The following is a 62,441-nucleotide window of genomic DNA, read 5'->3' on the forward strand; positions in this document are numbered from 1 at the left end:
AAGAGTAAGAGAGAGAGCATGAGTGAAGGAAAGAGACATTGAGAAAGAGCGGAGAGACACTCAGAGAGAGGAGAAACTTTGAGAGAGACTGAGACAAAGACAGAGAGAGAGAAAGAAAGAGAGAAAAAGAGAAAGAGAGAGAATGGGAGAGAGTTAATTTTGGCAGTGTGTTCTGTGGTTCCACCTCCACACTGCTGCAGAGTGCAGAGCGTTTCCTCCAGACCTGGCCGTGTGCCTATCCAAACACCCCGTCCATGCCTTCCCCTGGCCTGGCGACCCCTCCACTGCACCCCCGACGTCACACAAGGCTGCAGCTGCTTCCCAAAAACCAAAGGAAGAGAACGTGTGCAGGGTTGACTTCTTCTAACCCAACTTTTAGACACTTGGAAGGAGCTTCAGGTCAGCTTGTATAAAGGCCACAAGGTGCCCCGTTTCAAAAGCTGCCTCAGAAGGAGATATTTTTGCCCGTCACCCTTTGCCCCCGTCTACTGAGGGGGAGGGAGAGAACATGAGTCTCTATCTACAGCTGGGAGGTCAGCCTTCCTCTGGGACAATGCGAGGATATGAGTGTTTGATGACAAGACACGATAAGGGACTATGTGCATGCATGTGTGTGTGTGTGTGTGTGTGTGTGTGTGTGTGTGTGTGTGTGTGTGTGTGTGTGTGTGTGTGTGTGTGTGTGTGTGTGTGTGTGTGTGTGTGTGTGTGTGTGTGTGTGTGTGTGTGTGTGTGTGTGTGTGTAGGTACGTATACGTGTCTGTGCCTGCCTGTGTACATGCGGACATGCACATGAATGTATTTGCATGTGTGCTGGAAGGAGATGGTTGCAAGTCTCCAGACTTGAATATTTTCTTGTCCTCTATGTCAAAGTGTTAAATTTTTTGTTGTTGTTGTAGAATGTTCAGAAGATGACTAATGTTGTTATTGTTCATACTTGTTTATGCTCTCAATGGTTATTAGGGCCAGCCTACATCACAGACTCCCTGTTGTTTTATGTTCTTTCACAGGCCCGAGATCAGTGGTTCTCAAAGTGGGGTCCAGGGACCCCCAGGGGTCCTTGGGGAGGTTAACTGATTAAACCAAAATCAGTCAAATCACTTTAACCCCATTTTATACTTTGACTATTCGAAAATAGCCAATCTATAAGCTCACAATGCGATGCTTTGCGAGTCGCACATTTTTTGCGACACATTGTGAGCTAAAACAGGCCCCTTGTATCTCCGTTGTCATTACAGCATTTGTCTATAAGGAAGTAATGCTGAAAATGGAATGCTGCATGGTCCTAGTGCCCGAGGATATTTTGTAAAGCAACATCAACTGTAAGTACATAAATAAATACATTTCCGATACATTTCCAGTGCCTATACGTAATTTGTTGGTGTGAGTGTCGTGGGCCAACACTTGTGAATAAAAAATATATTTGATAGTGTTTAGAGAAGTTGACCATTAAAACACAAGTCTAACCAAAAACATACATCTTGAGCTTGCACTTAAATACCTCAATAGATGTAACTATTCTCTGATTCTCTGGTCTACTGTATAATCATCACAGCTTCTTTTATAGTCAGGCAGACCTATTAGACTGGGGAGAACAAGCAACAAATCCAGCACATTTTATGTCTCTCCAACTCTAATCATTTAGCTGAACTTGGTGATAACTTTGTGACCAGTTTGAAATATGACCGTGCCAGTTGCAGGTCCCAGACGTGGGACAGTATAATAAACATGACAAACAGCCCTCTATACCCCCCATGTTTTCTTTCGCTATAAACTGAAAATGATTTTGTATAACAACTGTTTATGAGTTTTTTTTATGGTGTTCAGGGGCTCCAGGGCCTGCCTTCCGGCCGTCACATTTACAAACAGTTTACATTGCCCGGTAGTGGTTTCTGCATACACAACATACATCCAAATTACATGGGTTCATGGCATTGCATAGTTCTCATGCTCTGGAAATTCCATACACAGTAAATTCCTCAGTGTTAAAGGTGCACAAAGCAAGTTTTATGTCCCCTCGCGAGATAATTGCAACACCCGGGATTTGAACCAAAAGGTCTCCCATGTGGGAAACCAAACATCTACTGTATCCTACCGCTCATGCAAGAGATATTGGGCTTATAAGCTTCAGGCAGGGCTGCCTGTCAACCTCTAGGTGTCCAACACCAGGGTCTAAATTTCTCCAACACCTCCAACCACTGCAGATACATGTGCTAGTTATACGGTAGGCTACTAATACTCTACCACACAGACTGGTTAAAATAACGTTTTTAAGTGCCAGATTGCAGCTTTAATTTATCAATATGTAACTCTGAGAATGCACAAATATAACCAAATGGACCCTTAATTCCCAACTCCCGACGTCAGAAGTCACATACCTGCCCCATTTCCTGTCAAATGAGAGGAAATGCATCCAGCTCTGCAGTGATCAGTCATTTCCATACGCTTCCCAGAGTAGTTTCACAATGATGAGCAAACACACATCCTTCAGTGGTTACATTATCTGCTCCCTGAACGAACATCAAGGCCTTGGCCTGTCCTCTCAAACAATAGACTCAGGAATCCCGCTCTGTTTTCCACTTGAGGCATCAGGTAATTTAGATTAGCTGTATCTCACTCTGTCTAGACACAAGTCAATGCTATCACTTGTGGTATCACAGTGTGCTGTTAATGGCTATTTGAAAGTGATTGTCTGGGAGTGACACAGCAAACAGTTTGCGGGCCTGGGGAATTTTAACATTGTCTGAGTGGGATTTGCCATTAACAGGGTTTTGCTTTCTCGTAAGTGAGAAGCCTATCTTGTAGAATGTGAAATAAATGGTTATAAATGAGAGAGCTCTCTCACTTAAATAGAGGAAATCACAGATAGGGAGAAAGGGAGAGTGAGACAAGGAGAGAAAGAGAAAGATTAGCCACTCTGTAGCCCCTCCTTTTCCCCCTCTACGTCAAATCTTTTCTGCTATTTTTGTTATTTTTCAAGATATTTAATCATTTTCACCTACAGTATAATGACATGCCCAAAATAGGGACGCCAGGTTTAAAGTGGTTAGCCTACATGTTGTCATAGTGTGGTCCAGCGTGGTGTGGTGATTTTAGCAATATAGATATACTGTATACTTCTATCAGAGATCCATAGAGCATGGAGACTGGACCTTAGACCACACCCAGCACACCCACTCATTCCACTTCTTCACAGACTCACAGACAGGAGCAAATTGGTAAATAATGACTTCCTGTGAAAAAAGCATTGCAATCGTAATACCACTTCCTTTCATTTTCTCTCTTATCTTTCCTTTGAGCCTGTGCACTCCATACAACAAAATTCTTAGATGTGTCAGAAAATTCCCAAGCAAGCAGTCATTTTTGTCACGATTGGTCACATTTTTGTCCTCCTTACAGATGCCAATGTTAGAGGAAAACATGAAAAGAAAGGTAAAGAAAGGGAACGGTTGAGGTTGGATAAATTGGGCCCTGCAGTCTTTTTTAGTCGTTTTTGTTTAGTTTTTGGTTTTGCGGTGGGGGCAGGGGGTAATTCTACCATACATGGTCTTTTATACGTAATTATCTCGCCACACATCCAGACTGACAATCTGAGTGGCTAACCCAACCTTTATTGTGTGTTCCAGCCCTGCATTCAGTCGGCAGGTCATGAGAGAGAAAGTCATATCTTATGAGGGGGTTTTCAAGCCTGAAATGGATTATGGTCTTTTTTTGTTTGCCACTTGCTAACCACTATGTTTACTTCCTTCAGAGGAAGTAGAGATGAGAAGAACTGAAACAATGTTCATAGAAGGGTGATCAGGTGAAAAGCATGTTACAAGCTATGTAGCCCCTTCTGTGACCCCACCCTTCGCTGTAGCCTACTGTAGCTCCGGGACTCGGGTCACATAAGTTCACCATCCACGATTTGAGGTGCCGGGGGAATAGGGGAATTCTTTACCTATTTTCCAATGATGTATAGCAAATTTATTACACAATAGTATTCACATGGTCCTACGGGTGTCAGTAAAGTACTTGCGGATTATACTAGGGTCAGTCCACCCTAGGTGGACACGCACTGACCTTTTGCACCTTAATCCCATGTATAACGCACTGACTTTTTTGTCTTTTTATTGTGCTCTTTTTTCTCTAAGCACCTTAACGTCCATATGTATATCATGCACAGTATAAGTATAACATGCACAGTATACATACATTGCTGCTATGCTCAGGCACCTTAGTTTTTATTATCTCAGGTACTTTGTAAATATGTAGATAACTTGTCTGGCCTTCTGTTGCTCTCTTGTTTTGATCTCCTTCCCACTTGCCCCCCACCCCTCTTCTTCTCCCCCCCCCTCTTCTTTCTATGGAAATTAACGTTGCGATGGGAACGATGTACAAAAACGAATTTCACCCACTTTTTTACCTTGTAAACCTGTGATGTGACAATAAAACTGATTCTGATTCTAATAAAAAAAAACAGGATGGTAAAATTATATTATGCTGTGAAACAACAGTTTAAATCAGGTATTTAGACAGCATGAGCAGAATTTCGATTATTAAACATTTCTGTGGACCGGGGGAGCACACCTCCATGTTTTTGTATTGTGAATTTAAATCGAGATATTTGTATTGTGAATTTAAATTGAGATAGTAACCTTACGCCGAATTCACACCATAACCGGAATTCTGCATTCTGAAAAAGCAGTTATGGTTCCACATATTGTTGAGAACAGGAAGCTGTTATGTGCTCTTCAGACTGGAGGGGTATTTGATCAATCAAATATATGTTAAAATCTCTAATATCAGACACATCTGTCTTGAGATACTCACACGAAGGTGATGTGGATGTTTTGGACATTTTGAACACCCATTAAGCAGAACAACGTTTAGAGAAAAAACACTATCGCTGTTGGTGTGAATTTAGGGTAATAATGTGACTGCAACTTACAAGCATGTGAGGCGTGTAAAATCCCCTGACTGTTAGTTCTCTTTCCATATTCTTAGTGCTGTGCAATGCATCTCTGTTCTGAATAGCACACTGCAAAATCCCCAGTGTTCATTTAACTCAGTGTAAAAATGGACCTAACTGGGGATGTTTACTGTGTGCATCTTCAAAAAAGTAAACAATACATATGCGTAGGTTGTATTCAAGTACCACAAATAGCTGCAACAGCAATAGAACAGCCAGTGGTGTATTTGTGACGCAGCATGTTGCCCTGGCGTGCTGTGTAATTAGTCCATTCTAAAACCAGTACAGTACAGACAGCTCATGATCATGAAATCATGGGGGAAACAGACACACCCACCTCACAACAGAGTAGCCTACACAATAAAATCCTCAGTGTTAATTTAGTGTTAACTGCATTCATCCATAACCATGCTTGTTTTCCTCATGCACCCTGTTACTTGCACTAATTTACATAGCATACTGTATGCGTACACCTCCTTATCTCATTATCTCTACACCTTCTATTATCCTCCCCCCTAATTCCGCGCATTCCCCTTTGATGCTAAGACGTTTTTAAAGAGGGTTAGCATACCGTTACATTTTAAACGTATTCTTTATATGATCTATTTTTAATGTATTAATTTGTTTTATATACTGTATGTAATTGTTTATTATTATTATTACTATTATGTATTTATTTTCATTACAATCAAGTATTATCTCTATTATTATCTTGTATATTGCATTGATGTTAGCACAGTCTTGTGGAACATGCCATGCCAACATTTTGTGCTTGTATGAACCCCTTTTTATTCTGTTCATTGATTCTTGAATTTATCCTATTTGGAACTCTCAGAGTTAAATTAACAGCTCACGAAATCCTGGGGAAAACAGCCACACCCACGTAAAGCGGAGTGGGCTAAAGAGGCCAGAGTGATGTTGTTAACATCTCCGCCCCTGCATGAGCTACATACAATACACTGGCCAGGAAAGTGTCACTTCCCCCATGCTGGAATGCTGTCACTGAATACAAACACACCAGACTGCAGCTTCCAGCGATGAATAAAAAGCTGTCATCACGATTAAACAGAAAGAAAAAAAACAACTGTTTCTAATCTACAGTATGTCCAAGCACGGCAGGGTACTGATATAGTCCAGTACTGACTTAAATCTATAGTGATCATACCGAACATTGCCTGCAATGATTTTTATTAAAACCTTAAATAAAAAGCCTGGGGGATACATTTGTTTCAAGTGATGTCAGACAAGCAAGTTATCATTACCGGACCGTGGGATTTCGTCTGCAATCTGACCTTGTCTTGACTCAGTAACTTCTTGAAGGTGTTTTGGACATAAGTTATACAACCCTTCCGGCCTTCATACTACATACCTGCCAGACAGATTTTTCATTCATTAATATTTTCTTAATTTCTTAGCAAGGACAGCACACATCAATTAAAATCTATTCTGTGATGTAAAGGTACATGATTCACTCAGACACCATAATTGGCAGGTTCACCCAGAAAATGCCAATTCAGATTCTGAATTGGCAATTTCAGAATGTGAAAGCAGACATGGATTTGCCATGGACTTTTTGCCCTCACGTGCTGTCAGGCGAAGAGATTCAGTGGGGGGAAAACATAGCGGACCAAGAATAGAGCCCTGGGGGACCCGGTCAACTAAGTATATAGGACCCGGTAAGTGGTTATGTTGCTGGCACACAGAAACACCTAAAATGAAACACACCCGCAATTAATGTTACTACCTTCAGCTGTGTTTACCCGTCAAAATGGGCGCTGTGAACACTGCCCCCCTCCCCCCCCCTTAGACAGACATCCACAGCAAGTCAAAACAACCTAGAGAAGGGAACAAAATGTGGTGCTCTCCTGTGGGAAATGAGCTGTCAATGCGCAGAAGACCAAACATTACGGGCAAAACACAATCAGGCACAAATAAAAAAGGAAATGCATCAGATGGCAGGGGGTTTGGGGGACAGGAAATTTTGACACGATAACAATGTACTGTTTGTTGACCCTTAAACATTAAGACCAGAAGGTCAGTGGAGATCCTCATCTCTCTTTTCCTGGTCTTATCATAAACTGATACTAGCTGAACTGGAAGAGCAGTGCAGGACGGCAGCCTGGCTGTGGGAGAGAAATGTGTTTGATGAGGGGAGATTCCAATTCACATTTTATATCTACTGGGAGTTCAAAGGTCCTGTGAGTGAAAGAAGTCCTGTTTACTCATGAAGTTAACAAACAGAGATATTAGAGAGAGTAGGTGCTAGGTCAAGCTATCATGGAGATCACCATGTGCAAATGGTAAGAGGCGGTCAGGTCTGAATACAATGAGTGCATATCAGCCAGTCAGCAGGAGGCTCCAAGATTCAAGATGCTTTTATTTGTTACTCACTATACAAGTACTGTATGTGCAGTGAAATGTTGTGTGGCCTGCTCCATTTAACGTCCCTTGCATAGAGGTTACTTCTTCGAAGAGATACACTGACAACTACACTATGTATCCAATGTTTCTTTCTGTTTGTTTTTTCAAATAGCTGCCAGTAAAAGGCATTCACACATCATCAGCATGTGTGAATTGTGCTTTGAATGCGGTGCACCTTACAGCATTGTGTAACAATGAAACACCTGCTCCACCCAGAAAACCTCACCATCTAAATCGAACCAATGTGGTTAAGTCATTATAAAGTCCTGAGTTCATGCAGAGCCAAATAAGGCAACCCACAGAATGGGTTCAACATGGTGCATTGCGAACGATGCATTGTGAGCTTATAGTAGATTGGCTACTTCTAGCCAATCTACAGTATTATATGGTGGAGATATATATATATATATACCCGCGCACGCACACACACACATATACATACATATATATCCTATATACCCGCCAGTGGGGTTGCAGGAATGTGAGGGCCACATTGACAACTGTAAAAAGACAAATGTATCCTTCCCATTAAGTCTTTTTTATTCGTTTTTAAAAAGCATGAATGCATTTTATTTTAATTGTTTTCCTTTTTTTTAGGTTCTTCCATTTACAAATGTATAACACTGACCACAGAAATGGTTGGTTTCTCCATAGTTGTAGGCATCTAGATGGTAAACTAATTTAGTTATTAGAAACTGAGCAAAGGTGAAGGTAGTACGTATGCGTGTCATGTTGTATGCTGCTATTTGTGTACAGATGGCATTGGCCAGCCACATACATACAACATTAGTTAATACCTCATCCTGATCATGATTTATCATTGCTTGGCATTTAACAAACATCTCAAGAGTTGAGATATTATGTTTTCATTGTCATTATCTCCAGGCACAAGCAGCAGACCGTAACTGACCAAGCTTGAGACAGTTGAGATCGGTTTGTGGTTTGATGAATTAATTTGTGTTTGGCCATGTGTTTGTGGTTTGATTAATTCATTTTAGTTAAGATTAGGTTTGTATGGTTAATTGGCTTTTTTTAGGGGCATGTCACCAAAACATGACACAAATTTTGATTATTGATTTCTCACTTAAATCCAGTATTAACAATATTGCATACATTTTGTTTTGTCCTGAGAGCATCAGAGGGGCATTTCTTTGATAGCTGAAAATATTATACTACAGATATAGTGTGAAGTGTCACAGTAGCATAAATAACTTCAGTTCAGTGTTGTGTGTTACTTTGTCCATGCAGAAATGCTTTATCTCATTCTGTTCTCTGCGTTTCTGCATACATATTTTCTCTATAGGCTATTTGTTCCACTGTATGCATGTATTTTGTATGTGCATGTACACTACAGCATTATGTAATCTACTGCTACTGCTTTAAATTTTCAGATTTAAATTAACACTGAGGATTTTACTTTTTATATTGAGATCCCAGAGATGAAAAACAAAGTATCAAATGGGTCCTTGAATATCAAAAAGGTTGAGAATGGCTACAGTACTTAAAGGAGGAGTTCACCCAAAAAATGACTTATTTTCTATCAATTGCACACCCTATGAAGCCTTGAATCCATGGATTATTTTTTGTTTTTGTCGCATTCTTAAGCTAATAATTTGATTCCCGTCTCCTACCGGCTAATGTATCCGGTAGGAGACACAAAGTAGATTATTTGTGTCTCCTACCGGAAATACACACGGTCATCAAATTATTGTCTTAGGAATGCCACAAAAACTAAAATAAATCCATGAAATCAAGGCTTCATGGGGTGTGTAATTGATAGAAAATAAGTCATTTTTTGGGTGAACTCCTCCTTTAATGTGAAAAAAAGAGTATCATCCTCTGCACATGGTCTGCACACGGCTCAGCTAGCCAGCCACATAAAGCCATGGGCTGCTGCTCAGTGTAAATATTTCACCTCTCATCGAAATACTCTCTCTGTCCCTTTTTTTTTTTACTGGCACAAAGACCAGCTGGGTAGTCTGCAAAAACAAACCCCCGCTTTGTCTTTTCTCAGTGGCCTGGCTTGCATTGCTCCGCATCAGCCCTTTCATTTCACAGGTGTGTCTGCCGTCCGCCTAGCTGAAGCCCCAAATTTGTCACTGTGCTATTGTCTGTGTTCACTGCTCTGACAATGACACCCGTTTGTGACTCAGTGGCAATTACTGTAGTGTAACAAGAGTTTGTCTGGGACCAAAGTTTACATGCGTGCCTGTGTGTGTTTGTGTATTGGTGTGTATTGGTGTGTATTGGTGTGTGTGTGTGTGTGTGTGTGTGTGTGTGTGTGTGTGTGTGTGTGTGTGTGTGTGTGTGCGTGCGTGCGTGCGTGCGTGCGTGTGCACTGTGCATGCGTGGTTACCTGCATGCAGTGCTCATTAGTGCTTGTGTGTATGTGTATGTGTATGTGTGTGTGTGTGTGTGTGTGTGTGTGTGTGTGTGTGTGTGTGTGTGTGTGTGTGTGTGTGTGTGTGTGTGTGTGTGTGCATGCGTGCGTGCATGCGTGTGTGCGTTGTAGTCATAAAGGCAATGGGCTTCTACCCTCTCTTTATGGCCACAGTCTCAGCTATTCAGTGCGAGGGGCACAGCCAGGAATTCATGAGTAATGTACATGTGATTAATGAACCCACTCTTGTTACTTACTGAATAACTAAGAGACCATAGAAAGAGGGAAATTGTAACATAATGACAATAATAAACCATATGAGTCAGTGTGTTACAATTTAACATTTGGGCTTTTAGCCTCTTGTCCGCAGAGACTTGTAAAGTGCAATGTCGGAGTTAAAGGCATGAACCCTATCAGCCATACAACAGGGCAAACCTGGTATCTATCTAAACTTATATATATATATATATATATATTTTGTATGAGAACAGGCCTTTAGGTAAGTTGAGTGGGAGGCTGTGGTGGTACAGTACAGTATGTGTGGTTTTACTGACAAGAAAACACATACGTAGTACTGAGAAACTGGGGCGCTTCTTCTCTCGCTTCAATTTCAGTAAATGTGTCAGAACCAAAGGGTGGAGGCGGTGTACGTAGGCTTAAACAGCCTAAAGCGTGACAAGGAATTCAAATGAATACGAATATGCAACAAATATCCATTACTGCACTGGCACCATCACTTCTGTACAGTATGCACTTGCATGTTTGATATCGGCTGCTAAGTGATGTCTTTAAAGGGATAGTTAACCCCAAAAAATACTTTTTTTCTATCGATTAGTCACCCCATGGAGACTTGAATTCATGGATATTTTTGTTGTTTTTGTCGCATCCCTAAGCCAATAATTTGATGACCAGCGGACCTGTAGGCTCCAGTAGGAGACACAAAGGAGACTCTTTGTGTCTCCTACCGGAACTGCTGCCGGTCATCAAATTATTGGCTTAGGAATGCGACAAAAACCAAAAAATACCCATGAATTCAAGTCTCCATGGGGTAACTAATCGATAGAAAAAAAGTCATTCTGGGGGTGAACTATCCCTTTAACTTGTACAAGATTCTATATCTGCTGCTGTATCTGCTGCTGCTACGTGTCTCTACTTGCTGTGATAGTCTGTCACTTTTTATTTCTAATTTGACCACTCAATATATTTATTGTCTTGATATCTGACTTGTTTCCTTTGTTTCGTCTCTATTCTCTATTCTCTATTTAATAAACTGCAAAACAAGGGGAGCCTGTACTATTGTGTACTAAACAATCTCAACCCCTTTTTAACACCTGTAAACTTATGTACTTAAAAAAAGGTTTGGTAATGACAAGCGTCCATGTTGTTGTGTGCATCTGTGTTTTGTGTGTTTCCTTTCAGTTGTTGCCATACAAAAGGAGGATAAGTCAGAAGCTCCTAATAACACATGTTGGTCACTCTGCCTTCGTTTCCTGAGGAAATGCCCCTGGTTCCAGCTTGCATCCCACCCCCAACCAGCTCTAAAATATTCTCATGATGAACGATGGAACACTGGGGGAGGGGGGGGGAGGGAGGGAGGGGGGGGGGGTCTAGTTGCTTCTTTCTCTCTCTACTGAGGTTCTTACGTTTGTAAAGGAAGAGAGGAAGGATGAGTTTTGCTTCAGGAGTGAAATTGAATAATGTTCCTTCAAGTGTATCCAACCGCCACAGTTCCCATAGCCGCCATCGTATACCCGTTTCCTGTCTGGAGCAGTAATTAAGGGAAACTCGACCCTCAAATAGTTAGTTTCTCAATCTACTCTAAATATATGTCAGGAGAAGGAAAAAGAAACATACCTCATCCTTGGTTTATACCACCCCACACAGAGAGAAAGACAGACACACATACGCACGCACACACACACACACACACACACACACACACACACACACACACACACACACACACACACACACACACACACACACACACACACACACACACACACACACACACACACACACACACAATACAGCTCTGTAACAGTGTTTAACTGTTAGACTAACAAAAAGGACAACTTTACAAGTACAAGATTTAAGTACTGTTGTAGAAAAACAGACATCAGCATTCATCAGCTGATTATTAAGGCCCAACCACTGTTGCTAGAGTCAGAAACCCTCAGGGGTCGGCAAGTATAGTTTGTAAGTTTTTCTGGAAGTCCAAAAATATCGGATTGATAAAGAATGTTGCCGGGCCGTCCTGGGGTGTATGGGTGAACAGTCAAAGTCAGATGATATGCAGTCGGATGGACCCACAGATCTGGAACTTGTGACAGGCCGTCTTATAAGACACGTGATGGAGGGAACGGGACTTGGAGATATAAATAACAAAAATATAATAATAATAAAAAATAACTCAAGAAATAAAAGAGGGTTAGGGTTATTAATGGACCATTTGAGTTGTAAAATGCTGTAAACGAGCTTGGTTTTATTTCTCCTTTCCTTTGTGAATAATAAATGTGTATAATTTTAAAGGGACATTTTGCCGATTTTGTATCAAACCCCCATTTTTATCTAGGTATAGGACCCATAAACATGATCCTGGTGTGTTTTTTGTATTTTATCTGTATTCTTAGATTTGTATCCATATCCTCAGAGACTATGAGTCATTTGACTCATAGTCTCTTTATCTCACCTGACTACAATGTAGACCACACCCCCACGCAGCCTCCCCTCCCTACAAGGAAGGGCAGTGCCCGAAAGCATTATGGTCATTGTAGTAATGCAGCAGTCCCGTCAAACCCCAGTCAAACACACAGACTTCTATATTTTTCTGCCCATAGGGTGCAAATTTCAAATGTTGCTACTGTTAACTACTACAAATATTGTTAACATTGAGTGACTGTAAGTTCTTCCAGGGGTGAAATGCTCCTTTAATGTTCAGAATGACATGCATCTCTATTACAGACCATTTAGCAGAGCCTTCGTTATTCAAATGATTCAATGTAAGTTTTATTCTCAGAATTACTCCTTGGCATCAGTGACCCCCCCTTCCTCCACCCAGAAGTTGTTTGCATGCATGCGGTAGATAGTAGGTCTAACCACATGAGACTAGCTTGAATATGAAGTTAGCTAAACTTATAATAAGCCTTCTTCAGGTGGGCATAGATATGGGCTTGTAATAATGGGTTTGTTTATGGTTAAGTCTGAGTCATTGTGACATGCCTATATATGGGCGTATCGGGTTTGTCTATGGTTATGTCTGAGTCAGAGTGACATGGCCAATTGGCCGTGGTCCGCTGGCCGGCCGGCCAGCCCGCCCTCCCATTCGACAATTTTAATATAGGATACGTGGGATTGTCAGTTCGATCTTTTTCTCTCTCCTATATCAAAATCATTTGCCGGGCCAGATATTACTTCTGGCACACAAGCTGCCGGCTGCCTACCATTGCCTACACTCTCATCTCTACTAATTCACATAAAGTTCACGATGCATCATCGCACGTCATACATTTTCACTGACCTCATTCATTTACAGTATAAGCCTTTGTATACAATACCGATTACCAAGCATTTGTTACAGTGTCATACGACTCTTCACATTTTAAAGTAGCACATCAATGCTGGCAGTAGTTTATGTGGGTCCGATATTTTTGGTCTGGAAGGAGAAGTGGAGGTCACTGGGGACATTGACACATCCTTGGGAGAGCCTTGACCTCTGATGACATTGCTGTAACTTATTTTTCAGTGATCGTGTTTCATAAACATCTTTCATAGTACATTGTTTGTTTTTGTTGGCACTTACAATGGATTGGTTTGCAGGACTATGCCCATGATACAGACAGACAGACAGACAGACAGACAGACAGACAGACAGACAGACAGACAGACAGACAGACAGACAGACAGACAGACAGAAGGGGAATGACACATAGCAAACAATCGGCTGTGAATAAAACTGGGGACTGCACCCTAACCATTCAGGTTTGGTGTTTTAAATTCAGATTAGGCACATGGTTAAGTTTAGGCATAGGTTTGGTATGGTTTAAAGTTTAGTTAAGGTTATTCACTGTTAGTGTGGAACCATTTTAAACCTGGCATCCTTATTTTGGGCATTTCATTGTAGGCTGAAATCCTTTTTTTCCAAAAATCTCACATGTCACATGACATGTTGCATGGCCATGCGTTGTGAGCTTGTAGATTGGCTATTTTCTCTATCTGTTGACTGTTGTACAACAAAGTAGACTATGCTGGGTATAATTCCTATCGTTTTCCTTCTGTCTGAGGAGCCTCAATGCAAAGAGAAATCAGATCACCCCTCCAGCCTCCTCAATCCTGTTGTTGTAAGCTCACAGGTGCGTTGATGGAAAAAAGAGAATTCACATAACCGAGACTATAACTTGCATGAATGCTATAGCAAAGAGGTGAACTGCTTGAGGGACAAACAGCGTTCCTATGAAGGTTATATCCACTGAGGAGCGACATGTGCTCGCCAGACACGCTCCTCTTTCTCCTCCATCTCCCGCATACTTGGATGCTAACAGTTTACCACATGTCATTGGGGATGGCGAGTGAGGCTCCTCCAGCTAAAGCTGGTTTGGAAGCATGGACATCTCATTAAAACCACTGGCATCCGAGTGGAGTTGAACCCCAACTCTCCTCCCCAAGCCTCCCTCCCTTCAGCCCTCATAAGCGTCCCAGTAAAACCTCCTTCTTTCAAACAAACCCACCCTCATCTTATTCTTTAGACATCATTTAACTCCAACACCGCCGTCGTCTGTTTACAGTGATTAAAGTGGGCCCGGCATGAGTCTAACGCTGGTGAGAGAAGAACGGTGTGTAAACATATGATTCATAAGAGAGCGAAAGGGGAGAAGATGGTGGGGAAAAAATTATTGGGAAAATTTGGTTTGAATTGATACAAAACTGGGATACTAGAAACCTTTCCAAAGAAGGATCAAGGGAATATGGGCTCCCAAATGGTAATCAGGATAATAGTAACAGCAAACATATGTTCAAATAAATCGCTGTCTCCACCGATGATACGTCGCTCAAGTCGACCCCAACCGATCAGCAAAAATAAACAGGAGGATGAGGTTGTACAGAAAGACTTAATTACCAAGGAATATCAACAAAGAGCGTAATGCAATATGACTGTTTGGCGCGGCACAGTTCCTCATGTCGAAGTGTTGAGATGAGGTAGGATTTGGAGGAGCTTTCCGAGGATAATTAACCCACGGACGACATTTGCGCTTCCAGGCCCTTCTCCCGGCCCAAGGCAGAATGCTGTTGGGGTTTGTGACGCAGGGGGTTTACAGTTACACTGCACCGGTAGGGAATGGAAAGAATATGCTCCTTGTCCCTTGGATACGTTTTACAGTGGGATATTTCACATAACTCCACGGTAACACCGCTGGCACTCAGGCACAGCAGGGGTTGAAGGGGGTCCCCTGGCTGCCATGTGTCGGGCCCCATCACCGCTCTACCGCCCATGGGTTACAGTACGCGCTACGGTAGAACGCAACTGGGTCCCACAGCTGTTCCTCATCTCCGACGCCTTGTCTCTTTCCAACACGTATGTGTTTGACATGATACACGATCGAGGAGAGACCGCCATGACATGACAGTCAATCTGCTGAAGTAACTAGACCTGCTTTGTGTATAGGAAAGTAGTCATCTTAATTGCGGCTGGGGGTGGAGGTGGGAGGCACTAATAGTCATGTAGAGTCAAGGGTACAGCTGTATGTCTGTAACTTCATGCTAAATCACATGTATGAAGTGTTGAGACTCCACGGCAGTATAATAACTCTTTAGAGAGAGACTTTACAATGAAGAATGTGTGTGTGTGTGTGTGTGTGTGTGTGTGTGTGTGTGTGTGTGTGTGTGTGTGTGTGTGTGTGTGTGTGTGTGTGTGTGTGTGTGTGTGTGTGTGTGTGTGTGTGTGTGTGTGTGTGTGTGTGTGAGCCACATGCACATGTGTATTATTGTGTATGTGTGTGAGTGGTCGCCAGACTGAGTAGGCTCAAATAAGTTCCAGAGGGTGAACATGTGTCAGCCAATAACAACACAAAGACATGAACAAGCTGGCCAATCCACTTCCTGTATATGGGTTTATCAACTTTACTCACACCAGAGTCAAGTCCTGTTCTACTGGTCTCAACTGCCAAGCTATTGTACCATATTAAGAATATCTTTACACCTAATCTATTCCTCATGCTTAACCACTATATAATTCATAAAACTTCAGCAGAAATGGCCAGTCTACAAGCTCACAACATGTCACGATGCAATGTGTTGTGAGCTGTAGATCTGCAATTTTTAGACAGTTTTTGGAATGTATGGAACATTTTAGCCTCATAGCCTTGACATCCCCAAAATAGGGACGCCAGGCTGAATGTGGTTCATATCATGCTTCACAGTACAACGCAGAGGGAGAACCAGCAGAATGAGGAGAAACGGATCAAAATGACCTCTGTTCTGACATCAAATCCCCTGTCTACCATTCCCAAAACCACCCTCATCTTTTCCTCATTAGACTTCACCGAAATGATGAAACTGCCTTCACACACTTCAAAGTGTCCAAACACAAAGAACATTTTGCACTGTAAATCCAATTCAACCGACGCGCTTCCAAACAGCCAAAGGGCCAATGTTCCCTCTCAAGTATTTTTTTTTAACAAGACACATCCATGAAACCAGAGATGGAATAACAATACTTTTGGTTTCAGTTAAGTACAGGATCAGTGGAACGTGCCCGGCTGAGGCGCTCTCTGATGGTCTGGCTAAGCCAAACAGCCTGCTGGTTCCCCCTGCATGGGCCCTCACCACTCACTCACAGAGCGCTCTCGTAATGACCGGTTCATGGTCTGCTTTTAGGAAAGTGCTGTGAAACGATACTAGGGCTTTATTTAATTCAAAATATACTTCTTGTATAGGCAGACAGGGATTGACATGGGCATATAGTCACACTTACAGTGCTATGAAGCTTCTAACTATTGCCAGCGTGGATGATAGTAAGTACATAATAAAACTATAATAAATAATAATAATAATAATAATAAACTTTATAAGACTTCTCAAAACAAGTCACAAAGTGCTTTAGAATCATCAAACTGAAGAAAAATATGAATACAAAATAGAATAACAAATCAGCACTAGAATAAAAACGTGATAAAAACAAGGCTCGACAAAAAGGCCTTTTGATAAAAGTATGTTTTCTAGTGTAGTATTCTCATTTGGAGAGCTTCTTGTGAGTTCATATTCACATTAAAGAGCCTCATCAAAATAATCAAACTTGTTTATTTGCAGAGTTTGATTCATTACCTTGCTGGTTTTGGTGAGTAAATTGTTATTAACAGACTAATTTGTTTGTTTGCCTGTTGTTCCTATAGCAAGACTGTCGATGAAAGATGCATTTCCCGTGACTCTCCTCATTCATTATAAATGATTGTTTGTATTTGTATTCAATGTAATGGGCAAGTATTATTGTAATAATAAACGTACTGGGGATATCTATGTTTATTTGCCAGGCCCAGCACTATAAAGGAGTCAATCCTGGTTTCTGAGATAAAAGCAGAAGTGATATGAATAGTGAATCCAAATTTAAAACAATGTTTGTAGTTGCATACATTCATACATTCATACTGGTACAACTATAACTTTAAATGAGTGAAGATCTGCTGGACTGTTCAAAATTTGAGAAAGGTGTTCTTTGGTATTGATAAAGTCAAAACAAAACAAAAACAAAAAAATATTATGGCTAATGCATGGCCCCCCAAAAAATGTTGAAAGAAACCAACGTTTCAATACAATAAGTCTTCTTCAGCGCAGCGGACCGTAAACCACATCGAAAATAAAATATGTTTTTAAAAACATGAGTAGGAAGTGGCAGGATACTAGAAATGACATCAGCACACATATACACAATGGCACAGCATAGAACACATAAATAAAGCATTGCTTGTGAACACAAGAGCTCAGGTATACACTACATGCCAGCATTATTGCATAGAAAAGATTTGGCAATGAAATAAACTAATCTAGAAATAGTTTATTGAGGCCGGACCATGACTTTACCATCCGGGCACGTCGGCTCTAAAGTAGCCTGACAATGCATTGCGGGTTCAAGTCCCGTTCTTGGCGATCTTTACTGTCTCTCCCCATCTCTCTCTCCCTGTTTCCTGTCCATCTCCACTATACACTATAAATAAAGGCAGAGAAGCCCAAAAAATATCTTTAAAAAAAAAGAAGAAATTGTTTATTGGAGAGAAGCCACAGAGACAAGCCAACACTGAGGAGATTATTGCAGCATTGTTGCAGCCATGGCTTTGTGGGTGGTATATTATTGCCAATATTTTATTCTTTTTCATTTTTCAGTGCAATAAGACATATGGTGGCTTCCTTGTTTTCCCCCTTATACAATAAATTACTTGTTTGAATAGATTTCACTAGTAATTTCACAATTCTCTGTCGACAATATCTATTTTGTTGATTGACCAGATGTGGAGGTGAGTTCCTAGTAATCCTAGTAATATGGCTTTCTGAATAGTTCTTACAATAGTATCAAGCATATTGTGCCAAAATGTATTTCAGTCATAATGACTATAATGTAAACAACAATCCTTTTCTGTAATACAGAGATGCCAATAGCCTGAAGTAACGTTGCACTTGAGGCCATAGAACTGAGAGTGCTGGTTTCTTTCCGTTTGTTCGCATCACAACAAATACTCCAAAGACGACATGACGAGTGTAAGAATGGAGAGAATGTGATTTGTGTTTAAATATTCTGTGTTATTGTTTATAGCTTAAAAAGATTAGTACAGGGGTTGGGAGTGAACTCGGTGCCCCCTCTCCAGGACTCCTATAGCCTTGCATTTCACCTTATCAACCTCGTGACATTCAGCTGCTTGTTTCATAGAATAGTCTTCCTGACAGGAAGCCAGCCTCTCACGCCTCAGGCCAACACTGCACACACAACACTGTCTACTTTACAGTCTTATTTTTATTGGAGGTGAAACGTTTATACAATGGATTGGAGAATAAAGATGGATGTGGTGATTGGCCGGGGGGGGGAGTGAATGTTGAAAGGTAGGGCTATAGAATACAGACAATGGGGTGGTGTAATAGGGTATTTTTAACCATGACGCTAAATACTATGAAACCACATTTGCATCCTTTACTATGTCGGCGAGAGCTCTCGATTTATAGGCCCTTCTGGCTATTATATAGTATCTGTGTAATTTCCTGAATATATTAGATGGGCTATTGTATTACTAATCTGCCTCTACCTGTTGGCTGCCTGGCTTCCTCGCGATAGAGTCCTAGGCTTTCATTCAGCACTGTAGTCAGCTGACACACAGGTGGAAACATTTATAAGTCTCTTGCAGGAAAAACGCCAAATAAAGTCACTGTGCGGCCTGCGTAAGCCGATTTATTTTTCCTGATTAACACTGGAGCACTTGAGCAGCATCATACATGGATTTCAACGTTTCATCTCCTGTAAGTGGTACCAGGGGGAAACCCCAAAGCATGGCTCAAGGTCGAATGGCCAATCCCAGGAAGGATGTTGGATTTTCCCACCCGTCTTCGTCATGAAAATAAGCCACGCGGTTCATCATTTCACCCCACGTTCCTCCGCCCCATACAGCAGCCCTGCTCCCTCTCTCCCTGTGAGGAAGTGAGTGGAGCTCTTCCGAGAATCTGCCCCCCCCCCGGTAAACAAGTGGAGTCGGTGGGCCGTTGGTGTTTGGCAGTAATTGTGAGAGTTTGAATACGTTTCACCAGGGCCTTAACTCACTCTCATGACTCACCCCTCCCAGACCACCAACCCCCAGCCTGTCCGCACGCCCGCCCGCCCGCCCGCCCCCACCTCCACCCTCTTCTCCAATGTGGGAACTTTCTTTCTTCCATCGTTTGCTCCAAGATGAACTCATCCCAAACTGCCGCGCTGGGAACAAAACAACCTTTCATGAGGCTACATCTCACTCAAAAATCACATATGTAATATAGCATGACCAAACCCGTCGCTGACCACTGCGTGGTACCCAATGAATTGTAAATGGCAGCCTGTCTTTTGGGGAGCATGTGAGTCACGGGCGAAGATGACATGCAGATATTGGATGGTGTTGCACGGCTGACCTCACAATCAACACTACAAGAAAAGAATGCCTTTCTCTTTCTGGCTTGACCTTGTCTGCCCTGAAGGCTTATCAAAGAATGTAGGATGGGCAGAGGGTGATAAGTTGTTTAGGGGGGAGGGTTAAATGTTGCAAAGCGTGAGAATGAGGGGGACAAGAATTCCAGGAGCTCACCCACGAGACCAACATGAAACACTGTGTTGGACATTGCAGCTCTCACTTCCATTCGTCCAGTAGCTGCTCCAAGGAGGCAGAACCTTTCTGAGTGACTGAGCACTCCAAAACACGACTATGCACAGATTGCGCTGTTCATCTTGAGCGACAGGCGTTATGATGTTTTGACAAACACAGCTGTTAAGTGCATTGAGTCCAAGCCATGAATATGCAGGAAAAGCCTAAACAAAAGACCTATCTGCTTTTTCTAAAAATGGACGCTGTTGCCTGCAGCTTTCAACAAAACAGAATAACTCTCCAACATGAGTGAGAGAATTAGTGGAGATTTAGAGAGGATATGAAGATGTTTGTGTTAGCCTATAGACAAAATGACATTCACATATGCAGGGTTTATGTATATAATCAGAGTGGCCCCAAATGGCAGCCTCTTCCTGTGTTTATTTGTAGCAGAACATCCCCACTGATTTCTTCAGCGTCGACCCCAACAAAGGTTTTTCCCTCTCCTGTCTCCTTAAGAGAACGAGAGAAAAAAAGGCAGAAAAAATCTACTTTGTTGTAGGCAATGAAATACATGAATGCATTCTACTCTAATTTTGATTTTTTTTTCCCCCCCTTTTTTTTTACAGAGCAGAGACTCTATAAAAACCGCCTGGCTTGAACACAAAAGGGAAACTTCAAGAGTGCTTTTTCCTTGTAAAACATGAGGTCTGGATCACGGCACGCTATTAGACAGTCAGCTCTGGTAAATGATTTTACCAGTTCCAAACACCCACTATATTGGCATTATAGGCAGCACTTTGCGTGCACTTTGTGCTATCATTTGATGACCTTATTTAAACTGGAAAGAGTAGACTGTCCACTCCCTTCTTTTACATTTTTATGTACAGTACATAGTAAAATCCTGCGTGTTAATTTAACACGCAATATTTACACTCTCAGAGTTGAATTAACCCCCAGGAATGTGTTGTGTTTGGAGGGAGACAGCAGAATGTAGACAAAGCAGAGAAGGGAGAAGGTTCTGGTGGGATTCGATCCCAGGCCAAGAAGTCATGTGGCTCCAGAGACAGGGCTCTTTACTTGAGGTACTTGAGGGCATTTTTTGTGGTCTTGCATTTCCATACATTTAGGGAATCGGTTTGCATGACAGAGAAACACATAATGAAGACATTTTGAAAGAGGTCATAGGAAAGACACTGTTCCAGAAGATGTGGCTGCGAATGAACAAACCTATGTAAGGGAGGGAATAAAAGGACAGATGCAATGTGATCAGAATTTCAATACAATGACTGACTGGAGGCATCAATGCCTGCTGAGGACCAAGAGTTTCAGACAAGAAGGGGACGGTACGGGACAGACATGCAGAGACAGAGTGCAGCCTCTGGGTGCCAGAAACGGCCCTGCTAGGAGGATAGTCAGGGTCATGTTTGCCATGACAAGTAGTACAGTGGACATAACAGCAGTAATGGAAAGGAAGCAACTCCAGGATTTTCATATGTTCCTCTGATTTCCTGTCACTAGGGAACTGGTGCTGAGGTCATGGTTCTGCGACAGCTGCAGCGGTGTCATCGAAAACCTGGACTAGGACAGAGCTATTTTTAGGATTCCCATAAAACACCAGCGTGTTGGATGCTACGACACACAGACATATTTTAATAAAAAATATCTGTGCTTCTTTCTGTCTCTGGGATAAACAAGGGAACACACACACACACACACGCACACATGGACACAAACAAACACACACACACACACACACACACACACACACACACACACACACACACACAATCTACTATCTATCAATCTGATGCAATAAAACATGTAATAAAATAAAAACTTCCCACTCTTTTCTTATTTTTCGTCATGAAAACTGTATCAATGCCATATTGTCTCACAGTGAAAGCATGCTCTAATCAGTGCTTCGTTAGAAAAGCACAAACAGTTGACTGTAGGAAACAGAGATGTGTGAATGTCATTGTTTCCCTGTGTGAAGCTGTGTTTTCTAACTGTTAGTAAGAGGTGGGATTGTTATTCTCAGGTGAGAAGAATGTTTGGCATCAAAAGAACAAACACAAGCACTCTGTAACAGGTTGTAGTGATCGAATGGCCTTTATATGGAGTGCGTGAATTGAATTAAATATTAGTCAATATGAATTTATATAATATTAATATAATGTATGTAAATACATATTTCCAACAGCAACAAAACTGTAAACAGGAAAACGTTTTTTTATTCAATTTAATTCAGGGAGTGTACAAATGAACACTGGATTTTTCTGTGAAAAAAACAACAATTCATTATTTTCTTTTACTTCTAACAAAAACAAGGCATTTCCAAACATGTATCACTGCCAGAGACCAGACAGACAGACAACATGTAGACACCGCTGTCCACACAAACAGCAGTACGTCTAAAGCAGCCTATCGTGAGGAGGGTTCAGTCCTAAGTGACTTCCTCTCTGGAAGAACACTAACGTCATAGGAATAAATCACCCTGTGCCAGAAAAGCACTGGACAGAAGGTACTGAATACAGAACACCTCCCAGCCAGTTACTGGGTGGATAAAGTGTTTACTGGGTGGATAAAGTGTTTGGCTGCAGCCTGGGGGGAGGTGGGGTAGAAGAAGTGGTGACTGAGTAGATCCTCACTGTGGGAAAAAGACATGAGTGGGGAGCCCTGCTGTCCTTTCTTTGTGTGTTAACTAATCAGAGGTGATGCACTGAGCTCTTGTCATGGTGTCCCTGTGGGGGGTTAAATGACACTTGGCTGACGATCCTGGTGAAGGACACCTCTTAGCCTCAACAACGGTGTCACTGGGTGGGCCGAGAAAGATCGGGGGTCAAGGGGACAGACAGAGAGCAAGATGGCACTTAAAAGTTAGCACCAGTCTTCCTCAAACAAGCAGCTGCCCACTGAAATTCACTTTAAGGGTTTAAATAGAGAAACATTCTGACCCGAGACAAGCAGGTGAGGTGAGGTGAGAAGGACCGTGTCAGCTCATCACTTGAAGGTTGAAAATAGGAACATGTCTGCCATGGTACAGAGGACAAAACTATTTATAGATCGAAGCATTTGGACGAACAGGCCTCAGAAGCCGAGACAACCTGGGGCTCTGAATCTCTCAAATCCAATGATCAGGTTACATGGCATTATGTATCATAAACAGGATTTATACATCTTTCAAATAAAAGGTCCCGGTGTGGAAGTGAGTAACTTTGTCGATGATGTCCTATAAGGGCTCCACGTCAGTCTGGAATGCACAATGCCAGTGTGTCGATTCCGTCCAGTGACTTCATCGATGTTTCTTAAGGATATCCCCCTCCTTTCTAGGCACAATGAGAGAGCTTCCTGTTTAGAGAAAGTCCAGTCCAGCCGCCACTCACCCACCCTTGACTTACGCAATTTCCACACTCTTCTGTAGCCAAAGGTGGTCTCAATGCCTTTTATAAAACCTTGTATGTAAACACACAGGTTTGGTGTTGTGGCAACAATCTCTGTAATGTGGAATGGGTGTGCGGATGTACCACATCAGACATTATGTAACAACAAATTTGAAAATATTTTATTTTCGCACACCATCATACAACAATTTAAAATAAGTTATGGACAATTGGATTACATTGGACATAGTGCATAATGTAATGTGTGATAAAGAAAAGTGCATTTCTCCAATTTACCCTTTTGAGTTGTGTTATTAATGCAAAATCCTGATAGTCGCTACAATAGTTCATTTAATTCATAGAGTGCAAGAAATTTGCCCTATGAGTCATCTCAGGTGTAAATTAACACTCTCCAAATACAGTAAATTTGACTTTATTTGGAGGTGTAAGTGTAATACATACTGTAGTATTATTGTACTTAAAATAAATATGAAGGTAAAGATAGACATAGATAAACAACAAAAAATGGGACTGGTCTTCAGAATTGTAAATGCAAATTTGTCCGATATGCCCCCAATTCCCGCATATCTGAGTAAATACCTCCAAAAAGTTAGCAACACCCACAATCACAATACTAGAGGGAGCGTTAACAATTTGGTACCACCCACCCATAAAACAAACATGGGCAAATTCTCCTTCTACAGCACTGCCACCCAGGATTGGAATAGTCTAACCCCATCCCTCAAAAAATGCAGTTCGCTGGGCTCATTTAAAACAGCCTTAAAAACTCACCTTTCAGGAGGCCAAAAGAGGAGGTAGTACCATTTTCCCGTTAAGCCCTCTCCAGACCAATCTGAGTCGGCCCGATTTTGGGCCGAATTGGCTTCGGGAAGCGTCGGCCAGTCGGTTAGGGGTCCGTCGGGGGGTCCGTCGGGACCTTTTCGGCCGACCCAGAGCCGACCGAACATGTTCAGCTTTTTAGCCGACTGGTAGCGCAGTGACAACAGAGGGCTGTCGGTGTTGCCAGATTATGTGAGAGAAACAAGCGACCATGTCTATGAAAACCTACATTCACTGTTTCTTGTTGTTGCTCCCAGAGAGAGAGAGATTGATTGATTTGCCCTACTTTTGCGCTGTGGTGATTGGGAGCAGGTGTGTAAATCCGTGTTCCGTGTTTATGTATAAATATGTAATGCGCAAGTATGTAAACATGTCCTTCTGAGTGGGAGTTCAAGCATTGCATGAATAGGCTCGTAAAGCAGAGAGAGAGAGAGAGAGAGAGAGAGAGAGAGAGAGAGAGAGAGAGAGAGAGAGAGAGAGAGAGAGAGAGAGAGAGAGAGAGAGAGAGAGAGAGAGAGAGATAAAAAGCGGCAGAGAGATAAAAAAGGGAGAGTGAAAGAGAGAGGTAAAAAGCGGCAGAGAGAGGGAGAGAAAAAAGGGAGAGTGAAAGATTGAGAGAGAGAGAGAGGTAAAAAGCGGCAGAGAGAGGGAGAGAAAAAAGGGAGAGTGAAAGATTGAGAGAGAGAGAGGTAAAAAGCGGCAGAGAGAGGGAGAGAAAAAAGGGAGAGTGAAAGATTGAGAGAGAAAGAGCGAGCGAGAGATTGAGGAGACGGAAAGAGGGAGAGAGAACGAGCAATTAAGTGAATTGCTTTCACCTGCTGCTGCTGCTGCTGTGCGGAGTGTGCTACAGGGCATATCTCCGCCAAGCCAGGGTGACCTACCCAGGCTCATGAAATTCATATTCAGGCATAGTAGCCAATTAGAATGAAATCTTCAAAAACGGACTCATATACTGATACAGAACCATATATTGGCTATATATTATGGCTGTCGGGTGGAAATCTTGTATGTTCCTTTTTTATTATTATTTAAAAACAATTTAAAATCGTGAAAATAGCCAATCTACAAGCAGTAATTATTAATAATTAAGAAATACTATATTTTAAAGAGTGAAAAATCAACTAAAGTCATTATTAGTGCAAGTTCATTCACATTTCATTTGAATGAAAATAACTTGTGGGTAAAATACATTCTGTGAATCTAATGTGATTAATGTGACCCCTACTTCAGTCAGTGAAGTCCAGGGCTGAATGTGACATATTGAGACCTATATAACTAAATATTGGTCATTTGCCAACACATTATTTTGTGAAATAAATGGGTAATATTTCACAGATAGTTATACTATTCTTATAATATATTAAAATACAATCATCCTTAACCTTCAAGTTAAATGCATTATTTCCGTGGACTTAAAAATCATTTTTGGACTTAAAAATCGTTATTATTTTTTGGATGGCCTTCCTGCCCTGGCAGGAAGGCCGGGCAGGGCCTTTGTGCCCTCCAAAAAATTACAACACCAAAGGCCAAGTGGCCTTGCCCCTAAAATGACGAAATTCCAGGCTTGAATGCAATAGATGTACTCTGAGTCTGTTACAAGTAAAAGTCCGGAATTCAACATTTACTTGAGTAAAAGTACTAAAGTATTGGTATAAAAATGTACTTAAAGTACCAAAAGTAAAAGTACAAAAATGTTTGAAAATAGCAGATCTACAAGCTCAGAACGCGTGCATCGCAACACGTTGTGAGCTTGTAGATCTGCTATTTTCAAATAGCTTATAGGTACAAAATAGGGCTAAAGTGGTTAATGTATGTTTCATAATGATTTATATCTGCAAAGTAACTAGTAACTAAACATTTCAAATAATTGTTGTGGAGTACAAGTATAGACAATTGGAAATACTCCAGTAAAGTAAAAGTACCTCAAAATTGTACTTAAGTACAGTACTTGAGTAAATGTACTAGTTACTTTACACCACTGCACGTCAGTGAAGAAAAAACGCTGGGAACATCCCTAAGTGGCTTTGCAGGGAAACAAGCCCAAAGTCGCTTATAATAAGCAGACCTGGCAACGCTGGCACGCTAAAAGTCAAATTAGCACATGAATGGCCAGTCGGCTGACAGACTTAAATGGTAACTTTTGCCAACCGAATACCAGTCTGTTGCAGTCTGGAGTAGTCTGCAATAGTCTGGACGAGTCTGTTTGGTGCGGAGTTGCCTTTAGACAGACGACCCCCCCCCCCCCCGTTCTTGTACATATATTTTTTCCCCCTTTTTTATTTTTCGTTGTACATAGTGTTATCTTTTTCTGTTTTTTTTTTTTGTATTGATATTCGAACTGTGGTGCCACTATATATGTCTATGAATTGAATACCAAGGCCCTCATTGGAAACAAGACCGCAAGGACTTTCATGAACGGACCTGTTAGACAAAGTATTTTAAATGTAACTGTGCTGTTTTACATTTTTTGCCTAATAAAATGTTCAATCAATCAATCAATGATGTGAGAACTTGTAGAATACGACCTGAGGCAGACCTAGTGGGACAAAAAAGTTTAATGTTAAAATATTCGTACACATGAGCACAATTTTAAGTAGAAAGAATTTGAACTTGTATTTTGACATTTTCACGTAGAAAATATTCAACACTATTTGCGATAATTGGCAGTTTTAGCTGTGTGTGCTCTCTCACTTCCACAGCTGTCAGTGCAACTTTTTCCAACACATTTATTGCAAGAATGCTGCAAAGGTCGAGGCACACAGGTTCGTCACTTCGTGATGAGAGAGAGAGAGCACATTAGGAAGTTGCAGTTCGAGACGTATTCTCGTTGTGGTTGTAGGCTACTGGAAAGCATCATGTCTAAAGCTCTTGCATGTTGCAACGTATGGTAATTACCTTTATGCATTTCAGAGTTCAGTTCCTGTTGGGTTTTTTGGGGGATAATCTTGAGGGGTAGTCCTGAGTGTATGTAGGCCTACTGTTCTGTGAAGATTGTCCAATATTGCTAAGTTGCAGTTAGAGTCAGAGAGCATCTTACCGTGGCTGCTTCCATATTAAAGATTACATACTTTAGTCAAATAGTACACAACAACAATGCAAGCATATTAAAGATCCTTTAGAAGCTCTTCCATAATCTGTCTGTATTGACCTTATGGCCCGAAGGAGTTTGTGAATGAGTTTGCCCCACTGACGCAGTTGAAACTTGAAAGACACCATATTTGGGATGGCTTGGAATGGGATCAACAATAACTGTCCTTGCCCTGGTCCTATATCGCCTTATATGTCCTGGTGGAACATACAGCTAACCTTATCACTCTCTGCAGAGCCTTACAGATCTGTTAGAAGCTGTTTCCACTTCAGGCAGTGATGCTCCCTGACAGGATGCTCTCGACAGTGCTTGTGAAAGAAGTCATTAAGATCTCTGGAGATATCCTCAGTGTCCCAGGATGGCTGAGGTGATGGCTGTTGTTTACCCGTCACACCTGTATGTAGAGCCCATGTCAAGTCCTCAGTGATATGGATACCATTACCAATACCAACCTGTCTGAAGTTGTTCATTATCTCTACTGGTACTAAAGTACCTCTGCTGCTGCTTCCTCCCAAAGTCCACTAGCAGTCCTTTAGTTCAGGTGATGTTCAGGATGAAGTTATTAGCCTGGCACCACAGTGTCAGCAGGTTCTTCACTTACACCAGGCAGACATAAGAGTAAAATTATTAGTTTTCCCCCCCTCAACACAGCCTTGTAGCAGCAATAGTAAAACCATAACAAAGAAATTGTAATAAAGAATAGCATTAATATGAGAATAATTGGTGATCATTGTCATGTCAGGTGACCATGTCATCATTAGTGATCATCATTAGTGGGCCAATCACTGCTGTAACAAAGAATAAGTTAATCAAGTAACAGGGCTAATACATCCATGCACATTATGCAAGTATAACTGAGAAACTTGTTCCAATTACCTTCATTGGGGTGGTCAAATATGTGGACATCAACAGAGCAGCCATGGTCCAAAGAAAGACATAATGAAGAGCTCACATAATGTATTTGATCAGTTTACACACATCGGTTAAAGAGAGAAACATTCATAGTCAGCAGCTTTAAGAATCCTTCTCATTTTACACTGATCATTTTACATGTTTTGTTGTCCTTGAGTCAACATGGACTTTTTAACTTTTGAATCACACAAACAAAAATAAAATTCTTACAGATTTGGTGAGTTCTAAAGGGAAACACAAAAGAATGTAAATGCATTAAACATCACAGCCTATAGTTGCCTGTTTTAACACAGATGAATAGGGAAGATGAAAGCTGAATACTCAGCAATTGTGTACAAATAGTGTGAAAACTCTCACATGAAACTTGCTGTTTAGTGAAAAGTATGTCACCAGCTTCTAGTGAAATGGGCTGGTACTTTGAGAAGAGAGAAATGACATGGGCACAGAGCTAACTGCCGATATTTAACATAGGCTTAATCCAAAGAACTATAATCTTACAATGATATATATTTATGTTAGGCTACAGTCATTTATCCTAGTCTAGCAAGTAAAGCAATGTACAGTAATAATGTATAGCTATATACTCAGGCAATTACCTAACCCATTTTAGGATAAAGAAACAGTAGAGGGCCATTAGTAGCCTATTAAAAACAGAAAACTGTTAGCCTAGTCACAATAATATAGCCTATGATTTAGCTAATACATACCTAGAAGCTTTACCTTTCGCCATCTTCTTATTGACTTCTGACTTGTGTCCATCAAAGCCCTTGATAAGGTCAGTTAAATAATCTTCCAGGCTCCAGCATGTAGGTCACTGATCAGTGTACTTCAAGATGAGTCTGAGAGAGATGATTATGAATTTCTTGTTTTCTGATTATTGACACCCAGTTGATTATTTGTCTATATGCCTACTAATTTCACCAACTCAACGGCATTCCACAGGTCCAGTCCAGTTCATGCAATGTTCGAACTTCCACGTTGCACAAAAGATCGATCTCACCCCACGTGTCAGTCAATAGAGCAGAGGTCATAACAATATAGGCTATATTAGCCTATGTAATTGTCTTTTCGTTCAATTCAAGTGATTTGCAGCTGTATCAGTATGTCTCATCACTTCATTTGCTATTAAAATGAGCCTACCTGCTTCTGTATGCAGATGGGGGGAGTCAGTGGGTTAAGGCTGAACTTCCAATCCAGCCAGTCAGCAGGGCACTTGACAGTAGGCCTATGGGCAGGTTCTGGTCCGTCCAACTCCTAACGCTATGGACCAGAATGTGCCTCATATATGGTTACATTAAATACAATCTGGGAACCAATTAGGTAAAAAAAAACAAAAAACTGAAAAGAAACATGACATGACATGACATGACATGACATGACATGACATGACATAAGAATTAGAGTAGCCTAGCTATAGCTAAAGGGCCGGGCACTTGGCTAAGCCTATGCCAATGGACCACAGATTGCTTATACATGGGTGCTGTGAGTGGCACCACTAATTGATTCCAGCTCTCTCCCTGATTAACTATCATTGTTTTTTGTTTTGTTTACGACCCTGGCCTGGTGTACTTTCTTTTCCGGTTGCAAAGTCATGGGAAAAAGAGGAGACAGAGCGAGAGAGTTTTTTTTTATGAACTGTAAAAACCTGAAAAACGAGTCATGCTTTAGCCTACTACAACTTTGCTCATAAAATTTAAAACAGATCAAATAGCTTATGACAGAAATGCTATCACTCACATCCTCTACGTGCCAACGCCCGAGGATAACCCGATAGAGTCCTCCTTTACAAACACAACATTCTCATGGTTGCCTGCCTGAGGAGTGGGGGGGGGGGGGCTTGAATGCTGCAACCCGTAAATTAATTAGTAGTTAATTTAACGTCGAGCGTGTAAAAAGTGAACCAAATGACCCATAAGGGTCCGTTTGCAGTCTACACACTCTGAGTTAACTCTGAGGATTTTGCAGTGTAAACTTAAACTGTTCAGATTAAGAACAGTGGTGTTAAGTAACTAAGTACATTTACTCAAGTAGCCTACTGTACTTTTTTGAGGTACTTTTGCTTTACTGGAGTATTTCCAATTTTCTATACTTTTACTTCTACCCCACTACATCTCAGAGACAAATATTGCTCTTAAACTCCACTACAATTATTTGAAAACAAAGTTACTTTGTAGATTTTGATTATTATTACAAAACAAATATTAACCACTTCAGCCCTGTATACATTTATGCCAATCAATGTATACAAATGATTTACAAGATTGTAGATCTGCTATTTTCAAAGGATTTTTTATACATTTGAAAACTTGTGAAATGGGACATTTCATGCACAATGAATAGGATACTTTTACTTTTGGTACTTGAAGTAGGCTACATTTTGATACCAATATTTTTGTACTTTTACTCAAGTCAATTTTTAATTCCGGACTTTCACTTGTAACAGAGTATTTCTATATTTCAGTATTGATACTTTTACTTAAGTAAAAAATGTGAGTAGCCTACTTTTTCCACCACTGTGAGTTTAAATAACACTGAGGATTTTGCTGTGTAAACTTTAAAGAGTTCAGAAGAACCCATGGGGTCATGATGGAGGAGGGAGGGAGGTAAACCGTCGTTGAAGGGTAAAAGAAAAGACCAACCCACTTCATGTTGAGTCCTGCCCCGCATCCACTCACATCACATTCTAATGTCACTGTGGCCCAGGGTGATCGACAGAAGGAGCGTGTGTTCTGTTCTCTGACCGTGGGATATAACTGCCAATTCACAACTTTCAACGGGATATTCTCCACTTTTTTACAGGTGCGTCTGCTATGATTTGTCTGTGGATCTCCACTATTACAACGGGTTGTACTTAGGCTATGTGGTAGTCTATTGCAGTGGTTCCCAAACTTTTTAGCTCAAGACTCAAAAGAGAAATTAGACGTTTGCCCGGGACTCAAACAGTGAAAATAGCACATCTACAAGCTCACAAGTGACACGAAGAGCTTGTAGATTGGCTAGTTTCACTACTTCTTAAACTTTTATTTGAATTTATTTATGGACATTATATGATTTTTTCCATTTAATTTATCAAATACTTTTGAAAAATGAATTGATGAAAAGTTGAGGTTTTTAGTGTTTAGATTTTGTTTTAAATCTTTTGAAAAGCTACATATTTATTTTCAAATGTATACGGAAAAAAATAGATATTTACCCCTGACCCATAAAAATGGTCCGTGACCCAAAGATGGGTCCCGACCCACTGCTTGGGAAACAGTGGTCTATTGGCTCTCGTATCAGTTATTCGTTACTTTGATTAGGCTATCCATTATGTTGGAGATAAGACTAAATGTACCATAGTTTGAAATATAGTCTATAACTTTTCCCCCATGTCTACGAAATTGCGAATGTGAATAAACCAAGACATTGGCTTCTTTAATACAGATATATGCATTTTTGTAGATTATCTATTATACTAGGTTCCGTAAATCGCCTCAGTAGCCTTATTATCTCCATCCATCAACTCACTTTTCTATTTTAAGTACGATCACCTAAAAAAACATAGTAGCCTAGTCTACTTATACGTTTTTTTTTTCATTACTTAAATTATGCTTCCTTGTGTTTTACAATGTTGAAGATTTTTTTTCATAATATTTGAATCATCTCACATTTTATTTACTAAAAGGTAATTTCTTTACCCCCTCACTGTTTGGCATTACATTCATACAGGGATGGGATGTTTAGTCAATTCACATTCACAATATTGTAAATAGGCCTACAGTATGTAACTGGATAATGGATCCATTGTCTGCTTTTCATTCTTCTCCTGTCTTATAGTATCAATATAATAATATACTAACATTGTTTGTTTTTCTCTCTCTTTTTTCTCTCTCATTTTCTAGGTTTTTGGAGGACTGAGAGTGGCTCTCATTGCCTCCCCTTAGTGGACACATTAGGCATTGAAGAACCGACCCTGATTTGACAACACAAGGAAAAGACCAATACCATCATCAACTAACATTTGTTCCATTGAGAACAGAAGGGAACAAATTCACCGTAACAGACTTAAAAATCCAAAGACATTGTTTTTCTCCCTGAGGAATATATTTCTGCGTTTATTTTTTTTCAATAGTTTTTGAAAGAGAAATCATGCACCACCTAAGGACTATATGACACCGTATCAGTGGATGTAAAAAACAAAACAAAAAACAAAACACGGACAGAAGGCAACAACCTCCCATCGCAAATATTTTAAAAACATGGCTACGGAAGCCTCCCACGCTGCATACGCTGCTGTGGCCCCCTCTGCGGTGCCCATCACCCCATCAGGAGGGTACCTGGACCGGATGTTCCGGGCATATCAAAGCAATGATGTCATCATGGAGCATTATAACTTCACAGGCAAACTGAAGGAAAACAAATACAGGGACGGACTCAAACCCGAGGCCATCGCCTTCCTGCTGGTCTGCCTGCTCATTGTGCTGTTGAACGCTGTAGTGTTACTGGCTATCTGGAAGAATAAGAAATTCCATCTGCCCATGTACTATTTATTGGGCAACTTGACTCTCTCTGACCTGCTAGCCGGCTTTACTTACATGGTGAACATTATGACATCAGGGGCCAACTCACTAAAAATGACCCCCGTGCTGTGGTTCCTGAGGGAAGGGGGTGTGTTCATCATGTTAGCTGCCTCTGTCATCAGCCTGCTGGCCATTGCCATAGAGCGTCATGTTACCATGGTACGGATGAAGCCCTACCAAGGGGACAAGCAAGGACGGATGTTTGGTCTGATTGGAGCTAGCTGGGTGCTCTCTGTGTTGCTGGGCGTCTTGCCTGTCCTGGGTTGGAACTGTATGGGCAATCTAGAACAGTGCTCCACCGTCCTCCCCCTCTATGCCAAAAGCTACATCCTCTTCTGCATCACAGTCTTCAGTGCCATCCTGCTCGCCATCGTGGTGCTGTACGTGCGCATCTTTCACATCGTCAAGTCCAACACCCAGCGGCTGGGATCGGGTCCGCAGCGCAAAGGCTTGGTCCGCAAGTCTCAGAAGTACATGGCTCTGCTAAAGACGGTCACGATCGTCCTCGGAGTGTTCATCGTGTGTTGGCTGCCGCTTTTCATCCTCTTGCTTCTGGACTTCAGCTGCAAGGCCAATGAGTGCAAAGTGCTCTTCAAAGCCGACTACTTCTTAGGCATCGCCATGTTCAATTCTCTCCTCAATCCCCTCATCTACACCCTGACCAGCAAGGACATGAGGAGGGCCATTCTCAGACTGCTCTGCAGACACTGTCTCCTGACTAAAGATGGACATGTGAAGAAGATAGGAATCCCTTTCCTGGAATGCAGCACCAGTAAGGCTGATGCTGCGTCTCACAGACTGGAGGGCCTGGAGACTACAGTCTCTTCTGGAAACTTCACACCATCCACTATTAAAGCTTGGATGTCTAAGACATGACTGCTGCTCAGTGACTTAAGTACTATGTTATGAACTAAGAGTTGGACCACCAATTCTCCCTGGTTGGTCCTCTAGTCTATAATATAATGTACTATTGAGAACACATCATAAGGAATGTCACTCAGTTTTGGCATTATTCTCAAGGGCAGATAGTCAGGACTTTTTGGCTAGCTCTTCTCAATTTGCAATGACATATCCACAGTTCATACTGTGAAAATTGGCACTATATCCTTTCATAGATGGTGAAAGACTGCATCATGGTTCTACGTACTTGGAGTGCAGATGTCAGGACCACACGTCTACCGAACTGGCAATTTATTCAGTGGCTTGGTCAACAGAATAAAATTAAAAAACCCCATGCTGAAGGTTTGACATAAAAACGTAAATGGATGCTGTACATCAACAGACGACAGCCAAAAGAATCCAACATGAGATTCATCCTTATCTCTTCTCCTCCTGTGGTCAACACATAATGACATGTTGTTGAAAACTCTTGAGCATCCACACCCAAAAACTGTAGCCAAAGCCATGTAATTTCTGTCATCTGTACTTGGGAGAGCGGGAATTCTGGGTAGAAGTCCCCTCGACCAAGATCAGAGGCTTGGTGGCTTGGAGATGCACATCCCACGTCACATGGAGGCTTGAGGTGGTTGTTCAGAGCTTTGGAGGTCCCTTCAACATATGTAGCACCAGACATGATGGGGAGCAATAAAGCTAATGATGGAGGGTTGTTGACGCCTTCCTGGTTTTATGGACAAGAATGTGGCGATCACATGCCAAAAGTCCACGGTAGATTGTGGACAAAAACAAGATTCCTAAGAGCACTGCTGTTGGGGAAACGTTTAGCTCTTACGCAATGAAGTGATATTTATGTATTATTCCTCCTGTACACTGTGACATTTATGATCAGGTTATGATTCATTTATCCCACATAGTAGAGTATGTCCAAACGAAAACCACGCAATCCATGCATGGGCTGTGATGTCGAACATTTTCATGCCGATGAACGAAATCAGATTGTACTTAAAACATTTCTATTCCTGTCATACTGCCAAACAGTATACTGTGTAAATTAGTCTCCCTGAGCTTATCAGAGGTATAATCAAAGCTGTATTTAAGTTATGATGCCAATGTTTTATATGTACATTAAAATGACAAATAAACATATGACAATGTTATTTTATGATATTCTGTGTGCCCAAGAACTAAATACCTTTGCCTCTTTCAGTATGTTTTTAAAATGTAAAATTATCAATCTCGATCTCATGAAGGGTTATTTTTACTGTATCCAACAGTGGCCAGAAAGTAAATTTGTTTTACTAATAAGAATTGTTAAATTATTTCTAATCCACTATTAGCAAAATGTACAATTTAGGAATGCATGCACGTGTATTTGTGACCAACTGTTCAAACTAACATAATTTCCAACAACATAGATGAAAGACAAAGACTATGTAGAAAAGAATAACGCCTAAAACCCTGTCTTCGAGGAGGCATGCGACTGGTTGAGATACAGATGAACACTATTCCACAGATAAATAGTGAAAATATCTGATGTGCTGACAATGTGAGCTTGTAGATTGGCCATTTAAAAAAAATAGTCTTATATTATTTTACAATTTGGCCAATGTTTGACCCATTTTTAGCTGTGCAGTTTGTTGATTACTTTTGATGCAGTAATGGTCTTTTTTTAGAGGTATTAGAAATATCTTATAAGTCCTTAAATTGTCACTTTACTGTCATCTGGGGACCCCCCAAAATAATGTGGGAATCCCCCTGGGGGGGTCCCGACCCACAGGTTGAGAAGCACTGCTATAGGGCACAAGCAATGAAAATAAACTTTTACAAAAAAGGCTCACAAAAAGGTTTAAGGGTAGGTAAACATTATCTTTAACTGCATCGACAGGCAAGTGACATAATAGTTGACTTGATAGGAGATAAGCATTTTGTCATGACCTATTTTTCCATAACATTAGTAGGTTTTTGTTCCATTTCTGTGAGGTTAGCACTGCATTTTATCAAGTGAGATGACAAGTGGGGATTTCAGTGTCCTTAAAAGGCACATTTCAGCCACTACACTCTACATCTGAACAATATTTTATTCCAATTTTGACAATTTGTCTGTCTATCCTCATGTTCAACAAAGTTAAAGACACATTAAATGGATCTGCAGTGCCACCTGGTGGCAGACACTTCAGCAGTTTATTGCAGACGTGAGTTCTGTTTTAGCACACAAAAAAGGTTAATAACAGAAGTTACAGAAACAGACTAAAGATAGAACACATACAATCACACACAAAAAACACCCTTGAAAACAACTTTGTTTTGTGTTCACTATGACAATGTTATGACGATTATTTGTCTAATCTCCACTAGGCAGTTTCATTCAGCCAAGTTTACACACCATTTCCATACTTGCATGGACAATGAAAATATGGAAGCAAAGCATTAAATTACAACCACTGTCAAATGCAGAAGAAACTAGCAGGCCAGTCCTCATGGTAACGTAATCCTCTCCTCCTTGTCATAAGGTAGGAACACTCATGCAGGGCTGACTGCAACTATAGATTCTTAGCGATTACTTTTTTGATTGAATACTTTAACAGTTTGCAAAGAGTACAGTGGTAAAATTACAAAATGTTGCTAAAAGGATAACATAAAAAGCCCTGAGGGCTTGTTAACATTGTGGTCCTATGCATTATATAATTATATGTATAAAAATGCTCAAAACAGGGATCAATTATTAATCAATTGTTTTATTATTAAATTATCAAGGCCTTAAAGTAATTTTAAGTTTATCTTCCATTTATAACATGAAAATACCACAATGTCCAGTAGTCTAAACAGTCAACACACACACACACACAGCACTACTGTACTTGCTTTTTTTCAACAAGCGGTTTATTATGACACATACAATCACACACAAAAAAACACCCTTGAAAACAGAAAATAACTTTGTTTTGTGTTCACTATGACAAGTTCTTTACGGTTATCAAAAATGATCCGTTTCGGAACTGAAATATACTGCCGCATACATGCACACCCACATAATCCTCTTGGCACTAGTAGAAACCTCAACTATAACAAAACAGTACATAATACAGACTACAGGTGAAAGCAAACTCGCTCACAAACTGTCAAGAAGAGACACCACTATTTAGTTCAGAAGACATTGGAGAGCTTTGGATGGTCTACCACTCAGTGCTTATAAGAGCCCATAGCTGGTTGCTGACTTCACAAGGAGATACCTTAGAGGTATCCATGTTGATGGGAGTGGCCAGGTCAGCGCCATAGTGCACTAAGAAGGAGAGAAACAGATGAAAAACACTGAATACCCACGAAAACATAGTTTAGCTGTTAGGATTGAAGAGAAACTGATTGAGGGCAAATACCTCCTTTTAAAATGTTTGGCTCGGTTTCGTATTCCCACTTAATCTTGGTTATGTTGTGGAATAGCTGAGCAATGTGCCTGATGAAAAAAAAAAGAAGAGAACAACAAAGACCAGTGCAGCTCATCAACAACAAAATTACAATTGAATTTAGGCATCTTAGCTGACACTTTCATCCAGAGCGACTTACAAAAGTACAAGATCAGAGTAATTGGCATGAACCCTACTCAACAAACAAGGTAAATGGTCAATTAAATAGAGTGCAAAGAAAACTATTGGTGCTACTACTAATCAAAGCTGTCGCCTAGGAAGTGGAAGGGTACCATTTTGATCCCAGGTACTCCATGAGTAAAACACGGAACCCCTAAACCCTTAATTCCTTTAACTGTATACGTTTCAATTGACCATTGACTTTTATTTTGAATTATTTTTGTCCGAAATGTAAACAGCACGTGGTACAGTAAAACATTAAGGCTAAAAGGATAACACAAGTGGTCCTATATTTGACATTTGAAAACAACAATACATAGGCTGTGTAGTGTACAGGTTCTGAAATCTACATTTCTGCCTAGCCCCGAGCTGTAGCAAATCCAAATACCTTTGTACCATCTGTTGTTATCACTGAAGGCAACGTTACCAGGCAGTTGGCTGATGGGAGAACATTATGACGATAAATGATAATGGGACTCACCGAGCATCGGGGATGATCTCTGTAGTGCCTTCTTCCACCTCCTGCTCCAGCTTCTGAATCTCTAATTCAGAGGCTTTCAGCTTTTCTAGCTCCCTCTGCAGGAACCTGGTGGGTGGGCAGGTTAAGAAACAAATACCTGTTTTTCCCACCCCATTGGTCTACAAAAGAGCTCTTAACCACATATGTTGTGAGCTTTTATCCATTTAAAAAAAAACTGAAGATTTTTCAAATAAGAATTCACAAGAAAACAACTTTTGAACAAGCAATTAACACCAGTAAAGAACGAACAGCATCAACATTCACTACAAAACAAATAAAACCCTAAGGAAAAAACATCTGGCGAGGGAACATATTGCCAACTCATTTTTTAAGGACTTGATTACAAAAAAATAATAAAAAAGGGCCCACCAAGTTATCAATCAATCACACACACTCTCACATGCATCAAGGATACTCAATTTCTGAGTCTTTATTTTGGCTCCTTTCTGCTAATTTCCTAAGCTCCTCGTCCAAACTCTCAAGCTCTTGCAGATGATGGTTTCTCTTGTCTTCCATGTCGAGCAGCTTCTGGCCCACGTTCTCCTCAGAGACCGACAGATCTGGATAGAAATGGCACAGAAGGAGATTAGAGAGAACTAGAAACTCTGCAGCAGTACAGCACATACCTCTACTAATGTGTAGAAATACATAATAAGACCTTAAAAGTAATTTTATAAACTTCCTTCCATTTATAACATGAAAATAGCACAATGTCCAGTAGTACACACTCACACACACACACCTTTTTTTCGGCAAGCAGCTTATGTCAAATTGGAAAACTAAATTGCTTTAGTCTTGATGACTGTTTGTTCAGTAACAGGGGTCTCCTCGTCTCTCCCGCACTTTAATAAACAGAAAATATATTTTCAGGGGGATTGCCAATTTCAGCCAATCAGTGTTCCTGCTCCAGTTTTGTCTGCTCATTTTTTTTATGTCATCACTTCCAATCTCACTTGTTTATTCTGTATCCTATAAGAGTTCGCTCTCCTGATTGGATAAAATTGGTATCCTGACCTGAACATTTACATTCTGTTTACTAAAGAGCTGGAGAGACAGGGAGACCCCTGCTACTGAACAATGCTTTTTTGATTGATTGTAATTTTTAATAGGCAAAAAAATGTAAAACAACACAGTTACATTTATAATACTTTTGTCTAAAAGGTCCGACCAAAAAAGTCCTTGCGGACTTGTTTCCGTTGGGGTCCTTGAATTAATTTCATAGACATATATAGTAGGAACCAAACAGTTCAAATCAACATAATAAACAGAGAAAATTAAAAACCACTATGTACAAAAAAAGCATCATGAAAAATAAAATAAAAAATATATATACAAAAAAAGGGGAGGGGGGTCGTCTGTCTACAGGGAAACGAACAATGATTCCGATCAGAATATAGAGCTATTTTACACTTATTTTAAAAAAAAAAACTTACCCTACTTTTAATACAAAAACATAATCAAATCTAAGAGGAAGGAATGGGCCATTTAATATTGGTTTGTTCCAACTTGCCATTTAACATCCGTTTAACACCCTCCTTCATTTCCATGTGCTCTTTAACGGAATCCTTGGTTTCAGCAGTCAGAAGTTCCTTGTCTTTTGCAACATGGCTTTGGTTGATAAAGTTAATCAAGTCTGCTCCCGTCTCCACCAAACTTTCACGAGAGTGAGCCATGTTTGACAGCAAAACTGCAGAGGTGACAAAATAGGAATGTTACTGTGAGGTCATCCCTGCTGAGAGAGTGTGTCTGTGTCTGTGTGTGTGTGTGTGTGTGTGTATGTCTCACACACACACACACAAAACAGTTTTCTTTACCCTGCATGAAACATACACTATCGCTGTCAACCCAAGCAAATAAAACATGCGGTTACATTTGAAAATAAAAATGATATGCAGTGGTGGAAAGTAACTAAGTACATTTACTCAAGTAGTAGGTACTGTACTTCAGTAAAGTAAAAATACTCAAAATTGTACTTGAGTATTTCCAATTTTCAGTATACTTTTACTCCACTACATCTCAGAGGGCCAAGGCAAATATTGCACTTGACCCCACTACAATCATTTGAAAACATCCAAAATCCAGACTTTTACTTGTAACAGAGTATTTCTCCATTGCAGTATTGATACTTTTAAAACAAATTGAGCACTTTTTCCACCACTGAATGATATGAAATCGCAGCTGTGCTCATGTTTATGTATCAAAGCGGTGGAACGTTTACGGACGCTATCACAACATCTAGCTGGCTTCGTCATAACGGACAGAAAAAGCTACATCTTCGTGGTCCTGATTTTACATACAACTGTCAAAGCATTTAAACAGGTAGATGTGTACAAAGAAACATCATTTTGCTGGAATGTACAAACAATGTAAAATACATACCTCAATGTCTTTAAACGACTCTTCTGCGATTCAAAACTCCCCTCGCTCAGCGCGCCTTAAATTGCGTCACGTCCGGGATGGAACCAGTGTTGCCAGATTCTGTGAGAGAAACAAGCAACCAGGTCTAGACATGAGCACTTTAAACCATAGATATATAAAGGCTAGATGACTCACCCGCGCTGCTGGCCAATGGAGTACGACGTTGCCGCATGGCGGCCATCTTGAAACAGTCATTCATAACATTATGTCTATGGTGCATATACTTTGAAATAACCATAGCGTGCTCAATTTTCATCTGATTTTCAAACGGTTTGGTGTTTTGTAAACACCAAAGATGTAATAAAATTATAAAATTATAAAATAAAATAAAAAATAAAAAAACATGATTATAATTATAAGTATGCAGTATCATAACTACATCTTTGGTGTTTACAACACATCAAACCGTTTGAAAATCGGATGAAAATTGAGCACGCTATGGTTATTTCAAAGTATATGCACCATAGACATAATGTTATGAATGACTGTTTCAAGATGGCCGCGGTTGAGCTACGCTTGCGCCGTCCCCTTGAGCCATCTAGCCTTTATATATATCTATGCTTTAAACATCTACAAGCTCACAACGCGTCGCAATGCGAGCAACCCGCCGCAACTACCAATACAAGCAACACAACAGAAAAACAAGCCCGAAGTCGCTTATAATAAGCGAACTTGGCAACCCTGCATCCGGGATGGAACTACTTCTTTATGGGGTTTTTTATGGCGGTTGGCATCTTTATTCGTTGCATTAGCGCCCCTTCTGTTAATCCCAGTGCCCTTACTAACAATGATTTATCCCACAAACCCACAATTAAGAATGACACAATGTGACACAACACTGAGTGAATTAATTCACAAATCGAATGCCTTGATCGAATGCTTGCCATGTTTCTAAATTCTGGAGAGCCAGCACTTAGGGCCAGAGCCTGCTGGAGAGTGAGACACACACATATTTATTTTATATTATTTTAATAAGAAAGCCTATAACTGAAAGAGGGGCACAGGGCAAAGGATCCCAGGAAAGATTCATATGCCAATTGCCTGACGTCAGTCCCTGCAAGACAATATAACATTGCTCTGGTACAAATAATCCAGGAGGCTCAGAACACCTAACAATACTTCCCAAGCAAGCACAGTTGAATCCTGAGTGTGTTAAAATAGTATATTAATAAAAGAAGAAAAATAAGTCTGATTGGAACTTTCCTCCAAAAAGGGGCAGTTTTAATCTGGTCCTGTGAATATTGGTCTGTCTCACCCTACCTCTGCAAGAGAGGGACAGAGAGATAACACAATTTGGAGATTTCTTAGTTTAACCTCCCTCATCATGGAATTCATCATGAAATAAGCTTTAAGTAGACAATTTAACATGTCACAATAGGAACCCAAAAACTCTAACCATTTGAACCCCAGCAGCATGCATATTCTGGGAAAGATTAGCCAAAATGTGAGTTTATAGATCGGCTATTTTTGGCAAGGCCATTTGGTGTTTGGTGATAGAAAAAGAAAGCACCAAGTAGTGCAACTCAGCTCCATTTTACTAAGTATGGTCCAAGTGGTTAAAATGAGCTATCATTTAAGAACTTTTAACAAATGACTTCAATTACATTTCTAACATACATAAATTGCATACATTTATTCCACATTTCTCAGATTAAAGGAGAAGTCCCTTTGTGTGAATACTCACTATACCCACTAAAGCCCTATTTCATACTTAATTGCAAGGCAGTGTCACAAAAAAGTAACACAAATAGCTGATCTACAAGCTTGTAGAAACATCTTAATCTAAAATGACATGCCCAATATAGGGATGGCAGGTTGAAAGTGGTTAGACATCTGTACCTGGTTCCTTACTCATACGCAGGGTGGTTTATATATATATTTTTTTTTTTAAGTCAATAAACCCCCAAAACAGAGATCGGCAGAAACAGTCTGTCACCCGTGATGGAATTTCAAAACCACAAAATGGCATATTGTCTTAGTAGTCAATGAATGACTGTCCGAGGCTAAGCTCCAATCAAAGTCCGTCCGTCCATCTATCCGTCTATCAATTGTTATATGTATGCCTGTGAGTGAAGTATGTTCAGGTGACCTCAGCCAGCAGAGTTTGTCCTTCTGGTGGGGACTTCTGACAAGGTCTTCTGCCTGAAATAATTACATTTTAACCCAAAGGGATGTATGTCTCATTGTGCTTACAGAGCTCCAGACTTGCCCCGTGGCAGTTATCTCAAAGTAAACCATTACTTGGCAACTTTGCCGTGACACCATAACCAATATCTTAACTGGGGAGGAAAAAAGGCAGGTAATTTGGGAAACAAAAAAACAACCAAAGCACCTCCATGAAATCTATATTATTTGACTGAGAGACAAAGCAAGTTGAATTACATTCACAAAAATGTTTATTTCAATTTGTAACCCTCAAATTGTGTATTGGAAATGGGGTATTTTGTGTGTACAAAATAGGCAGTGTTCAAAACTTTGCCATAGTGAATCAGGGGGCACCCGACAGCCAAGTGGTTAGGGCTTGTACTACATGGGCTCAAATGCCTGAGTCCCCTTTTCGATTCACGGTCAGCCAGACAATTTGTCAAATAAAAGCTTAGGAAAAAAAAAAGATATCTCTCTCTCTATATATATATATATATATATATATATATATATATACACACACACTGTATACTGTGTGTGTGTGTGTGTGTGTGTGTGTGTGTGTGTGTGTGTATAATCAGTAAAACCTGAATAAGAATGTTAAGCGGTTGTTGATATGAATATTTAACTCCCTATTGTCAAAATGTGCTTCTTCGTCCCCACAACTTTACAGACTGGGGTTCGATTCATCCAACGACCACACAATTGGCCGTGTTCACGGGTGGGAAGTCGCCAGGAGAGGGCGTTCTCTTTTGCGACTCCTACTGGTTGGTCACGGTCAGGGAACCCGTTCAACAGGGAGCGAAACTGGGAAGTGTTCCTGCACGTGCTATGCCTTCTCTGAAAGTCCTTACTGTAAGGTGAAAAGAAGTGGCTAGCGATTCCATGTGGTTGCCTCCAACCCTTCCCAGACCAAACAGTAGGTGTTAGCAGTGCCAGTGAAAGGGACTATAGACACCAGGGGTTAATTGGCATAATGATTAAATCGGGAGAAATGTAAAGTTTGGCAGATTTCAAAACCAAGCTGCCAACGCTTCAAACAGAATTGAATGACTATCACACTTTGCTTTTGTTCTTCTCCATCTTCTCCTGGGTTTTTCGTTTCTGCTTGTGAAGCTGTCTGAACAGCAGTCTCTTTGGGTTCAGTCCAAAGGCTTTGAGTCTTTGTCCACTGAACTCGCGGCCACCCATTTTCACTCTTATTGATCTTGATATGAGGCGGCCACCCGGATGCCTGTATTTCTTGTTGGGTCGTTTTGGCCCCCCAGTCCTGCTGTCACCCTCCTCTGCTTGACCTGCCGACTCCTCATCGGCAGTGAGCGATTGAGAGTTCTCTTCAAGCTTCATCTTCTTCTTGGGCATTAAGAGCTCGTCGTTGTCGTCTACATCCAGAAGCTCACTGACAGCTTTGCCCAAAGTTCCTTCTGCAGAGCTGCCACCGGAGACGGACAGACTGGTCCCTGGTTCCCCATCCTCCTCTGCTCCACTGCCTTGCTTCTCAGCATTCTGCAGACGATCCCTTTTATTCTTGGTCACCTTGGACGTGCCCTCGGGCTCCTCTTCATCCTCCCTACAGAAAAGCAGTTAAGAGACATTTTGGTCAAATGATTTGCCATAGTGTATGGCTGCATGTACAGTAGTAAAGGCAAAGTCAGATCAGTACTCACTCAGTATAGAGGGAACTCAGAATTTGTCTCTTTTTCTTTTCGTTCTTTGCCCTCATTTCATAGTTCTTCAGATCACCCAATTCTTCCCTGTCAGTCCTGGGACAATGAGACAGAGGGGTGACATGATTCATCAAATAAACATTCAGTGAAACATTTCTAATACCGGTATGTCCCATTTACAATTTCACAGAAATGAGACTGCTCGTCTTTGTTTTATATTATGAAATGAAAAGTTAAAAATTTCACTGCTGCATATTTATATTAACGTTTTTGTAATGAATAAAATGTAATTTATTCCAATCTGTATGGTAGTGTATATTAATACAATGTAATTTATACAATTGGGGTGGTTGTATTTGGTCTCCCTGCTTTTCTATTGAGACATTTAGATTGTGTCAAAGGTCATGTCTCACATAAATACAGGATCTGACACAATTTTGTACTTGGTCAAGATTAAATGTATCCCCCGAGCAAGCAGGCAGGCTCTATTAGCTCAATGGTAAAAATTGCAGCACTTGCGCAGGAAACTGGGCTCAAATCCAGGGCTGAAGAGGAAAGTTAATTAGTGCAGCTTTAAGCAAGTTCAAGATGTCTGTTTGGGTTTAAATATAACTTGGAATGAGCATTTGTTATTTATTTATTTTATTTATCTACTTTATTATAACATTATTTTATGGTCTAAATTAATTGACACAGATTAAATAATCTGAAAAATAATCTGTAATTGTTAATTGCAAACACAGTTGAGTCGAGAGTAAAGACATTCACTGTGGACAGCAGCACAGCGGGATTTCTAAATATACCAAGAGTTAAGACGTGCTCTACATTGCTCTACAAAAGACTTGACTATAGTCTTTATTAATTTTATTTATTTCCCTTCTTTTCAACAGCAACACTGTTGCTTAATATAAGCAGCCAGTGAAAATGTTGGACCATCAAACAGAGTAGATTACAGGATCTTACAGGGACACAGCTGAAATATAATAAATAAATAAATAAATATAAATAAAATGATAAAAGATTGCAATCAAGTGAGTGGCTTGCCATTATCAATTTCTTGATTCCTAAATCTATCAGTTTTCAAGTGAAGGGTAGCATCCGTACCTGAACATGCAAGTCTTCTTCAGAGAACACCAGCGGTTCAGCTCCTTGTCATCAGCTCTCATGACCTTTGGAGGGAAACAGAGTCTTCCATTAACCTACTGAGTTACATCTAACCAACAGCCACATTACATATTGAATAGAGCTAGCCTGGCATGGCCAGACTAATATCACTGAGGGCTTTTCTTTTTTTTCGTCTGGTCTCCAGGCTAGAATAGAGCATGGTTCTCAAAACATTTTCATGTCAAGAACACCCAAATTCACTTTCATGTATTTGGCCAATAAAATTAAAAGCAATAAAATAAAAAGCAGATCTACAAGCTCACAATACACAGCATCATGACAGATTGTGAGCTTGTAGTTCAGCCATTTTTGAACAGCTAGAAAAATATACAGTGTTTAAACTGTTCCTCATTTTGCTGAGGCCTCCTGGAACCCCCTGAAGGACCCCTGGCCGTCCAGGACACCATTTTGAGAACCAGTGGAATAAAGCATAAACCATTCATACATGGAGGCATTTCACAATTGCCTAAAATCCAACTGTTGTGCAGCTTATAAAAAGCTAAATTGGCTGTAAACTCGCATAGGAAAAATCTTAAAGACCTTCAGAGATTTGGCTAGCATTAGTTTATTCTTTCCATACATCAGACACATTAAAGGAGGAGTTCACCCAAAAAATGACTTATTTTCTATCAATTGCACACCCTATGAAGCCTTGAATCCATGGATTCTTTTTTGTTTTTGTCGCATTCCTAAGCTAATAATTTGATTCCCGTGTCCTACCGGCTAATGTATCCGGTAGGAGACACAAAGTAGATTATTTGTGTCTCCTACCGGAAATACACACGGTCATCAAATTATTGTTTTATGAATGCCACAAAAACAAAAATAAATCCATGAAATCAAGGCTTCATGGGGTGTGTAATTGATAGAAAATAAGTCATTTTTTGGGTGAACTCCTCCTTTAATAAAAGGCTTTTTAACAAGTGTGCCTTGGAATTTTCCAGTTTATTTTTTATATAACCTACGGTACACTTTGTTTGGATTCAATGCATCTGCACTATGCCCTCCAATAAACACCTCTACGTTTTTAACACCCACCAGCACCACATAAACTATCATCCCCCCTTTGTGCCCTTTGATTTCACAATTGCCGTTTGTCCTTGTCTGCTCAGAGAGAAGATTAAAGTGAGATCATTCCCTGGTCAGAGCTTTCCCCGCAGGGCAGCAATACCAGGTCACACATGTAGACTCATCAGTGCAGGACTAGGGGACCACAACGTTGGTAATACATCTACACTCGATCACATTTATCTAGTGGCCAAAGCCAAAATATGTTTTTTATTTGAGTATAATCTTAAAGGAGAATTCCGGACAAATTAAGTGTTATCTTTGATGTCTCGTTACTCACCTACCGATGTGAAAAGTAGCGTTCTTTTTTTTCATATATTCCCCTGTCGTCATTTTTTAAACACCCTCCGTTGTTATAATGGGAGCCGCTGGGTTAGTGAAGTTCGTCTATTATAACCGATGCAATGTTATTTTTTTCTCTACTACGATTCATTGTAGAGTCTCATGATAGTCAAACATGCGCTGAAAATTCCTGCGAGCCTGCCGTTAATGGCGAACGATTTAACACTGGTTGCTTGTTTCCAGATTCTGGCAACACGAGTTGCCAGGTTCTGGAAGAAACAAGCAACCAGTGTTAAATCGTTCGCCATTAACGGCAGGCTCGCAGGAATTTTCAGCGCATGTTTGACTATCATGAGACTCTACAATGAATCGTAGTAGAGAAAAAAATAACATTGCATCGGTTATAATAGACGAACTTCACTAACCCAGCGGCTCCCATTATAACAACGGAGGGTGTTTAAAAAATGACGACAGGGGAATATATGAAAAAAAAGAACGCTACTTTTCACATCGGTAGGTGAGTAACGAGACATCAAAGATAACACTTAATTTGTCCGGAATTCTCCTTTAAGGGATAGTTCAGGTTGTATGACACAAGGTGGCATGAGTAACTAGTCTAGAACTATACTTGTATTAATTTCATACCTCGCCTGCGGTCAGGCCAAAGTCGTTTGCCAAAACCTCCCTGTAGCGGAAACGGCAGGGGAGGTCATCAATGATGTCTTCATAGTCCAGCTTGTAATACTCGTCCAGGTACTTCTCATAACTCTTCTCCTCTGAAACGCAAGCTTCAGTTATTGGAATGCATAATATGAATCTAACATTTACTTCTTGTCCCCATGGATCATGAGTTATTCCTCTACAAAAGGTTTGGAGGTAAAATGTTTTCTGAAGTACCTCAGGAAGTTTTTATCTCATCAGCACGAATTATTTCACATGTTTTTTTATTTACTAGAGGTTCGGGCCACCTATATATGGAGATATCTGTATCTGTCAATCCTTGTCCCTTTTATGCCCATATATGGAGGTCAGTTTATGCCCATGGTGATATGCCCATATAATTGAGATCTCTGTATCTGTCAGTCTCCGCTTTGTGCCGAGCTGATTCGACTGATTTGTTTGTGCCACTGATTTGTGCTGACTGATTTGTTTGTGCCTCTACACATTGAGGTTAGACAACACTCCATATTTGGGTGTAGCTGCAAAGGGAAATCCTGATATGGTTTTGGCTGAGTCATGGTGACATGATCCTCCCTTAAGCCAATTTTAATATAGGATAGGATATTATATATTTTTTCTGCTCAAAGCATGCGCAAGATTATTCTAATGAGACCTTCTGTCCACCAGAGGGTGCTGCCACGTGGCTCAAATAAGCTCATCTCAGGTAGCCTTGTTGTTGAAATGGTGGGTATGGGCTAGTGTTTCTATAACTTTGTTTCCATTTTCCGTTGTGCAATAAATTCTAAAATTCAAATTATAGCAGAATACAAATAAGACATACAATTAGGGGCATGAATGTGACAAGGACTCATTGACTCTTACTCATTGACACTTACGAGGATCAAATATAGGCTTTTCTTTGTGTGATGTGACGACCTCAGCAAAGTGCGACTTCTTTCTCTTCTTTCCCATCTGCGTGGCATCCTCTTTCTTCTTCATCTGCCTCTCCTTTTTTTTCTTCTTCTTGGAGGCAGTGTGCTGACTGGGGTCATAGTCTGCATCCATCTGTTTTCAACAGATACAGATTATTAGCAATAGCATCACACAACCAGCATCAACAAAAAAGGCTGTTCTTCCCAAACATGAGAACCTCGAACCAAGGTGACTCACAATGAAGTCTGGGTCCTCGCAGTTTGGATCTTGAGCTTCATACTTCTCTTCCTCCCCACCACAGTCTTTCTCTTCTCCCTCGCCCGTCCACGTGTCCCAGTTCCAGTGGTCTGTAACACACACACACAGAAACAATAGTCACATCTTGATATGAATGTCCGTTGCAGAGAGACCAATACATTACAAGACAAGTGGTGTCAGGCACAACAAACCCCACCCCGCTTTAACCACTTAAGCCCTATTTCATACTTTAAACATTTCTTGAATAGTGAATAGTAGGGGTGTGCCGATATATCGTCCCGCGATACGTTTTCGTGACGATATGCATCGTTTTGGAAAAAAACCTCTGAGACCAAAATGTGGTGAGACTAAAATGTGGTGAGACCAAAATTGTTCTGCCTGCTTCTCCTCAGTGGCTGGAGCTATTGATCTGAAATTGCACACAGCCATTGACCATTACCATGTGCATGGAACTGCGATTTCACCGCGACGGGAACGGGACACGCAATAACCCCACGTTTGCAACTACTTTCGCCTGCAGTATTTGTTTGCATTTGCTTTTTTTCCCCCCATATATTTTCAAAATAAAAAAGTGCCATATATCGTATCGATATCGTGAGCCCAATATCGTGTATCGTATCGTGAAATTAGTGTATCGGCACACCCCTAGAGAATAGCAGATCTGCAAGTTCACAACGTGCCACGTGTGACACGTTATTATCTTGTAGATACATGATTTTGTCCTTTTTCATGACCTGTGACCCAATCGCCATGTCAATTGGCCAAATTAACCTAGGGACCACTGCAGTCTCTTATTTCAAGTTTCATGTCATTCAGTGCAGCCATTTCCCATTTCCCTGGTTACTGTAGAGTAACCACCCAACTAGCCTCGATCTCCAGGCTTTTATTGTTTAGATTTGCTAAAAAATAAAAGCCTGGAGGAGCGTGCAGTGGGCGTCGCTCGTAATGTTGTGTTAACACATTAACTGCCAAGACCGTAGTCCTACGGGCCGTTAAATCCAACTGTTAAGCGCCGAGACCGTAGCCCTACGGGCTGCGGTCTTTTCGCGCATGCGCGGTCCGGGTGCACTTTCGGAATTTTTTTGATCCACTTCCGTTTCCGGTTTGATGACAGGAAATAGAATTATTTGGGATCCGGTTTTCACGATCACGCCCGCCCTCGTTCTACAGACGAAACTGAAACTCAATTCTCTTCCTGTAGTTTTTTCTCCTCGCATTTCACTGTTTAACGTAATCCGCTCTAACTCAAACATGGATGCCCCGTTTGACACGTGGTTTTCACTGGGAGATACAGGGAGATCGCGCGGATGTAAACAGACTGTGTAGCGCTCAATCTTAAGGATTTTAACAAGATCTATGGCGACATGAAAAAAACAAAAAAACAACAAAAACACCTTGGCACTGGTGAGTACATTATGAGATTAGCCCTTGGCAGTGGATGTGTTAACGGGCGGGGGTTGACGGACAGATCGGTGAACCAATGGGATCAGGCGCAATCTCTCCGCGCCTCTATACACCCGCCCCTCTATACACGAAAACAGGAGCGCTAGTGCAGCCTAACACCCAAAAACATACCTTCGAGTTCATCATTGTCATCAAACTGGGGCTTTTCTCCATCTTCATCACCGTAGAATTCAACACCATACAATTTCTGTAGAAAGATAAAAGGACAACAAAACAAAAGAATTCAGCTAACAATGATTGTAAAGTTAAACAGACTCCTTTGTCATATATGACTTCTATGCATTTATACTGTACATGCACTGTTAGAGGAGGGAGGGTGGTCAATTAATTTCCAAGGATGGATTCTTGGAAGTAATACCCACAGCTTATAATGTACACATCAGTACGGAGCATTGACTTTTTAAACTGCGTACGTGATCCAAGACTAACACTCATCACATTTTATCTATCAATTAATTCACAAACTTGAAAAATAAGGTAATAAAGTACAAATAACGGTAAATGCTCATCTCAATTTATATGAACCCAGACAGACATGAAATTGCTTGTTATGTTTTGACTGCTGGGTAAACATATTTTCATTTTATAATAATATTATCCATATCATAAAACAACAAGACAAGTGCTGATTTTGGTGACGTTGTAAATAGTACATATTAGAAACCTTTACAAAACATCATTAAACAGATTAGTCAATTACTAAACTGTATTAATTCTATAGATTTTTCTGTCGATCGGCTGTTATTTGAGCAAAGGTTTCAGCAGTGCCTGCAGTGTTTTCACCTGCATGAACTGGTCGTGATGCAGGGAGTCAAAGTCTTCCTCCAGGTCTTCCTGATTGAAAGCCAGTTGTTCATTCCCCGTCAGCTCCTTCAGCTTCTGCAGCTTCTCCATGATCTCAATGCGCTTCAGGTTCTTCAGCTGCTTCAGCTGTTCCTGCTTCAGCTCTTTCTCCTGAAAATTAGGAATTGCATAACATGACATCCCTGCGCTACATCAGCTAAATGATAAGCACATGTTAATATGTATGAGGGGGAAAGGGCAGATTTATTAGAGATGCAGATATAAAAATCACTGGCCGATACCACAGATCGTAGTTGACCTATAGTCTTGTTGTTGTTTTTTTTGCTTGCCAGGATCCATCCTGACTGTCATGATTATGAACATTTACCACAATGTAACAATGAAAACATTTTTTTTTTTGTGTCCAGTGTATCTCTGTATTCAGACGGCCCAATGATCAGAGCAATGGTCCAATACGGAGTCAGTGGATGAAAGGGGCGTTGTCAGATACTCACCTTTATCTTCCTCTCTTTCACCTCCTCCCGTTTCGTTTTCCTCCTGTCGTCTTTGGAGCGGACGGAGGTGGCAATGTTGCGAGGATAGGTTTTGATCTTGAGGGCGTCTGGCTCCTCATAGCGGAAGTTGTAGCTTCTCTCAAAGTCCTCCTGCCGTCGAAGGAACGACTCCCCTTCCTCCTCCGAGTCGTCCACGTCATCTTGGACCACTTCATCATAGGTAGGGATCCTTCAAAACGCAGCCAGGAATAGTTACAGTACAGTCAAAAGGAAGAATGGAAAAATGTGATGGCGAAACGTAAAACTAATTAGAACAAAGCTAAAGTTGGCAAATCAAATTCATTGCTCACTTGACCATATGCCGGAAACAGTATACTTCTACAGTATATGGTGGTACAGCTATTCTATGACTTGTGATGGGCGGTCAACTGACCTGTCATCATCATGTTCATCGTCCAGGTAGGTTTTGTTGAGCACAAAGTCTCTGAGGAAGCGCTCCTTTTTGTCCAACTCTGGGTCATTCCAGTAGTCCCTCAGGTACTTCTGTCTCAATGCAAACACATCCCTGATCAGTTTGCCATCACCACATTCAATACTGTTCAGTCATCTATTATTTCAATCAATCACATTTACAATCTGATGAAATGTGAAGCTTTGTTGCACATGCTTGAATCCAACTGAATATGCACTTATAGGGCGACTTTGTCGACATTTAACTTGTGAGAAGGATGTGTGTAAATCTGACATAACACTTATTGCCAATGCTTAAGCTGACAAGAGAGCGCTCTCAAGACATTTCCAGATGTTCTCCGTACAACAGAACTATATGATTCATATAAAATATTGTCAGAATCGCCTTTTAATATTATTGACCATCGCACTCAATGTCCTTGAACCATGACTCCAGGCTTAATGTTTTTTGGGTCAATGTACACTTGCAAAAAACTTGCTTTGAGAATGAAAAAATACCACAATTTCAGTCAACACCAATATAACTTCAGTGTTCCATTCCAGTTCATCTTTAGTACATTGATTTTCAATTGTTTCTCTCTCTATCTGTGCCTCCTTCAGTGATGCACACTCACCATGTCCTGCACCTCTTCTGGTCCCTCCCACTCCTTCTGGCCTTTCAGCCACTCCACATAATCCTCCTCTTCATGAGCCTAGACACAAGAGGGTTGTCACACCAATGCCAACAGTGAATCAGCTGCTGACCTGTTATGCGTATCTTAATTAATGTCGCTGTCGGGCGGAACCCTTCCATGTCCAAAATCGTTTCTTTTCAGGAAATGGAATCCAATGTAGTTGTAATTTAGTCATAAGCTGAGGTCTTGTTAATACTTGTCTATAGTTAAATATTTCTACAAGCCAGAGACTTAACCACTTTCAACCTGGTGCCGCTGTTTTACCTATGTCATTAAAATGTGAAAATGTTAAACATTTTAAAATGTAAAAAAATATTCTCAAAAATACATTTGCAGATCTGCAAGTGTGCTTGTAGATTGGCTATTTTAGCTACTATTGGCCGAAAGTAGTGACGCATAAAATAAGGCATTCAATTATGAAAAAAACAAGAAGATGGAGATACAAGGTTTCTGCCCGACAGACGTTATACATTATAAGCCATGTGGACACATTCCCGTCCTCCGCTGACTGACCTTCTCCTCCTGGGTTTTAATTCTCCTGGTTAGAAAGTGGGATTCTCCCTCAGTGTCCTCTTCATCGCTCTCCTGGACAAATTTACGGAGGCTGGAGAAGTGATGGGCACATCATTAGTGATATTACTATTATTTATCAAGAGTTTGTCCTCTGCATGTGACCCACTCTAACTACTAAGAGCAGTAGGCAGCCACCAGATCTAGCCATAGGGCCAATGCCTTGCTAAAATGCACTGGCAGGAGTCTGTCTCTAAAGAATAAAGGAGTATAGCCGCACACTCGTTGCTGCCGATGCCAATAGTTTATTGTGGACACAGACACTGGAAACACACCTACGTTTCAGACAGACTAGGCTACCTTCTTCAGGGGGAGTCTGTCTGTCTGTAACATGCATGTCTGTTGGTCCGCTGAAAACGCACATGAGGAAAATATGTCCTCCACACAGAAAGGCACCAGTCAGGTTTGAACCCAGGACATACCTTCTGTAGGCAACAATGCTAACCAATGAACAACCCTACAGTATGTAGTAGACAGGGCTGGAACCACTGCTCCATCCTATGTAGACAGGTTGAACCATACCTCCCTACATGTGGCTTTCAGTTTACAGTTACACAAACATTTAGACTCAAAGGACAGAAACCCTCAAGCTTCTCTGTGTTTTAACCTTTTGACACATACGTATGTACAAATATATGTTCATGTATATGCATGCTCATTAATACAAACGTCAATCAAACCTCTCTTTCAGCTCCTTCTGCTCCTGAATGTAACTGGGAGAGGCAGCTCGCTTTAAAAAGAAAAAAGAAATACAATAAATCGCTGCCACCATATACATACATCAACAATTCTGAATGAATATAATAACAATGCATCCTACCTCTCTTCTTTTGGCAGCCTCTTCATCATCGTAGTCTTCTTCATCATCATCATCATCTTCATATTTACTGTGAATAAAATATTAATCAGTCACATTTTTAAAGGCAGTGGACAATCAGCCTATTTTATACTTCCGACTATTCAAAAATCTACACGCTCAACACATTGAGATGCAACGCATTGTATGCATGTATTCAGACAAATTTGGAATAATTTTGAAAGCTTTTAACATACATTTTCTCTTATGGGTCTTTGCTCTCTGGCACACAAACTTTACCATCTGTAATACTGTAACATTACCAGGCATTTTGCGTATTCAAAAGGCTAAGAAAGCTAACCTAAGATCATTGGCAACATTGAACCACTGACATTACACCACCAGACCCCTATACAACATTATCCCTGATGTTTAACTATTTCTAGAGCCTGATGAAGCCCTTGCATGGGCGAGATGTTGCTTGCGTTGGTTAAATAAAATACGGGAGAGAAGTCTATCGTGCGCAAACATTCCCTTCTTACGAGTAATTTTGGTCCAGCACCGTTTTTAAAGTACTGTGGGGATGTGCATATCTTATCCTTTTTTTTTTACAATTTCTAAGCTTTAACTTTTGATTGGTCCTCCTGGGCACACTCACAGTGTCCGGAGACTGACTGGTCGATACAGAGCAAGGAGAGCGCCCGGTACCTGAATGACATTTCCTTTACAGATGCTGTCCGATGGCTGGATATCCACTCAAGTTCCTAATGTAAAACCTTGTACAAGAGTATTTCACTTACCCTCCCTTCTCTAAGATGACTTTACGTTCATAGTCCTTCAGATACATTGGCTTAATAGCTTTTGATGTTGAAGGTTGGCTTTTGCTTGTGGATTCATCTGTATGTTAGAGATTGATGTGATTTACTGACAAATAAGAAAACATAACAAAACCTGTACAAACCTGGCTTTGTACAGGTTTCAAAAAGTACAAGTCCAAAGCAAACCTGCTTTGGAAGTCAAACATTTTCCAAGAGCAAGATGCAAACCTTTATTGTTCCATAGGGAAATGCATAATGCGTCCCACATTTTCCAAATGTAAACTCTTTCCCAACCTCAAAAATAAAACATTCGATTTCATATTTAATCTATAAGGACTGAGGGATAAAATAGCCACCACCCCAAATAAACAAACAATAATAGTTGTGCATGACATTACCTTCTTCAGTGTAGAATTTGGCATCTTCCTGATATATCTTAGGGTCTTTCTTTTTTAGCAGTGACAGTGTTCTGTAGAAGTCCCTTTCAAGTTTAGGGTCAAGTTCCTGAAGGCAAATAAAGTCATCAGAATCATACATCACTGAACAGTTCTCTGCAATGGGCTATTGTTGAAATCTGATATGGTTAACCACTTAAACCCCAGTATTCTGGGGAAAACTTTCACTGAATATAGCAGATCTACATCTGCTATTTTCAGAGGATATTTAAAGGTAGGGTAAGTGATATTTTTGGGTTAAAACAAAAAGTATTTTGTTAAAAGGTTTAAGCACTATATTCTGATAGTAATCATTGCTATAGAGTGTTTGTTCAGTAACAGGAGTCTCCCCGTCGCTCCAGCTCTTTAATAAACAGAAAATACATTTTCCGGTAGGTGTCAAAATCTCAGCCAATCAGGAGAAAGTACCCATTTTTAAGCTTCATTTTTATAATGTTCCAGTTCCAATTTTGCCTGCTAATTTCTTAGTGTCATCACTTCCAATTTCACTTGTTTAATCTATATCCTGATTGAGTTCTCTATCCTGATTGGATAAAATTGGAAATGAAACTGAAACGAAAATGCATTTTCTGTTTTATAGAGTTTTTTATAAAGAGCGAGAGACAAGGAGACTCCTTTTACTGAACAAACACTCTATAGCAATGAGTACTATCAGAATATAGAGCTATTTAACACTTATTTTAACCAAAGAAAATCACTTACCCTACCTTTAATTAAGGGCAAAAACTAAAAAGTCAGAGAGGGACTCCGTCAACCAAGTATAGGGTTTAAGTGGTTAATTGAATTCACCTGGTATTCGACATCAGTCCCTGAATGTGAGTGAATGGTATTGGTATTGTATCATGTTGATGATCATCATTGATTGCACAGACTGATTATGACACTGCACAGGTTATGAAACCGGTACAGCACATATACATTGTACATAGACAATGCACTATGCACTAGGAGGTGAATGAGTGCAAATACCGATACAAGGAGTGACAGTCTTTACAGTCTAATAACAGTCCAATGTTCTATAAAAGCACATAGACGAGTTGGCCAAATGGCAACCTGCTTCATCATGAAGCAGGTTCATGATGAAGCAGGTTCCGGTCCCGGACCAGGCTTAATCTCGTCCTGTGCTTCATGTATGCAGCATTAAGCACCTGCATCAATGTTTTACATATAGACAACATACCTACCAGTAAGCTAATTATTAGTTGTTTCACCAAGTATGCCCATATTGAGCATTGAGATCAATCTGTAAATAGCATTATCATTTATCATGAGGACCTTATGTCCATAAAGTGCACCATGCTGTCACTCCAGTGAGTGGGAGAGTGTGTGAATGAGACCCAGTGTGAGTATGAGTGAGAATAGGCTCTATGCACAGCAGCCATATTATCACTTCCTTCACAGGTGTTACCAATGATACTAATGAAGGCTCTGTTCCTTTTAGTATAGCACAGTGATTCTCAAACTTTTTCATTTCCACCATAACTCTGAGTGTACAAATGGACCCTACACACCCGTTAGGCCATTTGGAAACCCCTCAAGGAACCATATGAGGGTCCCTGAACCCCAATTTTAAACCCACTGGTGTTGCAGAGTGTTTCCAGTGAGCCAACGTGCACAATATCAGCACCTAGCCATGGTTCACATGATGTTTCAGGGCTAATCAGCACCCTGACTCTGTTTGACCATGAGTGAGGATGCAGTGAGTGTTATATATTACTTACCACCTCACTGTCATCAGAACTAGAGTCTGATGAGCCTGACTCACTTTGATCAGCTTCATGTCCATACCGGTCCTTCACTGCAGAAAGACAAGACATTACATAAGGCTGTATATTATTCACTGTCGTTCATGCACTGAAAAGACATTTTAAAACATTATTACACCTTAACGTTACACGGCAGAGAGGAGACCCCATGCTATGGATGTTAGCATGCTAGCTTACAATAACACACTTACGCCTTTGTAACTCTTCCTTTTGTCGGTATTTTTCATATTTCTCCGCGAACTTGGAGTTGATCTTCATCGGACCCGGCATGGTTTGATGCAAAACGTTTACTCTTTCTTTGGATAAAGTATTGTACCTTACGCAGGAAAAGTAGTTCTTGTTGCTAAGCATGTGTGTAAAGAGCTACTACCACGTGGTTTCCGGCAGAGTTGCTACTCGCCAGATATTGCGAGAGAAACAAGCAACCAGGTCTAGGAAAACATGCCCAAAAGAAGCAACTATGCTACATGATGAGACCTTTAAAACGTGTGCTATTTTCAAAAACATCTTGGACGAAAATGTGAAAAATTTGGAATATTTTTGAAACATTTTAACAACACAAATCTTGTACAGGAGTCCCTGGCATAACATATTTTCAGATTGGGGTCTGCAGACAAATACATATTTATTATTTCCTGGAAATACTGGCTTAAAGAAACAGTACACAACAAACCCAAAACCAAAGTAAGCAACTACACTTAACAAACAAGCCCAAAAAACTGCAACCCTTGACTAGTACTGTACTACCAATATTTACAGAAAAACAAGCCCAAAGTCGCTCATAATAAGCGGACATGGCAACACTGGTTTCCGGTGAACAGTTCAGATGAGTAGTTACAGTACATAAATATGTCCACACGGGGACGCACTAACACAACATTTGTATTGTTTTTATTTTTGTTGCACTTGACCTACTTGACCTTTTAAATTATTATTAGGCTACGATGCATTGCACATTGGGTTTAAAGTGAAATATTCAACTCATAATTGTTTTAGTTCTTAATTCTTAAGCTTTTTTTTTCCTGTGAAATTTTGAGCGTTACTGCAGTGCAGTGTCCTCTTCAATTGTCAAAGCCATCATGTTGCTATTTAAGGAAATGAACTTGAGCAATATTGTCTAAAACCTGAAGGAATTGGCATCAACAAGACTGCTGAAATATAAATAAATATAAGCTATAATTTTCTCTACACTAAAACCACTCATAGAACCCACATAGTTGTTTACTTCCATATATACCCCGATATCTGTACACATATTGACACAGCATGATGATGGAGTTCTTTATCAATGGTTATCAGTCAGTCGCCCATAGGAAATGTGTAAATATGCCACCAAAAACAAACAATATAGCTGATGGGAAACATGTTGTTTGCAGAGTGAATGTTAATCTGTAGGACGGATGTGAGCTTGGCATGGCATTGGTGGAGCTGAGGGGGAGAGGCTGTCTGAATAATAAAGAGTCTTTGAAGTCTCACATGAGAACTCAGCAGCTTGCATAAGAAAACATATATCACACATTGAAATGTCAAGGATCTGGCTTAATCTCATACTTTCTAGGAATTTTGGATAGCAGATAAACAGTAATTACTCCATTATGTTATTGCAACATATTCTCATTCTCAGTCTCAGGTCCCTGGTTTTCTAGGGTGCTTCAGATTATGGAAAATTTGAGAACATAAACACCCATTCTTTTAAATCAGCTCATTAAATTGCCATCTTTCCTCAGTCAACTGAGAGACATAATGGTCAAATATATGTTCACATAAGTTGTTCTTAAACTCCACTTGCAGAGTTTACGATCTAATGTAGCCTACCTCCCACCACACACAGATGTAACATCAATGTACTGTCTATGTACACGCACACACGCACGCACGCACGCACACACGCACGCACGCACACACGCACGCACCAGCATGCATGCACGCACGCACTCACTCACTCACTCACTCAATGCACACTCTCATCTCTCATGTATGTATTCAAACAAGCTGTAGGCCCATATCTTTCATGATATGTTTGTTCTCGCTTGTTTTATCGGGATTGTCCTTTGTTATCCTGCAAGGTAATCTGTGAATTGAGATGTGACCTGACTTGACATACACATTTAGATATATGACTGATGATGACATTATTTATTAATATAAAACCAAGAGTTCAAGGGTTCGCCTGTTAACAGAGTACAATAAATTAATTCACTGGCAACTCAAAGAATCTGTCAAACTGTAAATTCAATGCTGTAAAACCCATTCATAAAAATAAAGAAATCTGTTACTAGTTAATAAAACATCAACTGATGCACAAACTTGGACACCTCATCCGTGTTGCTACCTGGAGTCACTGGGTGTTTCGGGTCTTGCAACAGACATCCTCCTCCAGGCGACCTGACCGAGGCTGATCAAACCCTGGCCTGTGTCCAAGTGGCATGCTACTGCCCCCACAGTCTCTTGGGGTTAGAAACAGTGCTAATTAGGGTTTAGGGTTAGCCTGGCATTAGCCAGACCGACAACGCGGATCCACCCACACGTGGTAGTATGTGAGTGAATCCACACCATCAGTCCGGCCAATGCCAGGCCAGGTTAGGTGACTTCACTAAATACTGATAATCAACCACACAGATTGTTCTGGGTATACGCTGAGGCACAATTAATGTGCAAAACATTAGTATGAGACTGAATGCAGTCTGTCCATATCCAGTTTATGTCCCTGTCTTCCCCCTCTGTGCTGAACTGCTGTGGGAAACCTAAATAATTCCCACCTACACCACACTCACTCGACAAACTGTCAGTACACATTGTAGGTTCAGTCTATAGTGGTCAAAGTACACTCTAACTCCTCTTCTTGTGCTTTGATGTTTATGGCAAATGAGGATAGCCTTCACCTAGGATGGTAGTTTTTTTGTAGCAGCAGTAAACAACATGAGATAACCACAGAAGTGACTCAGCTGTGTTAGCGTGTATAAATATACACAATATACACTGAAAGTATAGTATTATATTTTCCTATCTAGTCTAGTCTATTTAGATACTGTACCGCTTATCTAAATTATACACATTTTACAACTGACAGATCAGATCCTCTTCCAAGTTGTGAATCTTTCAGGGTATTGGTAAAGATGTACATTACAAATAAAAGCTCAGTTAAGAAGGCTAATTAACCTCTTGACCTGTACTACTTGTTAGAATTGTAAGTATATTTTTATTATTTTAATATTTGTTAAATGTAGTGAATTCTGATGAATTTGTGTTAAATATATTCAACCTAATGAAAAACAGAATTATATCAATATGCAAAGTTTACACCTTTGCATTTATGTTCATAGGATAAGACACATTGAGTTCTTCATGTTTTCAAGGACTACTGTTTACTTAATAGGTAGATAGATAGATTACAGATAAGAACTCTACCAGTGGTATCAGGGTAACGCATCGGTCAGACTATGAGCTGGTGTGTGTGACATGTGCTTGTCCAGTGGGCTACAGTACTATAGGTATGATCTGTGTGTGGGGCAATAAACGTTTCCAACAAAACATCCTTCGAGCCAAGGGTCAGCAATGGTCTATGAATGCATTCCTGTGTACATCTGAGCAGCCCACAGGTTTGGCTGCCACTGTGTGTTTGAAAGAGGATGTGCTTTGGCCCACAAGAATGCAGAGCTGGATTCTCTCGCTAGCTGTCTAAATCAGATTTATATTTTTTCACTATAAGTATAGTCTGGGACCTTGGAAGAATGTAGAGCAGGTTCAGTTTAGAAACAGGTGAAATTTAGCAGACCTTATAATCCTTTCAGAGATATGGCACCTAAATGGATGCTATGTCATGTGCGTGTCACTTCTGTCAGGTTGTCAATAATGATCTATCATGCAACAATCGGAACAAAAAAGTTGATCACAAAAAAATAACCAACGAATATACATAATAAATTCATTTCTAAACCCCATATAGAGTACACCTGAAATAAACTAATGGAAGACATCATTTATATTCCATTTATATTAGAGATCAACGTACATATATTTAGATACCGATCAGCCATTACATTAGTATAATAACAAATGCAGAAACCAGAAAAAACATTGTATTTGTTCAGTTCACCGCTGGTACAGGAAAAACTGAACTGCACTGCATTCGACCTTTTGTTGATATGTTAATGATTAATGATGTTAGAAACATTCTTAGAAAATATCTGTCTTTCTGCTGCCTCATGCCAACTAAAACAAAAACCCTGTGGTAGTGATTGAAAAATCTGTATAGAATGACATCTATTTAAACCAGAAAGTGTTCAGGGGGTTGATAATGTCCCACTGATACTGTGTCCCATTACAACTGATTTATACTTTATTGTACGACAGTGTCACAAGCCTAAAATAGCTGACAATTACACAGACCACACTGCTTATGATACTTGATTTATAAAGATGTATGAACCAGACAGATACATGTTTGAAAAGTCAGAGAGAATCCACCCAAAATAAATTGTATATACGTAGTTGTGTTCTTGCGTGTACATATGTTACACTTGCGTGTCTATGTTGCACTACTACTCATGTGAGTTATATTGTTGTGCCACAACTTTGCATGTTTTACTGACCTGTGGCATCAACTTATCACTTCTGGCCGTCTGAAGCCTTGGGCTGGGAGCCTCATGGTGGGTGACGTAGGTCTAAACCTTAAGGTTGAGCGTGATTTGTCGTCTGACCCTGTGGGGGTCAGAGGGTAGACGTTCCCCTCACTGATAGCCCTTCTTGTTTTTTTCTTCTTCTTCGGTTCCAGGTCAACACTCACATTTATTGCTTCCAAGCAACGTGAGGGTCTGGTCACATCTGTTTGTATGCAAAACACCTTGAGTTATGCCATGGCCCCCAGGCGGCGAGCTGTGTGTGTGTGTGTGTGTGTGTGTGTGTGTGTGTGTGTGTGTGTGTGTGTGTGTGAGAGAATCTGGAATTCTCGGAAACATGACTCATCATAAGATGTTTTTTCCGACCATCTAAATCACTAAAATGTATCCACTGTACTTTTGTTAAATAATATTTTATCCAATTTAACCACTTAACCACAGAAACAGACAATCTCTGTTCCACAAAGTTGTGGCATCTGCATAATTATTTTCTGGCGAAAATAGTCTGCAAGCTCACAACGCATTGCTTTTTGCTATTTTCCCTATTTTTGAACATCGTTTTTTTTAAATAGCTCTCACACAAGCTCACAACTGAGCTTGTAGATCTGCTATTTCCGCTATTTTTGAAAAAGAAAATACATTTTGAAAGAAATTAGCAGCATTAAGGGCACATCAATTTGATTGATTGATTGAATACTTTATTAGTCAAAAAATGTGAACAGCACGAAGTACAGTAAAGCAGTCCTGGGGACTTGATTCCATTGTGGTCTTCAAATTCAAATAGCTATAATTACAGATGAGAAAAAGGTGGCAACGTATGACCCCTCATTTCAATGGGAATTCATATCTAACTCCACTTGTAGTTTCCTGACAGATGCTTTTTCGGGACAGTTTTGAAAGAAACCAGTGATTCACATCATTTAATGGATGATGTCAGGGCAATCCACATTAGGGTGGCAGAGAAGTATAATTTCCCCATGTTTGTTCTCAATTTGGGGGGTAGCCGATCGTGGGTGCTCCCTCTGGTGTTGTGGCTGTGGGTGCCACTCACTTTGGAGAAGTAGTTAGACAGGTATGAGGGC

General features: G+C 40.5%; 3 protein-coding genes across 3 annotated transcripts; 1 reads left to right on the top strand and 2 right to left on the bottom strand.

The window, feature by feature from the left end:
- Nucleotides 1-30,957: 30,957 nt before the first annotated feature.
- s1pr5a (sphingosine-1-phosphate receptor 5a) lies at nt 30,958-34,899 on the top strand. Its single transcript, XM_080446710.1, has 2 exons — nt 30,958-31,075; nt 32,158-34,899. The coding sequence occupies exon 2, from the start codon at nt 32,515-32,517 to the stop codon at nt 33,709-33,711; it is 1,197 nt and encodes a 398-aa protein (XP_080302836.1). The 5' UTR covers nt 30,958-31,075; nt 32,158-32,514; the 3' UTR covers nt 33,712-34,899.
- Nucleotides 34,900-35,873: 974 nt separating this feature from the next.
- spc24 (SPC24 component of NDC80 kinetochore complex) lies at nt 35,874-40,239 on the bottom strand. The gene is made up of 6 exons (XM_080446633.1): nt 40,213-40,239; nt 39,344-39,520; nt 38,249-38,393; nt 37,795-37,899; nt 37,107-37,183; nt 35,874-37,012 (listed from the first exon to the last, which is right to left on the bottom strand). The coding sequence occupies exons 2-6, from the start codon at nt 39,504-39,506 to the stop codon at nt 36,906-36,908; spliced, it is 597 nt and encodes a 198-aa protein (XP_080302759.1). The 5' UTR covers nt 39,507-39,520; nt 40,213-40,239; the 3' UTR covers nt 35,874-36,905.
- A 2,390-nt stretch (nt 40,240-42,629) lies between these two features.
- On the bottom strand, nt 42,630-57,106 carry kri1 (KRI1 homolog). The gene is made up of 18 exons (XM_080447379.1): nt 56,932-57,106; nt 56,696-56,772; nt 54,918-55,023; nt 54,502-54,598; nt 53,726-53,792; nt 53,586-53,635; nt 52,849-52,939; nt 52,276-52,353; nt 51,624-51,733; nt 51,191-51,419; nt 50,676-50,846; nt 50,004-50,079; nt 48,408-48,517; nt 48,134-48,302; nt 47,223-47,353; nt 45,168-45,232; nt 44,064-44,159; nt 42,630-43,966 (listed from the first exon to the last, which is right to left on the bottom strand). Exons 1-18 carry the CDS (start codon nt 57,089-57,091, stop codon nt 43,453-43,455), a joined length of 2,397 nt encoding a protein of 798 aa, XP_080303505.1. The 5' UTR covers nt 57,092-57,106; the 3' UTR covers nt 42,630-43,452.
- Nucleotides 57,107-62,441: the final 5,335 nt, after the last annotated feature.

Source organism: Gymnoscopelus braueri (assembly GCF_963280865.1).
Source record: "Gymnoscopelus braueri genome assembly, chromosome: 13".
Taxonomy (NCBI): domain Eukaryota; kingdom Metazoa; phylum Chordata; class Actinopteri; order Myctophiformes; family Myctophidae; genus Gymnoscopelus; species Gymnoscopelus braueri.

What these genes read in the sequence shown, in the direction of transcription:
- s1pr5a (XM_080446710.1), top strand. Translation starts at nt 32,515, where the DNA reads ATGGCTACGGAAGCCTCCCACGCTGCATACGCTGCTGTGGCCCCCTCT.
- spc24 (XM_080446633.1), bottom strand. Translation starts at nt 39,506, where the DNA reads ATGGCTCACTCTCGTGAAAGTTTGGTGGAGACGGGAGCAGACTTGATT. An exon ending in TGTTAAACGGATGTTAAATG is followed by an intron (nt 38,394 to 39,343) that starts GCAAGTTGGAAC and finishes ATTTCTATCCAG; the next exon opens with ATCTGTCGGTCTCTGAGGAG. An exon ending in GCCAAACATTTTAAAAGGAG is followed by an intron (nt 37,013 to 37,106) that starts GTATTTGCCCTC and finishes TCTCCTTCTTAG; the next exon opens with TGCACTATGGCGCTGACCTG.
- kri1 (XM_080447379.1), bottom strand. Translation starts at nt 57,091, where the DNA reads ATGCTTAGCAACAAGAACTACTTTTCCTGCGTAAGGTACAATACTTTA. An exon ending in CAGAAGAGGTGCAGGACATG is followed by an intron (nt 51,734 to 52,275) that starts GTGAGTGTGCAT and finishes GCATTGAGACAG; the next exon opens with AAGTACCTGAGGGACTACTG. An exon ending in AAAGCCTATATTTGATCCTC is followed by an intron (nt 47,354 to 48,133) that starts GTAAGTGTCAAT and finishes CTTGCGTTTCAG; the next exon opens with AGGAGAAGAGTTATGAGAAG.